Genomic DNA, 72,089 nt, shown 5'->3' on the forward strand with positions numbered 1-72,089 from the left:
AAATGAACTTCTATAGCAACACTGTAAAAACCGTTGTTTAAGACCATCTAATAGAACGGTTTTAAAGTGTAGCATTTCGGCAATGGTTTAATGCGTTTCTTTTGTACAATTCTTTAAACAACAATAAAAAACCGTTGCTTAAACGTAAATCATGGTAACGGTTATAAAACCGTTCTTTAAAATAGTCAAAGAGAACGGTTTTAATTTGTTGCTATAAATTGATGAAAAATTGAATTCAACAGTAACACTTTAAAAAACCGTTGTCTAAACCTATCTAAGAGAACGGTTTTAAGGCGTTGCAAAATTTGGCGTTGCTAAAGGCCATATTTGTTGTAGTGTGGGGTACTGTTGAGGACACAGCACCTAAGACAAAGACCAGACAAGGGGGACATTGGAGCAGAGGAAGGTCAGTTGGTGCAACCCTTACCTCTAAGAAACGTGGTCCTATTGATATTTTGACGGTTGCTTAACCACCAAAGCTTCAAAAAGTCTGACCTACAACCTTAAAGATATATACTTGATGATATCTGTCACAACTATTCTCACCTTGTGGTTGCAATTTTTTGTTTTTTGCATATATTGCAGTCGAAGCAATCCCAGAAAGGGACTTTCTCTCAACTTGCTGATATCAACAATCCTTTTGATTGAGAAATGGATCCGCCAATTCAGGCTGAAACAGAATTCCTTCAGCTACTCAGACTACTCAGACTGTTAGTATGTCTACTCTTATTTTGACTCCGACTCAGAGTTCATCATCGACAATAGTGATAGACCACAATTTTATGGTTTATCTTGTATTGAATTTGGTGAATTTTATTAGCTTTTTCCACCTTTATTCACTAAAATACCTTAATGATTGAAAACATGCTTTTTAGGCTTTTAAATTACTAAAATTAACTCACTTTTCTCCCATTCGATGCCTTAATATGTTTGTTTGAGTGATTTAAGGCTTTGAAGGCAAGAATGGCTTGAAAGAAATGGAATAAAAGTATGCAAAGTGGAGAATTCATGAAGAAATGAGGATTTGCAGCATTTAGGGCGACACGTATACATGGACCATGCGTACGCGTGGGGAGAAAATATGCCAGGCGATGCGTATACGCAACCCACGTGTACGCGTGAGAGGGAAATCTTCCAGTCGATGCGTACGCGTGACCCATGCGTACGCGTGACAAGCGACACGTGACCAACTTAATGAAACACGCTGGGGGCGATTTCTGAGCTCATCTAGGCACAGATCCAACTTATTTCTAAAGCTATTTGAGGCTAAAATCAAGAGGGAACAAGGAGAGAGCAATTAGGATAGAATAGAACATACTTTAGGTCATATTTTAGAGAGAGTAGCTCTCTCTTCTCTCTAGAATTAGGTTAGATTTCGAATAGATTCTTCTTAGACTTAGGTTTAATTGTTGTTTCATTTACTTTTCCTTGCAATTTATTGTTATTGCATCTTTGTTCCTTTAGTTTTACTTGCCATTTCCTTTATTTTGTTGCCTTGATGTTTATGAGTCTTTGTTAATTTTAGTTTCATTTAATGCAATTTATATTTTTATATTATTATTACTTTCTTTAATTGTTGATTATTAATTTCTTGCATTGGGTAGTGCAGAATTTATTGTTTCTTGCTAATTTACCTTGCTTTTCTTTTATGCCTTTCAAGTATTTGATAAAATGCTTGGTTGAATTTTAGTGTAGATTTTCGTGTTCTTGGCTTGGGTTGTTAACTTGGGTGACCTTGAGTTATTAATATCCAAGTAATTGATAATTTGTTTCCATTGACTCTAGTCTCTCACTAAATTAATTAAGGAGTTGGCTAGAACTTATGGACTTGAATCCATTAAGCTCACTTGACTTTCCTCTAATTTTGGGGATGACAAAGTGGGAGTGATCCTTGTAATTATCATGTTGTGGTTAGTAACAAGGATAGTGATCCTTAACTATCAACCCTTACCAAGACCATTTTAGCATTTGAGTTTCCTTTACTTTCTTGCAATTTAATTTCTTGTTCATTATTCCAAAACCCCAAAAATTACTTTCGCATAACCAATAATATGCACACTTCCCTGCAATTTCTTGAGAAACGACCCAAGGTTTAAATACTCTCGGTTTTTATTGGGTTTGCTTAAGTGACAAACAAATTAAACTTTGATTGAGGGTTAATTATTGGTTTGGACTATGCTTGCCATGAAATTCTATTGAGAAATTCTAGATCGACATTAATCCTTCATCAAATAGCATCTCATATTTCGTCCTCTTTTCCACTGGCACTTCGTTTCTTTAGATTTTCAATGTTAAGTTTATTTTGACTGCCACCTGATCTTTATATTTTTTCTCCCTTCTCAGATTCACTATATGCCTCTTCCAAGTGATGGTGAAACTCACCAAGAATTTGGGCCTGCATATGGATCAGGGTCGACTGCTGCAACTGTCACTATTGTTTCTGGACATTTGACATAGAAATTTGTCAAATTGTTGACATAGAAATTCATTGATGAAGAAACTATTCCAATACTGTCGACACAAAAATTCATCGATCAAGATACGGAACCACCTTTTAATGTTCCTTCTCCAGAAGCTGGAGATTTGAATTTTGATAACATCAACTTTAACCTAGAAAATATCCTGTCTGAAGTTTGACAGGCTTATTCCTCTGAAGGAACTATAGGAATATCTTCTAGTCCAGAGTTGAGCACTGTTATCCATCAAGTTGAGAAGTTGACTCAGGCAGTGTCGACCAAAGAAGAAGAGATTATAGAAGAGGTTACTTCTCCTGTGCCCATGGGTCCAAATCCTCAAGTTGTCGATAGAATCAATTTTGTTGTTGATTTCTTGAACCATTCCATTGAGAATATTGATGACAATATTGTCTTCAAGGCTAGACTTATTGATGTGCTTGCCTTTCGTTATCAATGTATTTTCTTTGACATGCATTAAGCTCTTGGCTCATTTATTGAGGAAGTCTCCTCCCACTTTTCCAGAATTCATGATGCTGACCAAGAACTGAACAAGTCACTTGAGACTTTATCCAACTATAATACTGAGCTGAAAAAGTATGACATGGCTAAGTCTCAAGTCACTGAGATTTTTCTGGAGGGTAGGGAAAAGGAATGACAAAGGGTGTCGAAGATTGCATCCTTAGAGAAAGAACTGACTGATCTAAACTCAAGAAAAAACAAAGTCATATCTGGTGTGGAATTTATAACCTACAAACTAACTGGCAAGTGCACTGGGTCATACCAAGTAATACCTTAGGTAAGTGAGGGTTGATCCCACGAGAATTGATGGATTAAGCAACAATGATTGAGTGATTGGCTTAGTCAGACAAGCAGATCGAAAAGTGTGTTTTGAGTTCCAATTACATCAAATAGTAAATTCAGAAAATTAGAAAGCAAGCAGTAAATTGATGTGAAGAATATATGAGTAAAACAGTTAAAGTTTCAAAGATATTTATTTTTCAGATTAACTTTTCTTACCAACTATTTTAATCATGCAAGATTTAATTCATGACAAACTATATGTGACTAAACCCTAATTTCTTAGACCTTTTTAGTCTCCTCTAACCTTTATCAACTGCCAATTCTTTGGTCACTTGATTCCAATTAAAGGGTTAAGTTCAATTCTAGTTTATATGCCACAGAAACCCTAATCACCCAAATATAAGAGGATTATATGTCACGTATCCCGTTAAGTCCAGATAATTAGAAATTTAGGAGAAATTATTTTCAAGCTATTGTTCAAGCAAAGAGCTTTTCCAAGTTTTACAAGAACTCAATTAGAACAAGGGTCATACTTCTGTTCCACCCAGATTCATAAGATAAAAAAACGAAAACAATTCTTGAAAGTAAAATCAATACATGAATTAAAATAGAAAAGTAATAGTATCAATCCATAGAATAAACAGAGCTCCTAACCTTAACAGTGGAGGTTTAGTTGCTCATGATTCAGAGAGAAAACAAGGATTCTGAAAAAACTGTAAAGTGCGGAATGTGGTAAGAGTAGAGAAGAGGCGAGCCCAAAGGGCTGATTCTTTTCCCTTTTATATCTAATCCTAATAAATATAAAATATATTTTCTAAAACTAAATACTATATTTTCCTATTTTTAAATAAAATAAAGTTTAATAAAAAATCAATAGAGATCTTCATGGATTTGCAATTTAGTCATGGGGACCATTGGGAGTTATAAGGTTGGCGCCTAACTTCATGGACTTGGCGCCTAACTTGGGCATGGCAATAAGGAGTGGCGTGATTTGCTTGACTTGGCGCCTAACTTGGTGAGGTATGGCGCCTAACTTCAATGTGGCCGAATCTATATTGTGTGCGAAGGTTGTGTCTGGCGGCTAACTTGAGAAACCTCAAGCTAGGTGCCACCTTGGTCGTGTCCTCATAAAGCTCTTCCTTATCCTGGCGCCTAACTTGGGAAAAGCCAAGTTAGGCGCCACTTATATAGCATGCAATTGATGGGTAAAGTTTATCTTGGCGCCTAACTTGAGAAACCTCAAGTTAAGCGCCACCCTTGTTGAGTTTCTGGAAAAAAAAAATATAGACTATTATACATCGTTGGAAAGCTCTGAAAGTTATCTTTCCAATGCCACTAAAATTACGTCGATTGGACCTTTGTAGCTCGAGTTATTTATGTTAGAGTGCAGGGAGGTCATGATTGATAGCATCATTCGCTTTCTTCTCTTTTTCTACAGAAACTCCATCAAATCCATCCGAATGCTACCTGAAATGAATAGAATTGCACACGACTCAAAGTAGCATCCATAGTGGCTAAAAGATAATTAATTCTTGATTAAACTCAACAATTTGAATGCAAATTTACTAGGAAAAGATAGGATAGATGCTCACGCATCAGCATCCACCAATGATGTTCTCTCTCTTCGATTGCAAATGATAGAGAAGACTCACGCTTCCAAACTTTCAAGTCGAGGTGTTTTAGTTGAAGCAATAACTTGAGCCACCTATGCTCAAAAAGCAGCGCAAGAGTTCTCAAGTCTGGACCAACTTCAAGAGGATCTGAAACTCAAGTTTAGGAGTTTTCTCTAGCTCTCTGTTGCACTTATTTTGTTTAGTACTCTCAACTTACTTTGTTTTAGTGACGATGGTATTTTTTGAGATATTTATCAGTTACATGCATGGTTTGACTGCTATTTGTATCTCTTATTCCATAGCACTACCATTGAAAACTTTTTTCTATTTCAAAAGGACCTTCCTATAAAGGGAGACCATTTGTCTTTGACTTGCTCAGTCAGAAGTACTAATTTCAATACTAAGTCACCAATTACAAATTTTTTATTTTTCACTTTTCAATTGTATTACTTAGATATTATTTCTTTTTGGCCTAACTCATCTAATTCATCAATCATACTTGACCAATATTGTTCGACTGACAAATCATTCTACCTTGCCACTCTTATGTTTTGTAAATTTATTTCAAGTGGTCGTACAACTTTATGGTCATACACTAACTCATAAGGTGTCAATTTAATTGATTCTCTTGGAGAACATCTATAAGTCCATAACACTTGACTTAGTGTAGTATGCCAGTTTCGAGGCTGCCTCCATATATGCTTCTTTACCAGGCTTATTAGAATTTTATTAATGTCTGCCACTTGGCCATTAGCTTGTGTATAGTAGAGAGTCGTGTAAAATCCAAAAAAATGATAAATAATTTATTAGTAAATTAAATGAGAGAAAAAGGGTTAGAAAATTAAAAATTTATAGTTTGCATAATAACCAATGAGAATTTAATTTAGAAAGTAAAATTGAGGATAAAAATATAACAAAATGCGAAAAAATGCGTACCAATATTAAAATTTGTTGTACTGGTATAAGAATTGTCTGGTACAATGAGTGAGAAAATTAAAATTATAAAAATAATAAAAAAAATATTTAGAACAAATGGCCAAACACTTATCTTAAGGTTTTGGCCCAAGGTTGGATCAAACGATCCAAAAACTACAAATGGGCCCATGTTGGGACCAAAGCCCAAGCCCATGATATAAATACTCCTCTTTAGTAGCCAATTCAGCACATTTCATCCATTTAAGAGGGAGTAGGACAGATAGAAGCAGAAGGAGAGAAGAGGAACCCTCATTATTCATCATCATCTTCATTTGTGATTTTAGTTCTTTAGGAGTACTTTAACAGGATTCCAAGTGGGTCCCATCCCAATTTCAAATGGGTTAAGATAAGAAGGCCTAATTTCTTTGTTATCCATAATCCTTAGCTTGAAATGTAATTAAATTGGTGTAATTAAATCAAATGAATATGATGGCTTGCTTGGGTTGAGTTGTGTTGTGGGTTTGTGACTTGATTTGGTTGCGTAGCATTTATGGAGGCTTTATTGACATTAGGTGAAGCTTGGAATTGCCGGGAAGGAAAATGATTCAAGGGTGTGAACCGCCATCAAAGAGGTAGGGGTTTTAGTTTCAAGTAGTCATTTTGTAAGATTATATGAATGCTTAGGTTTATTGCCTCTAAGATAGGATTGAATGGAATTTGGTTGATGTAATTTTAATTGGTGGTGAATTGTGAATTGATTTGTTATTGAGTTAAATTGAATATGATCTGTGATATTCTTGATTATGATGTCAATTGGTATGAAAAAATTGAGCCGGAGGCTGAGATAGGGTGAGGTGTCCCTTATATGGTAAGTCAAGGTAAGTGATGAATTTGTCATAAGTTAATTGTTGTTAGATTGATGAAAATTTGATTAGATGAATGGCTTGTTAGTTTGATTTTAATGGCAAAATTATGAAATTGGAATGATTATGTTTGAACTTATTTGGTTAAGTGTGGAATGGGTAGGACTTGTTAAGATGAGTATAAAGATGCATGGAAATGGCCTTAGAATGGTTTGGAATTGAATTTTGATGAAATTGGTAAAAACTAAAATTTGACCAACTTTGACGCGCCATAACTTGGTGCTCGAAGCTTGGATTTACATAAAATCTATCGTAAATTGAAGCCAATGAAAAGATCTTTAAAATGGTTTAAAAAAGGAAGGAATTTGAATTTTATAGAGAAAGATATGAACAAAAGAAAACTGGTATAAAAAACTGAATTCTAAGATTATGCAGCAAACAAGAATTTTTTGTATGCATGCCCACATAAACTATGGTGTGTGCGCACAGAACAAAACGAGTAGTAATGCTCGTGCGTACGCACAAGGGGTATGCGTATGCACGCCCAAGAATTTTACAAGTTGTGCGTACGCACAAGGGTCATATGTACGCACAAGCTGGGAAACCTTTCTGACTCGTGCGTACGCACAAGGGTGATGCATATTGACAAGTCCTTTTTTCACACTTAAACTCTATTTTTAACTGTTTGTCTTTCCCAGCAAGCTTGTAACTTTCTGTAACCCCCAATTAAGGTCTAAATAGGACACAATTATTAGTATAATGCTCATTGGCTTAATGAAATTTACAGAACTTTTTATTTCTAATTTCACAAACAGATGACATTCTTTTCCCTTCATGGAGTATAAGCTATTTGTCTTTTAATAGCATGTCAAAAATTTGTTCAGCTTTTGTCATGTCAAAAGAATAACTTCTTCCTCCTGTCAAAGGAGTTTTATATTTTGCTGGATTAAGAGATCAATACACATATGAGGATCCATCTTTTAATTCTACAGCAAAGACAAACTCATTGTTCGATTCTTCTTCACTCATACAGTTGACCTAATTTACTTTCTTATTAAAGAAAGGTCTTCTTTTGCTTGACTCAAGTTCTCTTTTTCTTTTTTCAACTTTTCAATTTGTTGAACTTTATCAGCTAACTGAGACAAGTCAAGGAGTTGCTGGTTCACTAATTTCTTTCGAATATCGAAGTCGAGAGCATTGATAACCATTTTGACTACTTCAGGTTCAGGAATAGGAGTAAAATATTTGTTTCTTATATTCTTGAAACAAATCAGATACTCATCGATCGACTCAAATTTTTTCCTACTCACTGTGAATAAATCAGATAAAGTTACTTTCATCTCACCTCTAAAGAATTGATCAAGAAAACTTCTTTCTAATTGAACCCTGCTATGGATTGAGTTAGGTTGAAAATTTGAAAATCATGTGAATGTATTTTTTGTCAAAGAAAAGGAAAAATATCTTATTTTCAAATATTTACTACCACCTATTTACCGATTTCGATAACGGGCTATATGCTTGACCGTCAACTCTCCACTTTCACCTGCAAAATTAGTTAAGGATTTTGGAGTTTTGAGTCCCCTGGAGAGTTCGACTTGCAAGACATAATCTAAAAAGGGAGATATGAAATAGGGTTAATTTGTCCCCCCCCCCCAATATTTAACCCTATTTGATTCAAAATCTGATCGACAGCTTAGGTTATATTCTGACAGTAAGCTTGAGAAGCATTGATTGCTCTAGCCTCATTCAAACAACCCATTAACCCTGTTCGATTCAAAATCTGATCGACAGCTTGGGTTATATTCTAACCGTAAGCTTGAGCTTCATTGTTTGCTCTAGCCTCATTCAAAATTCTATTTTGATCATATCTTCTATTTAACATTAGGAGAGGATTATTACCCTGTGTTCTACCTATTGGTGGTATAAACGATCGATTGACTGTTGTTGCAATATCATCGACCTATCGAGCTATCTGTTCTATTTTTGCATTTTTATTTTCTAGTATAGGATTTAAAATTGTAGTCATCTGTTGTGTAAGCATATTAACCAAATCATGATGGTTCTCGATTTGTTGTCTAAGCATAGCCAAATATTCGACCGTGTTAGGAGACGTTGTTTCGACAATAACTTGTCTCAACATCTCTAGAAATATGGAGGCACGTCCTCCATCAACTGGCAACCTTACTGGAGTTGCCCCTGTACGTTGTGTCGTAATGACATTTGACGCTACTATATTAGATTGTAAGGACATAGGTATCGATCCTAAATATGCAGGATTATTCATTAAATATTGATAAGCATTATAATTTGCCATATTAGGGTTATGATTGGCTGACATACCCACTGGAGGATGTCCTATAGGAGGTGTAGGATTATACAAGGGGTTGTCCTTTGTCGTGGTTGTACCTCCTATATATCCCATGTTGGAATTCTCCAATGGTGGATAGTAATTTGGAGGCAATCTGCATGGAGGCCATACTCTATATAGAGGTCACGTATTGGGTACAGTCGAAGGAATTCTTTCTATAATAACAGGGTTCTTTTCAACTTGATGGGCCAGCCTCTGCCTTTGCCATGCTCTATATAGTGGTTTTATCCGTTATTATTAATTTGCTACTGTGTAATTGCATGCAAATTTTGACACGTTACTTAATTCCGTGTCTCATTGGGCATGCCAATTTGTTTCACTTGATTTTTTTGTAATCTCGATAGGGTGTCGAATCAAGCTTGTATCAAGATATTAATTATCGAGGAGAATATACGACTCCTCTGAAAAAGAGTGAACTCGACTCGGGAATTACTTAGCATTCGTGTCAAAATGTATGAGATGCTTGAATTGTGGCAAATAATAAAAAAGTGCAATAAAACAGATGAAACTTTCAAATTGCAATTGAAAGAAAGCAAAAATGCTTGAAGAACAAAAATAAAAATAAAATGCGTAATACAAATAATGAAAAGAAACAAAAAAAGAAAATAAAAGAAAAGCAAATAAAAGTGGACTACCAACACTCACATGCACTTGTGTTGCTTGGTCTTCCGTTGCGTTGCTGAGATTGGAAATTTCGGCAGAGGTTTATTTGTGATTATCTAGTATTTTTGAAGAAGTCCTAGAACTCTTCTGAGTTTCTACTATTTCTAAGCCATGAAATAGTGTTGTCATGGAGCATTTTATCCACTATCTTACTTCCGCGTTTTTCTCAATTATGACCTTGCTTTGACCATGAGAAATCTTCATCCCTAAATTTTGGCACCCATGTCTTTCTTGATCTTCAAATCCCATGTTTTATTCACCTTGCTCCTCAAATCTCGCACCCATATTCTCCATTCAGCTTGAAGGTCGAGCAGCAAGTCTTAATGTTAAGGAAATGCAATAAATACTTTTCGTCTTTGACTTTTTTTTATACCATTTTTCTTCGACTTCAGCTTATCTATTTTCACTTTTGTAGTCAAAACCATTGGCAGTCGAAACGCCTTCTTATTATGTATATTAATTATCAAGTTTAACGACTAATAATACATTGCGACATCAAAAGTTCAAGTGGATCACTAAATCGTTCTACAGAAAGGAAAGGAATATTAGATTTAACCATTAACCATATTTAACAAAAAGAAATCTACCATTAAAAGTTCTGACACCTGACATATTATTTTTCCCCTTGTTCTTGTGTTCATGCACTCTGTTAGCTAGGAGTCTGCATTGTTGCGTTTCACAAGTTTATGTAAAACTAATTAACATTACTAGTGTAAGAGATCAGAAAAACTATATATTTAGACCTTTAGTATTTATGTTTCTCCCTTTTTCTTTGTGCTTTTTTTTGGTCGGGATTCTTTGTGCTTTTGTTTCAGACTTTGTCTTTTAATTTCTTTGGATAACCATCTGTTTTTTTAGCCCTACTGCTTTTTGTTATTTAATTTACTTATAAAATAAAATTGCGAGGTCTATGTTTTCCGGATGTGGCATCTTATTTGACCCTGATCTCTTTAATTTAAAACAATATAAAAAGCGTTCGTACGATTTATTCCTTATGTATTGATAGAAGACAATAATGACTAATGAGTAGTTGGCTAGCTTATTATTAATTAACTATTAGGGATCAAATATATGTGTAAACAAATGAACTTATTGCCCAAATAGGTATATCGATCTTACTTTTTAGATTAAATGACGAAACAGAATCATCTAAGTAGCTAGGACTGGGTATCATATGAACATGAACTCTACCACATGATATACAATACATTATCATTATTTTATTGATTAATTCTTTATTAGTATATAACGGCAGAATAACTGTCCTGGCGGCTTACATTATTATTCATTAAAGTAATAATTTACTTCAATTGTTCTTATTTATTTCGTTTTGGTAGATCTCAAATTGTTTTATTTATAACTATAAAACAGAGACACTTTATTAAATAATTGTATGTGTATGTCAGATATATTTTAAACAGACACATATTGATATTTGTTCAATACGCGTATCATTTGTGTTTAATGTATCTCAACAAAAAATAAAAAAATTTTCTCTAGACACGCTTGAATACACTTAAATATCATTACATATTAGCATGTCCAACTTTATTGTTAATCTCTATTTTTAAAATAATTTAAAAATAATATTAGTTTATTAAAATAAAAATATTTTAAATACTTTATATAATTATAAAAAAAGATTAAAATTAATTAAAAATTAATTTATATTTTAACATCAATAAAATATTAAAATATTATTATAATTTATTTAAAAATACTCTCTCTCTTTTTGGTGTGAGTATACATGCATCTTAATATTAATAATCTCTCTCTCTCTCTCTTACTTATTGGTGTGAGTATACATGCATCTTAATATTAATAATAATAATTCAAGATTTTTTTTTAATATTCATAAGTATTTCTAAATCAGATAAAATTAAAACAAGTGAAATTGAATGGTCTAACTACTAGTAAGATATTTGGGTAATATGCAAAAGTCTTAGATTCAAATCTTATCAATGTCGTGCAACATAACAAAAACATTTCAATACAACATTTAAAAAAGATTTTTTATATAATATTTATAATTTTTTCCTACAAATATTAATAGATTCTTTATTTTACTATCTTGAAAAAAATAGAAAGGTTTATAAAATAAAATAGAATACTATACCATATCCCTTTTAGTCATTACATATTCAAACAATACTAACTTTTTTATAATCACATTTGATATATTTCTAAACATAAATTTCACTCACACTACTATTTGCAAATGCAAAACCAAACACCACATATTTTGTTAGGATAAATTATTGATGTAATCCCTAATGTTTAGTCTAAACTTTAATTTCATCTCTAACATTTTAAATATTTTATTTTTATTTCAAACATCTTATTTCACCTTGTTTTAGTTTTTTGGTCAATTTTTTTTCCAAAAATATTCCTTTTTTTCATTATAATTTGCTTTTAGGTAGTGACAAAATTTGTAATTATGTAGTTATGGAAGGGGTTATAGTGATTTGAAAGTAAAATGATAAAATAATAAGAGAAACAGGAAGATAATAATAAAAAATGTTTTAATTTTGAGCAAAAAACTAGAATCGAACAAAATTAAATATTTCCCATAAAAATAAAATACTTCAAACATTAAGGATGAAATTAGAATTTAGTCCAAATTAAACGTTAGGGACTAAATAATAATTTATCCTATTTTGTTAATATTAAACAACTATGTGAAAGGTTACCTATTGTAGTTTATCATTATATTTTATAATGGTTCACTACAACATGTTTCGATATTATCAACAGCCTTACTAATAGATAAACCATCAATAAAAGGGCAATTTTCTTAAATAAATAAAATGGACATCAATTTTACCTGATTGCACATTTTTAAAAACGAAGACGCAAATGTATTTTTTCATGAATCTATAGAAACCGTTACTGACAGTAGCGGATTAGGGGAGAACCTAAACCGCTACTGCAGTTTACGCACATTGGGAAGTGAACAGAAACTGCTATAAGCAGCAGTAGTTTCTGTAGAATGTTGTTTGGGCATAAACCGTTACAGGCTACTTTACGTTGAGTGTGTTACCAATGTCCAAGTGCCCAGCTCCAAAAATGTCTAGTATGTCAAGAGCTTCCAATTTGAAATGGGCACTTCGTTGTGGTAACACTCAAGTTTCTCTTATGAATCAAATATTCACACTTCTATTTGGAATAACGCCCCTCATTTTAGACGTTAACAACGTCCATCTTGGGAATGAGATAGGCTCGCAGGCATTACTCTTGGACGGCGCCCTTTGAGTTGGGTGTTACCAACGTCAAACTTTCTTTGCATGCTTTGCTTGTTTCTTGAATAATATGTATTGCTTGCAGGCTTCATTAAGTGGCGTTAACAACGCCTTCAACATGCATGCTTCATTCTTTGATTCACGCTATTAACATGCATATAAGCTTCTTGAATTAACGTTAGTGCATGCATGCTTTTTGCATTTCATTATTAATTAATAGCATATGCATGCATACTTTAATCATTAATTCACTAATACTGCATGCTTAAGGCATTAAGCATGCATGCCGCACTAACGTTAATTTATGAAGTTTATATGCATGTTAATAGCATGAATCAAAGAAAGTTTGGCGTTGATAACGCCCAACTCAAAGGGCGCCATCCAAGAGTAACACCTGCTAGCCTACCTTCTTCCCAAAATAGACGTTGTTAACACTCAAAATGAGGGGAGTTATTCCAAATAGAAGCGTGAATATTTGATTAATGAAAGAAACTTGAGCGTTACCACAATGAAGCACCCATTTTAAATTGGAAGCTCTTGACATACTAGACACTCTTGGAATTAGGCACTTGGACATTGGTAATACTGCCTCCAGCGGTTTATGTTCAACATCCAATACACATAAACCGCTACTGCCTATAGTGGTTTATGCCCAAACAACATTCTACAGAAACCGCTGCTGCCTATAGCGGTTTCTGTTCACCTCCCAATGCACATAAATCACAGCTGTCAGTATCGGTTTACGTTCTTCCTTAATCCACTACTGTCAGTAACGATTTTTATAGATTCACGAAAAAATACATTTGCGTCTTCATTTTTAAAAATGTGTAATCAAATAAAATTGATGTTCATTTTATTTATTTAAGAAAATTACCCTCAATAAAATTACAATGGTAAACAGCCTATTGGAAAAATCTTATCTAATTTAATTGATAGCTAGACAGTCAGTCATATAAAATTATTAATATAAATAGAAAAGCTGTCAATAATATAAATATCGATAAAATAATTAAAAAACTAATATTTATCGACAGGTAGACTATTGGTAATTTTAGCGTTGTAAAAAAGGAATAACATATTTACTTATGGTTTTATCGTCGGTAAATTTAATAATTAATTTATCATTATTAAAATTACTAACAGTTTAGTCGTCAATAAAATTAATATTCGCTAACTTTTTTATTTTTCTAATTAAATCTAATCTATATTAAAAATTTTATTGTTTGGAAGAAAGTACATCTAGCTCAACTGACAGATCATCTCGTTGTACTGGGTCGTCATGCAAGCAATCTCTCCCTCATTTCTCTAAATTCACTCCCAAAATCGATTTTGAACCATTTGAACCCCACCCATCTACATTTTGCCAAAAAAACTTTTTTTTATTTAACTTGTGTTGATCTCTAAAATTAAAAAAAAATGTTAGAATTTTTCTACAATTAGAATCTTTCAATTTATCAAATTTTAATTTTATAGTATATTTTAATATACCAGCAATACATTTACATAATATAAATAATCATCATAAAATTTGCAAATGCGTTATATAGTTATAATTATTCTAATCAACTTATTTCCCACAAATAAATATGGAGCAAACACAAATAAATTAAACTCTACAGCAAACAAACTGAAAGAATATCTACTTTCTCGCACAAAATCATTTCACATCTCACATTCTACAAATATATCCTAGCTAGGATCAAGTCTCTATCTTAAACATGCAATAATTGTTAAGGTAAATACTTTTTCAAATTAGAAATTTCTTTCACTTATATTATTTATAATTTTCTAGTTTAATTAAATTTAATAGCAATAAAAACACAATTAAATAAATGAATACCAACCTAATTGAGCAAATTAAGCTATTGAGTCCGTCAAAAATAATAAAAATAATCGAACAATCTCCGCAATTATAGCAGTGGCAATAATAACGTCTTTAAAGCCCCAAAGAATTTGGAAAAAAAATCAAAATTTGGATCAAAGCTCAAAACTAAAAGTATTAAAAAAATCGGAATACTAAAAAATGAACGAAAAACTCAACTAATAAAAAAAGATAAACTTCTTAAATCGAAGAAGAACTCACTACAATTACAATGATGATGAGGAAATATTAATGAAAGCTCTGAAGAGGGAAAAATTGCAGAGAAAAGGTGCGAAAAGTGACAGAGAGTGAAAGGATGAGAGAGAGGTTGCTGAAATGGGAGAGTGGAGAAAGAAGGACCGGGAATTTGAATTCGCATTTACCAATTAATTAGCAATAACATTAAACGATATGTTTAATTAAACCAATTTAACTGTTGGTAATATTAACAGAGGCGCAAAAGTTGAAAAGTTTTCCAAATATATTTATTGACAATCAAGCCGTCAGTATACTCCAACGTTATAAATGTTACTTTTATTTTATTTTATTTAAATTATCAATGACAGCCGTCGGTATATATTGTCATGGAAAATATTGCCATCATGTTTACAAAGATGGCATGAAAGTTTATTGACGACTTTCGATGAAGTGGAGTCAACTCTAATTTTTTTTTATTTTCAATAAAAATATTGGCTCTTAATATCTTAAGACTTATATAGGTCAAACACTATATTTTAAAATTATTTTCTATATTCATTTACATTCAATACTATAGAAAAAGACGAGAAAAAAAGCAACAAATAAATAGTAGGACATGAAAGACATATGTAAAACTTAGATGATGAAATATGTATTGATCTGTCTGTGATGATTTAGACTATTTGAAAAATTACCGAAAAAACAAAAGGGATACTAATTCTCATGTGTGTCTCCTTCCATTCTCCTTCAGTCTCCAGCCTCTAATTCTCCAGAATGGGCTTGAAACTGGGCCACAAATTAGCTCAAAAATTGCCCCCGGCATTTTCCTTTTAGTGAGGCACGTGACACTTGTCATGTGTACGCGTCAGTCACACGTACGAGTCAGTGGACGATGCTCCTGGTCACGCGCACGCGTCAGCCACGCGTACGCATCGGGACCAGCTTCTCAAATCTTTAATTTCTTGTGTTCATTCTACTTTTGCAAGCTTCTTTTTCCTCCTCTAAGCCATTCTTGCCCTATAACCCTGAAATCACTTGACAAACATATCACGACATTGAATGGTAATAAGAGAAGATTAAAAATTAGCAATTTTAAGGCATAAGAAGCATGTTTTCATTCTTAAGTACAAATTAGGAAGGATTTACAAAACCATGCAATTTATATGAATAAGTGTGAAAATAGTTGACAAAATCCACTCAATTCAATCCAAAATAAACCATAAAATAGTGGTTTATCAAACTCTTCATATCACGAACATTTGAAACACATATCATTCTCCTCCTCTTAAAAAAATATTTGTCCTTAAATCTTGTAGTTGAAAAAATAGTGTTTGAAAAGAATAAATACAAGGAAGATAATTTCTATTTGTTTTTCTTTTCTTTTTTTTCATTGTATGTTTTTTTATTATTTTTTTAAATAATAAAATCAACAAGATCGACAAAACAAAAATAAAACACAAACAAGGAAGAAAAGGACAACAAGAACATAAAGACGAAGAATGCGAGAGACACTAGAACTCTTTTTTTCTAGGACACAAGAAGAACAAATATAGATTAATAAGAATTAATCTAATACATAAAATCTGATACCAAATAATACGAAATAAAAGATAAACAAGACGATAAGGATTTAAATTAAATAAAACGATACATTGGAATTGAAATGGATACAAAAAGGGTAGGTTAAAATTGAATACAAAGATAATCACTCTAGTTTCTATCTAATTTTTTGATGCAACAAGAAAGGGACTCCTCAACCTAACTTGTCTACACCATAGTTTAGGAATTGAATCGAATGGACTCACTCAACCTTTTACCCAATTCCCTGATGTAATAAGAGAAGGACTCACTCAACTTCACTTGTCCACACCATGATATCATCATGAAACTAAAAAGAGGAATTTTCAAACTTCTAATCACCGAATGAACAACAATAATTTATGAGATATTTATAACCTCTTATTAGGTTAAAATAAAAAATCCTAAGTTCATAAACATAAAGCCCAATTTAGTAACTAAATAATACATAAACTCTTCATATCATGAATATTTAAAGCATGTATCACTCACCTACTCTCTAGAAGTGGTTATCGTTATTATATTAGCTATGTTGATACATATTCCAAGTACACTTATATTTTTTTCTCATTAATAAATCTCAGGCTCTTTCTAGTTTTCAAGCATATAAAGTCCTAATAGAGATACAAACAGGTTATTCTTTAAAATCTCTTCAATCTGACAATGCATTGGAGTTTACCCAACTTTTACTAGTTTTTTTACTCAAAATGAAATCAAAACACAGATTATCATTACCTTACGCATACTAATGATAATGTGTTGTTGAAAGAAGGCATAGGTCAATTGTTGAAACAGGTTTGTCTTTTCTTTCTACAACATATCTCTTCCATTGGTTTTTTGAGAGGATGCCTTTTATACTGTTGTATATCTATTAAATAGATTACTAACAGCAAGTCTTAACTATTTATCCCATTTTGAACTTCTTTTCCGAAAACAACTTGATTATTATACGTTGAAAAAATATTTCGCTGTACATATTTTCTATATCAAAGACCATACAACAAACATAAACTACAATATAGATATGCTAAATGTCTATTCTTGAGTTATTATCAATCTCACCATAGTTATAAATGTTTGGCTAAGACAGAAAAGATACTATTTTTTAGACATATGATATTTGATGGAAATAAGTTTTCATAATCTACACTTTTCTCTTCAGCACAACACTCAACTTCTAACATCTCATCAAATTCTATTTCTACCATATCCATCATAGCAACTCAGATTCCTACCAATATTGGCAATTCCCACAATAATGATCACCAGTATCTTCCACACCTAATTCAAACAGCTACTGCTACTTCTAATAGTGAAACCTCCTACACCAATTTCATATACAACACTATATACTTCAGAATCCTTATTAGCTTGTCTACCAAACTAAATTTCAACACAAAATATTGAAATATTTTTACCACCACCATTTATACCATTATTAATACACATTCAATGATGCATGAGCATCTTTTCTTTGTTTTCTTCTTGTTTTAGATATGAATTTACTAAGTTTTCTTCTTATTTTAGTGTTTGAAACCTATTTGGATGTTACTTTGAGTCGTTCTATTGTTTTGATTATTTCAGGTGAAGTTTGGAGAAGTTTGACACAGTCCGTACAAAAGAAAAGAGAAGAAGTTTGATTCTATTGAACTAGCGCTAAACGCCGCATCTGGAGTTTAGCGCCCAAGCGCTTTGAATGCGTGTAGCCATTTTGTTAAGCTGGCGCTCAATGCAGACTTGGACATTTAGTGTCAGGTGCCTCGTAGCGTGTGAAAGCGTATTGCCTCAAGGGACGCTAAACGCTGAGCCTGGCGTTTAGCACCAAGAAGACAGTAACGATTGGAAAGCTTACTACCTCGTGGAGCGCTAAACGCTGATTCTGGCGTTTAGCGCCAATAGCGCAGATCCAATTACAATGAAGAGGCTTCATTAGTTAGATTTGGGTCATATTCCTTATATTTTATTTTGTTTTGGTTATTTTTATTCCCAAACACAATCTTTTGGGCTTTAGCAATTATTATTCTATTTTATTTTCAAATCAAATTAGGTTAGATATAAAAAGGAAAAGATTTAGCCCTTTGGGGGCTTCTCCCTTCTCTTCTTCCGTATTCTAGTTTTCACACACTTTTGAACCCTAGTTTCTCTCTGAGTCATGAGCAACTAAACCTCCCTTGTTAAGGTTAGAAGCTCTGTTTATTCTAAGGATTAATACTATTGTCACTCTATTTTAATTAATGTATTGATTTGAATTCAAGGATTACTTTCATTCTTCATCTTATGAATTTGAGCGTATTGAAAAATAACTCTTATTCTACATGAATTCTTGTTGATTTTTCGAAAAGCTATCTCACCTGAATACTAACTTGAAAGTAAATTCCTCCTAAATCACTAATGTCTGGATTTAACGGGATACGTGACATATAATCCTCTTATATTTGGGTAATTAGGATTTTTGTGGATAATAAACTAGAATTGAACATAACCCTCTAATCTATATTAAGTGACCAAGGAATTGACGGTTGATTAGGTAAGAGGAGACTAAATCACTAAGGAATTAGGGTTTAGCCAATTACAGTTTGCCTAGATTGAATCTTGTATGATTAAAATAGTTGGTAAGAAATATAAATCTGAAAAAATAAACATCTCTAAAACCTTAATTGTTCTCTTACATATTTCTCACACTAAGTTCATTGTTTACTTTCTAAATTCTTAATTTAGTGTTTGATGCTTTTGAAACCCAAAACACTAATTTCTGTTTGTCTGACTAAGTGAATCATTCAATTGTTATTGCTTGGTTCATCAATCCTCGTGGGATCGACCCTCACTCACCTGAAGTATTACTTGGTACGACCCGGTGTACTTACCAGTTAGTTTGTGGACTCTAAAATCCGCACCAGTAGCACCCACAAATTCTCACTACTTCAATAAATCCAAAGTTATTAAAATAACTTTCAAAGACTATCACTCAGGCTTTAAATAATCCTTATTGAAAGGTAGTTATGGATCAAGAATTCAAAGCCCTCATGTAGTGTAGAACTTGGAATTTAGTGATACCACCACCTAATGCAACTATCATTAGTTGCAAATGGGTGTTTGTTGTTAAAAAAGAATAGTAAAGGATAGGTCATGAGATATAAAGCAAGACTTGTTGGAAAAGATTTTCATCAAACTGAAGGAGTGGACTATAATCACATCTTTAGTCCGATAATCAGAGCCTCTATTGTCGGAATCATATAGATAATTATCCTTACAAATAGTTGCTCAATGAGGTTATTTGACTTCAATAATACATTCTTTAATAAAAAATTACAAGAACAAAATAATATGCAACAACCTGAAGGCTATTCTCATCCAAACTCATCTTTGGTCTGTAAGTTAAACACAACTTTGTATCGATTGAAACAAGCTCCTAGAGCTTAGTTTCTAACAATTACTGCAATTCTAAAATAGTTTGATTTCATTAATACTGAGTCCAATACATCTCTTTTTGTGAGAAAAACCTCTAACTCAGTTAGTTATCTTTTAGTTAATGTTAATGACATAGTGTTCATAGGAAACGATCAATAAGAAATTAAGGTTTTGATCAAACAATTAAAGTTTAATTATTTTGTTGGTCCTTATAGTTTTACTGAATTCGCAATTAGGTCCCTATACTTTTTTTCTTTCAATTAGGTCCCTACACTACTTTTAATTTTATAATTACGTCCTTCCTAGTATAAAAATATTAGAGTTAACTGAGTATTTGTTTGCAAATTGAAGGTATTCATAATTAAAAACCTAATTAGATCTTTGATCGCATATATTTTTTGAGAAATATATGTTAAGAGTTATTTTAATATTTTTGACATAAAAATGACCTAATTACAAAATTAAAAGCAGTGAAAGACCCAATTGAAAAGAAAAAAGTATAGGGACCTAATTGAAAATTCGATGAAACTATAGGAACCAACAGAGTAATTAAACTAACAATTAAATATTATTCTTCCTCTAAAAAATTTAGAAAATTTTAATTAATTTCTTGGTTTGGAAGCTAACTATCTATCTGATGGCAGGATCTTTGTTATCATAATAAAAGTATGCTTATGAAATTCTTGAGAAAGCTTCAATGTTGGAAGCAAATCCAATGCCCACTCCTATGCTTTATAATCAGAAGTTATCTCTCAATGACTCATAACCGTTTAAAAATCCTAAGCTGTATCATTCTATCATTGGAGCTTTAATTTATAATATATGACAACAACAATAACAACAACAACAACACAACCTGATTTGTCCTTCTCAGTTAATAAATTGTCACAATTCATGCATGTCCCAACTTTTCAGCATTAGTAGCAACAAAAAGGGTCCTTAGATATCTAAAGAGGTACAATACATCATGGATTAATATTTACCAAATATACTGACTTTAGACTCTTGTTCTTTGCAGATGCAGATCGGGGTGGTGACATGGATGATCGAAAATCAAGCACTGGCTACTCTATCCACCTAGGAAGCAACTTGGTTTCATAAATATGTCAAAAACAAACAAAGTTGAGTTGCAACAGTATTGAGACTGAATATAGAACTTTTGCATCTACTCTATCTGAGTTTATTTCCATCATATAGCTGTTGCAAGAACTTCAAATTTCTCAGCTTTTCCCCCCAACAATTTATTATGACAACTTGAATGCTTGTCAATTAGCTGTTAATCCTACTTGCATAGTCGCTGCAAACATTTAGAACTTAATTTATATTTTCGTAGAAATATGGTAAATCAAAAACTTTTGTATACGGTTCATATACCAGCACCAAGACCAAATTACTAATATATTAACTTAACCCCTCTACATCAAATTATGTGAGAAGTTTTTATTTAAACTTAGAGTTAGTGATGCATCCACTTAAGTTTGAGGAGAATATTAAGAGTAATCACGTAAATATACTTGGTACTTATTATTATTAAAAAAAATTGAGTACCATCAGATTAAACTTCACAGAATAGCAGTGGATTTATTGATAAATCCATATTTCATGGTATTTATCTGCTTTAAATGAATGAAATTCATCGACTTCTCTCACATTTATTCATTGAAATTGTATGTTTTTATGATTTTCTCTTAATTTTACTTCAATGACTAAAACATACGTTTTGAGGCCTTTAATTGATTAATTTATTTCACTTTTGACTCCATTCGATGCCTTGATATGTATGTTAAAGCATTTCAGGACCTGTAGGGGAAGGATGACTTGAAAAAGTGAAGAATATGACATGTTTGAAGTTTTAAAGTTTTAGTAGTCTCGCGTACGCGAGACATCGCCACGTACATGGAACACCAAAAGCGTGCCTCATTAAAGAAATACGAGTGGCGATTTTTGGAGCTCTCTGAGCCCATTTCCAAGTCCAAGCTGATGCTAATTGACTGGAAAATGGAAGGAGATGGACACACGCGCACTCAAACTTAGAAAATCTTTTAGTTTATTTGTTTTTAAGTTTTTAATTTTATTTTTGTTTTTAAGAGAGAAATTTCTCCTTCTCTCTAAATTTTTTTAGGAATATCAATACTTTGCTACTGAATTGTAGTTTAGATCTTGTTTAATTTTAGTTCACTTTTTAATTTTGTCATCGTTGCACTCTCAATTACTTAGTTTACTTGTTAGTTACTCATTTTTGTTACCTATGACCATAGTTTGATACTATTGTGAATTTTGAATTTTATGTTTCTTTCATGTCTATTATAGCCTTTGATAATGATTACATGTAGTTTTAATTTCTATTTATTTTGTAACTTACCTATGTCTTTATTTAGTGCACTCTAAGTATTTGATAAAATATTTTCTTTGATTATGGAGTAATTTTTCACACTCTTCGCATAGGTCAAAGGAATTAGGTGATCTTGAGTCATTGTGTCTAATTAGATCGATAATGTGGGGTTTCTGTTAGTTAAATTGATACCCATTAACACTAGTCTTCTACTAAGTCAATTAGTAGTTAGATTAGGACTTATAGATTGATGTTGACTATGCCCATTTGACTTGCCTCAAGCATAAAGGTAGACCTAATGGGATTAATTTCTCATAATTGTCATTACATGATTGTTAGACAAGGATGGTGACCCTTTTTTTTCATACCTTAGCCAAGAGCCTTTTACACTTATACTAAAATCCAAAAACCATCTTTGATCATTTTTTGTTTTAGCTATTTTTAGTTAGTTTAATTAGTTTCTTTAGAATAGATTTTAATTCATGTCATTCCTGGTTGACTCTATAATTGCTTAGTTAATAATTCCATCATCCTTGATTTAGTTTCTTGTAGTTTAAGTTTCTCACATATTTAGCTTTGTAGTTTAATTCCTTGTTTATGCTTATCAATCCCGATTATCCTAACCAACTCTGATTCATATAATTGCACATCTTAGGGAGGACGATCCGGGATCCGGGAGTAATACTCTCAGCTATTTCGATTTTAATTGAATTGTACTTGTGACAACCAAACTAAACTTTGATAACGCTAGTTATTGGTTTGGAATTATACTTGCGATGAACTTGAGTTTTGATTTGTTGGAAACTCTAAACCGGTTATCAGAGTCGCGTCATTTATCGTCGATAATGACGACGAATTCGTAAAGTTAAGTAATTATCGGCAGATTTTAGTTTCCGACGGTAAATCCGCCAGTAATATGTGGAGGAAAAAAATTAAATTAGCGCGTTCTTTACCGTTGGATATACCATCAAATTTTTTCGATTGTAACCCCAATTAGTGAAACGCTGCATTTTGATGTCCCGCGATGATTTACCGTCAAATTTTTCGATGGTAACAAGGTGTAAATTCAAGTCACGAACTATCTTGCTCCTCATTTCAGATTCATCCCCTCTCTCACTCACCACCGTCTGCCACTACCACCACCGAGACCACCACTGTCACAGGCTAGGGGTGAAAACAGGCCAAGCCAAGCCAGGCTTTGCTCTTAACAAGCCTGGCCTGTCATGTAGTCAATTGGCTTGAGCCTGGCCTGCAGTCTGCTATAGGCTTTTTTTAAAGTACTAAGCCTGGTCTGGCCTGAAACCTGTTAAAAGGCCTGATATTTTTTTTAACAAAAATAAAAATATTATTTAAAAAAATTATTTTTTTAATAAACATATTATATGTAATATGTCATATTTAATATTTATAAAAAAATCTAAATTTTAAAGTATTTGAAATATACAAAACTATTTATAATTAATATAATAAATTTAAAATATCTTATAATTTTGTTAATAATAAAAAATTATTTATATGTGTAATTATGTATTAATAGGCCCAGGCAGACCTGACAGGCCAATAAGGCTAATTAGTAAGTCTGGGCCTAGCATATTAACATAATAAGATTTTATAAGAGCCTGAACCTGTGTCTATTAGGCCAGACCAAACACAGGCCAGGCTATAGGCTCCTGTTAGGCCGCCTGACCTTTTTCCATCCCTAGTCACAGCTTCCTCTTCGTCACCGTCAACAGACCGCCGACACCTCCCTTCTTCTGCTTCCTTCCCTCTTCTCCTTTGTCCTCGTGCTGTGAAACCACCATTGCCCCCATCATCATCCCACCGCCGCTGCCCACCAGCCTTCGGCGACTTCCCTAGCCTTCGGTGACCATCCTTCCGCTTCCTCTAGCTCCAGCAACGTCATAGTGTCACTACATCTTCACCTCTTTTCACTTCTCTTTTAGTTCTGCATTCCAGATTTTTTTAATTTCTTTCTCTTTCTTCTTCAAATTATGTTTTGGTTAGGTTATTTCATTATTCTAATTTTAGTTAGAGTTAATTTTTTTATTTTATTGGATTTTAGATGGTTAAGATATGTTAGTTTTAGGATTATTAGTTTGTGTTATATTGCTGAAAATATTGAAAAATTGACTGAATTGATGGATAATATTGTTGATTTTGTGTTGAATCTGCTGAATTTGTGTGAATTGATGTTAAAAGCTATTTGTTTTGTTGAATAATTGCTAAAATTTGGTTGAATATGTTGTTGTGTTGCTTAAAAAATCACTTAGCTAAATCTTTTGTTGCTGTAAATCTTTTGTTCTTTTGCCAAGTATATTGAATTTATCAATGAATTGAAAATTTAGGATGGGTGTATAGTTTCTGTAATGATGATAATGATGCTTTGATAAGCATGTGCTTATGCCTTTGGCTAGTCATGTAGTAGGGTTTTAGTAGTTTGTCTTTCACATCTGTTTGTTAGTTGTTTGCTAATATTTTTGTAATATATGCACGCATATTTTTTTGCCAAGTATATTGATTTTAGGTGGTTAAGATAGGTTAGTTTTAAGATTATTAGTTTGTGTTATATTGGTAAAAGTGTTGGAAATTGACTGAATTGATGGATAATGCTGCTGATTTTGTGTTGAATATGCTAAATTTGTGTTGAATTTGCTGAAATTTGTTTGAATAGTATTGACTTAATGTTGAAATTACTATTGAATAGCATCGCTTTGTTGTTCTAAATTTCTGTTAATTGGCATGCTATTTTCAGACATGACGACGAGTAGAGGTCTGCCGAATCAGGCTGCTGGTCGTGATTCTAGCTATGGTCATGGTAGAGGGAGGGTTTCTTCCGGTACCCCTAAGACTTATGGATCCTCTCCCTTTACTCTGACCACCCTAATGACTTTATAAGTTACGAGTTTAGTGGGCCAACCGTTCATCATGGTCCCTAACCTCAACTACGTGCCTCCGCCTACCGCAATGATGCCGCCTCTTACCGCTTAGTAGCCCGCTGCAACGGTGATGTCGCCACTAGCAACGGAAGCTATAGCTTTGGAGTCCTCTCACGGAAGTGAGGCAGCTGATGTTCCTCTACCACCCCTATCGTACAATTGACCATTTGGCCTGATGGCGACACAAGATAAGTAACACTTTGATTCTTATATATTTTCTTATTATTGTTATTGTTGAAAGTTTAGTTCCTGGTTATTGATTCTTATTTAGTGAATTTAGGTTTCATTGCTTGAATGTATTTTCTATTTCATTGATTGTGAATTTGCTGAAAGTTTAGTTTCTGGTTATTAATTCTTATTTAGTGAATTTAGGTTTCATTGCCTGAATGTGTTTTCTATTTTATTGATTATGGAATTGCTGAAAGTTTAGTTCTTGGTTTATGATTCTTGTTTAGTAGATTTAGGTTGTATTGTCTAAATGTGTTTCCTATTTTATTGATTTTGGAGTTTCTGAAAGTTCAGTTCCTGGTTATTGATTTTTGTTTAGTCGATTTAGGTTTCATTGCCTAAATGTGTTTCCTATTTCATTGATTGTGGCGAATTCTAGTTATAGATGAAACTCTGCCTAAATTTCTATAAAAATCTCTATATATTATGGTTTGTCTGTGGATTATTGATAGGTTCGCGCCGAACAACAATGCATGTACTCAGAAGATGACCAACGTCATCAAGCTAATATACAACCACTCTTGACCCAACTACAAAAGATCCCCGTTGAGACTAGACAGCGATGGTTTGAAAAATAGGCAGTAATTAATTTTTTTAAGTTTCAAACTTTTTTAGCTAATTTAATTATAACCTCTATTTTCAGTAACTAATTTTGTTGCATCTTTGTGCAGCTAAACTTTATATGAGACACTGAGCACAATCTTACCATCAGGAAGATATTCGACCATAGAATAAGTCGGCGGCTCTAACAGATGCTGGATGATGTTCGTCAGAGACGGGACCACCTGACGAGTTGGCTCCAATCGGAAATAAAAAAGGATCTGTTAGTTCATTGGGAACCCAATGAGGGGTTCAGGCATTAGTGTCTCACCAACAAAGCTAAAAGGGCATTAGCTAGGTCATCCAAGTATACCGGCGGCTCAGCAACTTTTATGAAGATCAAGGTTAGGCTGCTATGTAGTGTCTTTCATTTTGTTAATAACTTAGTTATATTCTTTTACATATCATTACTAGGCATCCTAATCATATTATTTCAATGCAACATGTGTAGTCGAAGTCGTTGGATCGCGAGGCAACATTGGTGGAGACGTTCAAGTACACCCACATGCTGAAGGAGAACAAAGAGAGATTTGCTGATCAGCGGTCTCAAGACTATTATGTGAGTAAAGATACATCCGATTATCTTCTGTATAAAATTATTAGAAATTAACTGCATAACTGTCTTATTAATCACAATAACATATGTTACACAGGAGTCCTACATGCAGAGACTAGATGCCACGACTCAGTAATCTCAGCAAAGTGGGGAGGACGTCGCTGATGGCTCTGCTTTAGTCGTCGATCCCAATGTGGTTTGGCGCGAGACCGTCTCAGCGCCATACAAGAACTGTGTATTCGGGTTGGGGTCATTTTTCGCCAGTAGCCTCCGTACTTCCACGTTGAGGCTGTCGTCAGGCCTTGTGACCAGTTGAGCCTGAGGAAGGTGCGAATTTGAGGCTGCAGATGCAGGAGCTCTAACGCAGCCTTCACCAGCAGGCGCAAAAGCTGAACAATTATCAAGAGAGGTATCAGGAGATCCTCACACACGCGCCACTGGCATCATCCTTGCTGTGGCAGCGGTCCTGCACAAACATCACCGCCTTTTGTGTTGCCTGCTCAGGGCCACAGGATTGACGACAACGACGACGAGAACTACCTGAATCTATAGTTATTAGTGTTTCGCTTTATTATTTCATTGTATTTAATTATTGGGTAAAGTATACTTTTTGTCTTTAAAGTTTGCTAAAAGTTTCAAAAATATTCCTAAGTTTTGATTTGTTTCAATTTTGTCCATTAAATTTTCGATTTGCATCAATTTTACCCTAATTACTAATTTTCTAATAATTAATATTTTTCTTTCCAAATATACCCCCTTCCTTATACTATCATCATCATCATCACCATCACAATCCTCTGTCTCTCCTTCTTTCTCTCTTTTCATCTCACCATCATCTCTACCGCCATCATCATTATTGAGCAACACTGTCAACCTTCTCCTTCATCGTCGCCGGCCAAACCTTTCATTCTCCTTTCTCCTTTCTTCTCCGACCCTCCATCTCCATCACCACCATCTCTGTTGAGCTCCATTCACGATGACCACCATCATTTTTCTTCTTCATCGCAAAAACTCAGCACCGTCGAAGCTATCTCTCTTCCTCCTTCTCTATTAGCAAATCCAGCTTCCTATCTTTTCATTGCATGTATATATCCTGTATACCCTAATCAATAATAATACTAATAAATTAGGCCCCTCTTGTATTTGACTGCAAATTGAAGCCTAATTGAAGATCCAAAGCTTTGTTATTACTACTATGGCTTTGTATTTGATGATTTGAAGAATAAAAAAAATTGCAAGGCTTGAAGATGTTGTAAGCCCTATTATTATTATTATATTATTATTATTATTATTATTATTATTATTATTATTATTATTATTATTATTATTATCTATACTAGTATTAGAGAAATTGAATATGCAAGAATCTTGTTGTAAAGAAGTAGCAGCTTGATATGATGATGGTAGAGATAAATACCAATTACTATTTGATACTTTCTCGACCAAAAAGTTTGAATCTTGATTATTGGGGTTGAAGCTAATTTGGGATTTTTCACAAACTGTGAAGTTAGAATAGTAGTTGTAAGAAGAAGGTTCATAGAACCAAGGTGTGTTACTGTTATTATGATTATGATTATGGTAAGAAAAATCATGATGATTGTTGTTTGGGAAATTGGGCTGTTGAAGATAGTAGTTTATGGTGGCTTTCCTTGTTTGAAGCTATAACCTTTTCTTTTTCATCCTCTTTTTTTTTTGTGAGCATTTTGGTGCCCACCAAGTGCTTGTAAATTTGCAAATTCCTTCAAACAGTATTGGCACTCAAACTTCTTCTCATTATTATTAGTGGTTGTGGTTCTTTGATCTTGTGTTGTGATTTTTTTCCTAAGCTGGGGTTGCTAACAGAGAAGGAAGAAGAGTGATGGTTTCGATGGTGCTGGTTTTCGCGAAAAAGAAGAAAAAGGGTGGTGGTCATTGAGAATGGGGCTCAACAGAGATGGTGGTGATGGAGATGGAGAGTCGGAGAAGAAAAGAGAAAAAGGGAGAATGAGGGATCTGGCTGGCGATTATGAAGGAAGAGGTTGATGGTGGTGAGGATGAAAAGAGAGACAGAGAATTATGATGATGATAGGTATAAGGGAGGGGTATATTTGGAAAGAAAAATATTAATTATCAGAAAATTAGTAATTAGGGTAAAATTGATGCAAATCGAAAACTTGATGGACAAAATTGAAAGAAATCAAAACTTAGGGATATTTTTAAAACTTTTAGCAAATTTCAGGGACAAAAAATATACTTTACCCTTAATTATTTGATGGACTTAACTTTTAATCTATTTGAACATTGTATTATTTATTTTAAACAATAGAAATTGATCATTAATTTATCAAAAATAAATTTAAATAAAAAATTAAAATTGATAATTTATTTCATTTTTTTAATTTATATTTACCGTCAGATTTATCGAGAGAATAATCTGACAGTAATAGTGCGGACAATAGTATATTTTAGCGCCAACAATACGGTCGAAAAAATCCACCAATAATTAAATGGTTTTTTAAACAGGCAATCTACCACTAAATACGACGAAAAACTTTCGATGATAAATATTTATCGGTGAGGTTTATACTCTCTGATTGTTTTTGACGATAAATTTAACAGTAAGTTAATTATTGTCGATTTTTTTTTTTACCGACGATAAATCTCACGGTACTCGGTGTTTGTGTAGTATATCTAGAGTTAGTTATTCTACTCTTAGCAATCTGTTACAGCACATTACTTTATATATATATATATATATATATATATATATATATATATATATATATATATATCACTCTTGTATTAACGCACCTGGATATACAACTTTAGTTTTCATATTGTTTTAATTCTCCGCTCTGTCGCTTTCTTTCTCTCTCCGTCTCTCGGTTTAGCTCGTTCAATAGTTACATGAGTATATCAAAGGGAAAAGGTAGACTGATCCCAACTTGCTTCCTAAATTGTTTTGAAGCGAATTATATTAATTTGAACGTTGGAGTAGTACACACACTAGTATCAAAACCGAAGAATTATACAGGTACAACACTTTAGATGAGATATACTTCAAACAAAAATAGTTATCATTTTAATGTTACCACAATCCTCTTTATAACATGTATAAAAATAGGAAAATATACCCCTTCAAAAAGCAAATTGGAAAAGCATGCCATTTTTTCATTGGAAGCTGTTTCTGTGGTTATAATTGCATCTAAAGTCTATCTAGGGCAGATTTTTCAATCTCTTTGATAGCTCAGTGTAAATTAAAATAATGTGCACCTAAAACTGTCCAGAATTTTCAGAACACCGACTTTATCTGAATTTCATATTCCAATTGGTATATCTTTTCATTTTATTTAATTTTAATTTAATCGCGCAATAATTAACGGGCACTGAGCGAAGAACAAAAATATCTCAAACTCGATATCATTAAATAATGTATAAATTCAATTATGGTGACGCGAAATGAATTGTTAATTCCAAGTGCCTCGTAGTTTATGAGAATGAAAGTGGACTCAAAATAATTGCTAGTAGCATATATGTCCTGTACGGTATATATTTTACTTTTAAAATCACTTTTGAATTGAATGGATGAAGCTTGATTATGTTGAAGTGTGTTTGGTTGGATATAAAAATGAAAAGTAAAACACAGATAATTTTAGTACTACTACACCAACATTTAATAGTATTGAAAAGGTGATACCTAATTGGGTCAATCCTAAGAGGTGAAAAGAGGTGAACTTCTAATTTGACGATGGTCAAATAAAATGGTGGTAGAATACCTTTTAAGAGATAAATTTTAGGGTAGGATTGTGCATATTTGGGGCTGAAATGGTGCCTTCTATTTATACTATATATGTGATTAAAAAAAATAATTCTTAACTATACTTCTAAAATTTTACTTACACCTAAATTAGACCGTAATAAATAATGATAGTCATTTCGCAACAGGATGATGTCAGACAATACTTACCTTTTATGGTATTATCTGATTAGAGAGTGGAGCAAAATTAATTAGAAAAAAGTTTTGGTAAATAGTGAAGTTGAATAAAAAATAACATTATAATTATTTTTTTTAAATGTAAATTGAATATAATATTTAAATTTTTAACATTTTTATCGTAAAAAATAAACACATATTTACTGTTTGGTTGAATCAATAGCTTGTATTTTCTCTTTCAAGTTACTTTTTGCCTTCAAAAAAATGAAGTAGCAATACATACGGTTTAAGTAGTAGTTGATGATTATTAATTCCAAAAAAAGAAAGTTTGAAGTGTTTGGAAGTAGCGCTTTCAATAGAAAGCTGGAAGTTTTGTCCTCCATGATAGGGCAAATCCCAATCCCTATTATGTTGCGGACTTGTGCGTGCGTCTCTTCTCTCATCATCTCATCAAAATTATTTGTCATTGTCTTCATTAACATCTCTCTCTCTCTCCAACCATGCATTTTCAGTGACATTTCAGAGAACAATATAATGGTGACCCAGGTACCATCAGATTTCAAATCTTATTCTCTCCTTTTTTTTTTTTTTACCTCAAAATATCCCCTTGCCAACCGTAAGCCACCATTCCAGCATTAACATTAACATAGCGTGTGATCATCATCACTTCCACTATCATGACATCACTAACGATATTTATTATTTTATTACTCCCAAACTCTCTTTTTTCTTTTCAAGATTTGGCGATTACAATCTGTACCTTATATAGTAACAGAAAATTAACGTAGACAAAGACTTTATTGTAGTGGACCAATTTAATTAGTATACGTGAGTACAATTATTACCTGGTGATGAACAATGAATTAGCAGTGATTTAGATGAAAACGCTTTTCAAATATGCTATTATTACTATACTAAATTTAGCCGCAAAAAAGTAACCACTATGAATTTATTTATATATATTATTTAATTTATTTTAATATATATTTATATTTTAACATATATTTTATATTAATAACTGTTTTAGTAGTTAAATATACACTAATCATAGTTAAACACTTTCAAGATCTCAAAATTCAGCTCCCAGAAATTTCATTTTCTTCTCTCTCTCTATCATGACTGAAATGATCGAAAGTTGAAGATAGAGAGAGTTTCCAATCTCTTAATGGAACAAACAAACTTATAACGTCCACCAAATTATCCTCTTAATTTATTCATAGACCATGTACAAATTAAACTGAGGAGAGAAAAGGAAAACAAAACAAAAGAAAACATTATTACAAAGAGACCACTCACAAGTAACAAATTAAACAAGAACCCAAAAAAAAAAACATATTAATTAGTAATAATATTATAATAATAATTCCAAAGCGAACTTCCAGAAGCACTTACAACACCATCTTCAACAACGTCCTCCTCCTCCGTCGACGCCGCCGCCATGCTCTCCGACGAAAACCAAGGCGGCGGCTGGTACATCCACCCATCCACGGAGTCAGCGAAAACAAACTCCTTATCCAACTCACCACTCTCCAGCCTGGGAAGCTCTATGATCTCGCTCAACTCCTCCTCATCGGAGCACAATTCCACCGACGAGGACGAAGATAACGACGACGAGGACGTCGTGGGAGAATCGAATTTGACCATTTTGGCGGCTTTTGCGGCCGCAGCTTGGACGTCGCGAGGGGCGAGGGAAGCGGGGCGGGGGAGGGAGTGTACGAGGTTGGGGAAATTAAGAATAGCGGCGGAGCCTTTTATGCTGAGGGCGGCGACGTCGTGAGCCCTGGCGGCCATTTCGGGAGTGGAGAATGTTCCAAGCCATATACGAGACTTCTTGCGCGGCTCTCTGATTTCAGATACCCACTTCCCCCAATTCCTCATCCGTACACCCCGGTACACGGGGTGTTTGTTAGAAGAATCTCGAATGCGCTTGGCAGTTACGGTTACAGTAGTTGCGGTTTCCGTTGCGGTTGCGGTTACAGTTTTTGCAGTTGAGTTTGAAGCACTACTGCTTTCGGTTTCTGAGCTGTTGTAATTTGGTTCAGTAATGCTCATTGTTTAGTTTGAGGGTAAAAGTGTCTTTTACGAGAAGAAAATTGAAATGAGTTGTGACACAAAGCTAAGGAAGACCCTCTTAGCTCTAAAAGCAAAGGCATGCAAATGCAAAGGAAGTGGAGTGAATTTAGTTAATTTGTAGTGACAATTGTTATAAAGCTCCATGGAGGACTTTCCTTGCGACCCCACAACGAGAAAATCAGTCCGCTTGGTCCCCTTCAATTTTTCACGTCGGCTGGGTAATTTTATTTTATTTCAATATACAATTTCATGTATGTTATCCAAATCTTATTCATATATCTGCTTTTTAATTTCCTCACAAGATAGAAACCATACGTTATCCCGTTATTATGGTTAAAATGAGCAAAAGTGGTTACTATCTTTTTTCCTATAAAAAGGAACTGTACTTGTAAGACACTATGCTCATGTTGAACTATCGGAAAAAATTTTATTATGCTTGCAATAACCTGCTCAGCATATTAAATACTCACATAAATATTCAACAATAAATCATAGTAACTATAGAATATGCATGGTAACGACCAAAATAATCGCAATTTAAAACATCTTAGTAGCATAATTTAAATATCTGGTAATAACAGCAAGAAAAGAAGGTGATTACTCAGATGAGTCAACATGCATGGGTCACCCTTGGTAGTAATTATCACGCAACTACCCTTATAACTTTTCTTCTTGAGTTTTTTTTTTTTAAAAAACTATTTATGATATTACCTATAGAAAATTCACTTTATCCTAATGTTTTTTACCTTGCAGGTAGGCCCCACTTTCACCTAGCTATGGCTATATGCGTTGTTCATTTATAATTTGTTGATTAGTACTTTAACTTAAAAGTTAAAATTGATCATTAAAATTTCAAAATACATTTACCCTTTTGTCAGGGTACATGCTTCAGTATTATTATTTTATGATGTATAAGTAATTAATTAGCACAGAATATGGCTGCGGCAAGGTGAGTTTTTTATTTTTTTTAGGTGGAATTCATTAATGTTTATGATGAGTTAGCAAGGACGACGCTCTAATGGTACGTTATTAACTAAGCCTTATTGCATGGTACTTTTGTAATCAGAATCTATGACATCATTGATGAATACTATATATGAAAATTTTCTGACATCTTCGTTGGAAAATTATTAAAGGGTGTTACTGTTTTGCAAAATGAATTGTTGCATTTATTCTGATGTTTCATATATATATATATATATATATATATATATATATATATATTGATTGAAGTCTTCAAAAAGAAAAGGAGATCAAAACTTTTTAATATTCAATTGAAAAGATTCCATCATATATAGATGATAGATGGATATACTTTTCTTAGTTAAATCTTAATTATGAAATGTGTTAGGTCTATAATTAGACTGCATTTGTTTATAGTTATAGGATATTTAAATAAAGATAGAGAAATATAAAATTATGTTTGGTAAAAATATAATCAGAGACATTATATTTAAAAATATTAAATTAATGTATTTTGTATCTATTTTAATAAAAAATATAAAAATATTAATAAAATATATAATTTATTTTTTATTTTTTTATTTTTTTTATTAATTTTTTATAATTATATTTTTATTATTATATTTTTTTTCAAATTTTTTAATAAAAAAATATAATAAATAAATTAGACTTTCTTATTTTATTCTAATTTATCACCAAATAAAATAAAATACACTTGTTGCTATTATTAGGCGGAATAATAATAGATAATATATTCATATTACGAATTTTAAAGTAATTATAAAGTTATCTTTAAATTAAATTAATATAAAAATTAAAAGAGTTAAATAAATTACTTCAAATATTAAAAATATAAAAAATATTGATCATCTGAATGTTTTTTAATAGATAATCAGAATGAACTACGAAATTGTCTTTTCCAAAGATAGAGAAATAAATAATCAATGGGTGTATGTGGAGATCCACTTATTACTTTGAAATGATTATTTTAAAATGAATTTCTATTAACACGAGCACATGCTAATTATGATTAATGCAGGGAAAATAATAATTAAAATTTATTTTATTTAACTTAATATTTATAAGTTTATATATAATATTTATAGTCATATATTTATTATATTTAATATTATATATTTATTCTAGTAATATTAATATATGCAAATAAAAGTCAGAAACGGCAAACTATGACTTTTTTTTAGTCCCAAACATTTTCGATAATTATAAAGGTTGAAAACCTTTTTTCCTTTTAAGCTTATGTAGACATAAATCAGAATTTATTTATTTGGTGGACATGGTCACATGGATAATAAAAAGAATTGTTTAAATACATTTTTGGTCACTGTAAAATACATGCATTATATTTTTGTTTTAGTTTCCATGATATCTTTTTTTTAATATTTTTGCTAGTAAATTTTCAAAGTTGTTAATTTTGGTCACGCTATAATTTTTTTCATTAAATAATAATAATAATAATAATAATATAATAATAATAATAATAATAATAATAATAATAATAATAATAATAATAAGTTAGATATTAATAGGGCACATCTTGTCAAACAGTTTAATTTGCTATGTGAATTTTTAACTTATTACGTTAGTACTTAACAGAGCAAACAAACAAGAGTTAAAAGACAATTTTAAAATCATAAAAAAAAAGACAATTTTAAAGTTTTATTAAAATTTATTATTTTTAATTATCACTTAGTAGTCATCAATTCAATTTTTTTAGTTTATTTTTTTTAGTTGTCTAGAGATTTAACAATATACTTTATTTCATACTTTTAAACATTGATGATTAACTAATAACCAAAAACAATAAATTCTAATATTTCTTTAACATTTCTCGAAAAAAAAATTACCAAAATAAAGAAAGAAAGATAAGAATCAAAAACTTATTTAAGCCCTCAGTTTCCTCTGTCTGTACAATTTGCAACTTAAAACCACCAGAATCTATACTCCAATATTTTGCTGTCTGCTATGCATCTCAACATGTTTGAGCCTAATTTGGATTAGTTAGAACTATGTCTACGACCCCTTTGTAGCACATTTGAATGTCTCAAGATGAAAAAGTCTTCAAAGATAGATCAATAAAGTTTAGAATATAATGAGTTTCCAACTGTGTCATCAAATTCTCTCCCTCTCTCTTATAAGTAGTTTAGGTAATTTCTTTTTTTTCTACATCTAGTAATGCACTTGTGAATTCCTACTCTTTTTCACAGGTTTATATTTGTTGTGCTATTGGATCTATTTGTAATATTTTTTCACATTTATCAATAAAGTTTGATCTTCTTTTGCCTAAAAAAACATTTCTTTAAGCTAAAAATTAAATACTGATAATACTAGAGAGAGAAAAAATCAGTCAAAACAACTTAAATTTATTTTATTTAATATTTATTTATTACCGAATGTATTAAATAAAGTCAAAATTAAAGTAGTAAGTTTAGACAAATTTTAGCTAAAAAATTTTGTTTCTCATGACTTTTCGATTAAATACTAGTATTAAATCAAACAAAATTCAAAACACAAAGGATAAAATCACATTAGCTTTATTGGTGTCAAGCTCATCAAAGCAAATTAAGTGTGTATTTGGATTACAGTTTGCAAATGAAAATTTTTGCAAATAAAAGTTTGTATAAAATTGATTTTGTAAAATTGATTTTGATCAAAAGTGAGTTGGTATTAACGTGGTTTATGTGTGGTAATATTTATTTAAAATGGATTATAGTTAACTAAATATTGTTTAGATTACATTATTCAAAATCACTTTTAGATAAAAAATTACAGAAAAAGACATGAATTTAAATAATTATTTTATATTATCTTATAATTTTATTTTAAATATTTAAATAAATTTTAATATGTTTATTAGTACTTTAAGTATTCTTTAGTACTCTAATAGGATTAATAGAATTATAATACAAAGTAAAAAAAATATTCCATAAAAAAATAACAATAACAGTAAAAAAACTCATATAAAAAAATCAGAAATTTTATAAAAAATAATAATAAAGAGAGTATTAGAAAAAAATATTATAAAATAAATAATAAACATATGAATATGAAGGACATAATTGGTATATAGAACATAAAGTTTAATCTAACGTGAAAATATCAACGAAAAAGGACAGAAATCACTTCTGCTTTTACAGGATAAAAATGTTGTCAAACATGAAGATGAAGCATTCAAAAACTCAAACGGACTTCTCTCTTCTCTAACGCAAATCCAAACACACCCCAAATCTAACATCTATTTTGAGTTGAGTTAAAAGGAGCATGGTTTCGCTAATAAATATGAAAGACACTTTTAAAATTTTTAAGTGGTAGATTTTCAATATTTTTTTTATACATTTACAGATATTATGAGTATTTTTAAAATCTTAATTAATTATTGTATTAAAAATCTCTAGTTGTCATGAAATCACTTATCACAAGAGTTTAAACTGATAGAAAAAGATAACATTAATGATTATATCTCTAACACTAATTTTAAAACATCAAAAATAGTAGATAAAACAATTATTATAAAAAGAAGTAAACAATAAAAAATAATAATAACAGAAACAAAATCGACTTATATCTCATCTGATCCCAACAGAGTGAGTTGGACCAAACAAATTTCCAACACCAAATTCATTTCATGTTCATGGACATCCCCATCTATAGGGTACTACTATACCACACGTTAAAATGTCTCCTACACCATTTTCATTTGAGGCTCTCATCAACTCTTTGTGTTGGCTATTAAATAAGAGAAATTGGGGAAGTGATTTTTGACTTTTCTTTTTTTTTTTTGTGTGGATATTATATTAACACTCTCATGTAAATATATTATTATTTTTTGTTTACAATATTTAATTTGTCACTCTAAAAAAACTATATTAATTAACATAAATAACCAAAATAATACATAGTTGTATGTGACCACTTAGACATACATTTTGAATACGTCTTGGATCAATTATATTTTGTAAAATGGAAGAAAAATACATTTAATTTGCGCTGAAATAAATTAACACAAAACATGTACATGGATCGCCAACCTATGCATGTGTGTGCTTTTAAGGCTAAGGTCAGAGCCAGCAATGATTTAGGTTTTGGACCCTTGTTTTTATACCTTGCCCTTATAGTATACGATACTGTACTATATAATTTTTATTATTTATTATTATTATTTGCCACTTGTAAATGATGAAGCAATATCCCTGTGGTCATTTCTACCACTTTAATTTTAATTTCATACGTGATGATTAGATGTAACGTAACTCTTTTAATTCATCGCTGGCTACTTTACTTATCCTAAGTTCAAATATCAAAACAAAGTAATGCAGTACGAAGTGATGCACTTTTAATAATCTGCAAAGTAATGCAGTCGTCTAAGACAGAAATTGCAAGCTAGCTAAAAGACATACGAATATACAAATATACAATTTTTCTTAAGTTTATTAGATAGAAATTGCAAAGTAATGCAGTCGCTGTATAACCTTTACACTAATTATTTTTCTTGAGTTTATTAGTTAAAGACATACGGATATACAATTTTTCCTTATCTTACGAAATTATGTATTTTTAAAATATAAATTATTAGGCTGCGTTTGTTTATAAAGACAGAACACTGTAAGATATAGAGACACAAATTTATATTTTACAGAAAAAATATAGACAGAGACAATATATTCAAAGACACTAAATTAATATATTTTGTATTTATTCTAATAAGAAGGACACAAAAACATCAACAAAGAACACATTTTTTTATTAATTTTTTATAATTATATTTTTTTATTATTATATTTTTTATCTCAAATTTTTAAATAAAAAAAATAAAAATAAATTAAATTTTTATAATTTATTATAACTTATTATTAAATAAAATATAAAAATACAAAATTTTATATTTTTATTTTTATATTTTATTTTTAATGTCTTATCTTATTCTATATTCTCAAAAATAAATGCACCATTAATTACAACGGTCATCGCCGATAGTTTAATGTTGTTAAAACAATATTACATCGTTAAAAAAATTATTTAGGTTTTACTAAGAAAAGTTTACTAATAATAATTATTAGAATCTTTCTAAGAATAAAGTAACTATTATAATTAAGTTGTATTTTATTGAAATGTAGTATTATATACGATGGAAATAAATGTAAACGAAAAAACAAAAACTTTTAAATAATATATTAATATATCGATATTTTAATAATTTTTAATTATTAATTTTAATTATAAAAATATATATAATATATAATTAAACGATTAAAAATTATTGAAATATCAGGTGTACTGATATTCTGGAAATTTTTCATTTATTATACATCGTTAATAACTTTACAACTTTGGCACATCAGCACATGCAAATTGAAAGGGTTATTTAAGTATTTAATTTATTACCTGTGATAAATGGAGAAACCCCACACATCGAAGAGACATTTCGGTGTCAAATTCATCTAGGCCCTTGTTCTATAGTTTTGTGACACGTAACAAATTTCCTTGTAGCTTATATAGTAGTGGTGCCATTGTGGGAATCAATAGTGAAATTATTCTTTGAGAATTAATTCTTTTAGCAAACATTTAATTCAATTTTATTTTAGTGGAAAATAATAATTAAATCTCTATAAAATTAAATTTTAGATTAATTAATCTTTAAAAAAATAGTAATTAAATTTTTTAAAATTGTAAAAGATAAATACAATATATTTTTTTATTGATTCATTATATAAAATTTAATGATAATATTTACGTGTATCATTAATTATAAAGATGTGTATATTTATAGAAGCTCAATATAAAAATAATAACTTTAAAACGAAGGATTTATAATAAATATAAAATAGGTGATGAGATTAGTTTACGAAAAATACTCGTATTATTCATAGACGAAAATTTACTATTTGTTATTTAAAGAATTTAATTAATATTTTTTTAGGAATTACTGAAATTGAAAATTTTAAAGATTTAATTATTATAATAATTTTTATTTTAATTTTTTTTCTTTGGTTGTTGGACGAAAAGAATAATGGTGATTTTCTAGTTAAATTTGTGGTTTAGACATAATTCTTTGCCTAACATGTATGCTAATAATAAAATCTTACCTCATTAAGCTAAGCTAAGTGAGATTAGCTTGATAGATACTATTCAAACTTTTTCTTTTGTATGTTATCCCTTGTTTTATCCACTTTAAGTATCTTTGTTTCGGCCCAAATAAACTTGAAGCCTTTGAATCCATAACGACAGAAAATTAAAATCATCCATGGATTGGATTGATGTATATATGTTTTGAATGTGCTTTTTCTATGTTTTCACAAAAGCTAAGAAAATTCTAAGAAGATGATAAAAATGTACCTAAGAAAATGAGCTGTATTTTTTTGTTGACGTGGACACCTTCTTCCGGAGCCCGTACGATGATCATTATTCTCAGTTGTTATTGAGTTATAAAATGAACATCACTCATATTATTTTGATTTTGAGATTTATCAAAAATTGAACTCTTAAACTTTTGAATTTAGAGTTCTCATGATACCATTCATTCCAAAAGTTTCAGCTGATAAAAAAAATAACACTAATGATTATATCTCTAATACTCCTTAAACTTTTATTGTACAAATATTCCATTAGATCTTTATACTTTCTCAATTATTTTATAATATTATTTTTATATAAATACATTTTCATATAAATAATTACTAAAATTTTATTATCCCACGTATACATTTTCACTCTCCACGTTGCAATTCAAAATTTCATTGAAGTGCAGGCACAAAATGCTCCTTTTGTTTTTGTTCTGCTTTTTGTTTATTAAGAGTACGGTTTATTTAAGAAGCTTTAACAATGAGACATTTGTGCTAAGTGCCCGACAAGGCGAACCTGAAAAGATCTTTTGAGGTTTTGCTACCAAATCTGAATTCTGTGCCAGGATTCCTGTTGTGGTGTTCAGTGGTGACTGGCTTGAAAAGAAAACAATGAACCTTTAATAATCTTTGAGCATATGGGACACATGCATTATATTATTGCACTTTATTTTTGAACAGAACACACTCATTATTATTGTTTTTGAGTTTACCAATGTGGTTCATTTACGACATCTATCTTGAGCTAGAATTTTAAATTCAGGCTGTGATTCTTACGGTATTGTCATCATTGCAGATATTGCAATTTATCAGATATATTTGGCAACCACGTTGAAAGAGGAAAAGTACGTTACAGTTTCTTGAAAGCTTTCATTTTTAGTTTGGTTAGTTTTTCTATCTATAAACGCATAAATGATTCTGATTATAAAATCACGTTTACAAGAAGCAAAAATTTCTAACTTCTGCATTGCACTAACCAGCTTTTAGCCATTGACATTTAACCTTTATTTTTTTTACCAACTTTATCCTCTATATATATATATTATTGTATTATTTATAAAATTCTTATTATTTCTCTTTACATGAGCTTTTTTTTTATTTATTATTTATATTTTTTATTAATCTTTTATTTGACATTAGATATTTTTATAATGGTAATTTTTGTGCATTATATTTATTATTATTTTTTTATAATATAATTTATTGATTCCATTAAATAAAATAAATTAAACAAAAAAATTAACCATAAATAATAATTATAGTAAAAAATTATAGCATACTAAAAATACTAAAAATATACTATATAAAAATATATAAGAAAAAAATATAAAAAAATTAAATATATATAAAAATACCATTATAATTTAATGTCATATCCTTTTTAGTAATTATCTATCTAAAAGTGATTTTAACTAATATTATTCAAACAATATTTATTTTATCAAAATCAATTTTAGTATATAGTTGCCAAACATAAATCATGTTGACACAAACTTATTTCTACCCAAAATCAATTTTATAAAATCACTTTTATTCAAACTCCAGTTTAACCAACCACAATCCAAACACACACTTAGTTGTTACAATTTCACGTCTATCAACAATATACATTGTTTCAAGGGTATACTAGCATGAAAAAGTAAAATTTTGGCCAAAAATGAAAATTATACTTTTACCGAAGAAAAAAATTGTCAAAAACATTTATCATGTGTAATGTACATGTTTTTATAAATTTAATAAAAATATTCACTCAGTATTTAATTTTATTTTTTATTAATTTTTAATTATATTTATAAATATTAAGTCACTTCATATTTTAAATGAATTTTTTAATATAGGTAAATTAAGTCTAATAAATTATTAATAGAGATATAATTATTTATATAACTTTTTTTATTAATTTAAATTTTTAAAATATTTTTTTTTGAGTGAATACCTCACCCGACCCTGATAATTATCTCAAAAGAATTACGAGACCTTTGACAAAAAAAATACCCAATTCGGCTTCTGATTTTTTTTGGACTGATTAGTCCGTGTGACAAAAAAACAACCTTGACTTTTTTTGGCACAAAAGCTAATCAGTCCCATAAAAATAAAGTTTAGGAGCCGGATTAGGTATTTTTTTTGTTAAGGGCCTTATTGTCTTTCGAAATAATTGTTAATGGCTGTTTAGGGTTTTTTCTCTTTTTTTTTATTTCTTGTAGGATCTCTAATTCAACATATTAAAGATTAATTTGTCAAAAATAGAAGTTTTATTTAAGGATTTATTGCTGTCAATGAATTGATGTATGTCGTACAAGACAATATTTAAACTTCTAACACTTGCTTAATCATAAATTAATCACTCGACTAATCTAACTTGGTTAATACATACAACTGGTTGTTGAATAATACGATTACAAATCACAATTAAAAATTTAAACTACGGATTGCACTATATTCTGTAACGAATGAGTAGTGATGACAATGAACGTTGAGCGATAGTGGCAAATGCAGATTATAATACACACTTAGAAAATCTTACACTTGAGCGTTAAAAAAAAAAAAAAACTACATATAGCAGCACCTCCTTAATTAATTAATTAATTAGCATCAAGGACCTGATCATGGCATATATACATTTATTGAGAGCTAGAAATTATTGAGAGGAAACTTCCCACACCTTAATAAGTAACTGAGTCCTAAAATTTTCCTCCGCCTTAAAAAAAAAAAAAATGAAGAATTGCTTGGCCACGCACGCACCATCATGCATATTTATTGCGATTGAGAAATTGTTGGGAGGAAACTTCCCAACTTAAACGTGTAAAATTATTAGTATTTATTTGATATGTCACATGTGTTCGCTCACTTATAAAGACAAATGTATATATACAGTTTCATATAATTTTACGTATGATTTCAAACATTGATCACATTAATTTGTATTGCATTAGTTACAATGGTTCTATGAGAAGCAATTAAATTAACAAAGAGAAGGTATCAAATATCAATCATTATTTCCTTGTGGGTACATGGTAGGAGATTTATATAATGCTATTGCATTTATTTATATATGCCGCATACATATGATATGCAATAAGCTATGCTTCAATGGCAGCTCAAATTAATGGGTACTAAAATGGCTATTTATGTCACAAACACATAAAAGAAAGTGACTGCAACGTTTGTAACACTTTCATGGCTGCTGTAGGATTAAATGTTCATGGCCTACCATAATGAAACATCTTTATCTTATATATTATAACAAAAATACAAGTTCAAATGCTTTATTTAAAAAGGTTGCGTTTAGATTCTATCTATGAAATAGAATATGGAGATAAAGAGAAAAATGCTGATTTTTTTTTTTTTGATAGAAAGATTTTGTGTCTCTGTTTCTTTATTTCACCACAGTTAAACAAATATTTGGGTTTATTACTTTTGTATTTCTATATTTAAAAATTTATCCAAACCCATGAAATGATGTTTCGGCTGGCTATAGATAGTGGTAAGACCTATAGATTTTTATCCATCCTCATGAACTGAGAAAGTTAAGAGTCCTTAGAGAAAGATGCTGTTTCATCTTTGCTTTCTGTCACTTGTATTGTCATATATAATGGAGGAATAACTGAATAAGTAACACTATCGCACTATTAAATCTTTTGAGTCATTTAATAATGTTATCTTATGAACCCTCATGGTGATTTTACTATATCAAGGTTTTAAATTATGATTCAGTTGCAATTATTGTTCTTATGTCAGTTTATAGAATACTCATCATACGAAAATGTAAGATTGGAGTAAATAAATGATTTGATAAATTTATATAATTAAATTAATTAATATAATATTTGTTTACATTTTCCTTAATTATAATAATCTTCGTATGAATTCCAATGATCATATAACAAATGCGAATTTAAAACCTTGGTACACGTACTCTGTATGCATTGTCCGCATTGTGTGGGGCCCGGTATGATGATGTTTTCTTCTAATTAATGCACTGCTTCATGCTCAAAACAGTGAACAAAAATGTACTATTAGTTCATCTTTAAGCAACATAGCCATGGATGCAAATAAAAAAGTACGAATATTTGCACAAGTTTTCCTGTCTATATCCCCCGAAACTCATGCTATTCTAAATTTGATAAGATGCTTTGTCGCAAGCTCCTCGAAGTTGAAGGACACAACACAAGTTCTTTTCAATTTCTTTATATAAAATATGTATAATATCCACATTTAATTAATTATTTCAGCATCATTTATTCATATAAATAATACTATTATATTTATATTGTCATTTTTTAAATTCATTAACACTGTATTAAAAAAAACATTACTCAAATCTTGAAACCATATTCATTTAATTTTTATGGAACACACTCTTAAAATACATGAGTTAAGCCTATTTATTAGCAAGATTACTTAATCAAGATAATATTTCTTAATTGTTAAGAATCAAAGACAGTGTATATAGCCACATAATTTTTAGGGGTGTAAGTTATTGAATTGGATCAAAAAATACCGTAAAATTGAATCGAAAATTACAACAACCGAATAAAAAATCGAAAAAATTGGTTTTTTTTTTCGAATTAAACCGATCGGTTCGGTTTGATTTTCGGTTGGTTTGGTAGAAACTGAACCAAACCAAACCGAAAAAGATGCTGCATAGTAGTTCCTTTTACTGATTTACCCTTACTGATTTAACCTAGGTATAAAACCTTAAATTTAAATACCCTCACTCTCTTTTCCTTTCACTCGCGCAGTCACCCACTTACCCTCAGTCCTCACTCCTCACACAGACACCCACTCACTCGCAGGCCACAGCTCACTTCCATCTTCCATTCTTCCTCCTCCATGCGGCCATACCTGAGAGAATGAGAGCATAAGAGAGCCATAGAGTCAGAGAGCGTCGTCCACTATCAAGGAACTCCTCCATCGTCGCTTGAAGCGTCGCAAGTCATCCATTCATCTCCGTCGTAGGGTCGCAGGCGTAGCAAAGAGCAGCATCGTCCAATTCGCGTCCTCGTGTAGTACTGAGTCCACGTTGTAGTCCAGTCATAGGCCGCCGCAACAAACCCTAAGTCGTGGCAAGAAACCCTAAGCGGAGCAGCACTCTGGTCGCCAAGCCCTCTCCTGCAAAAAGCACCTGAACAATGTCTTCTTCGGAAGTTAGAATTTGATTTTCAAATTTTTTTTAATTGATTAGTTAAATTAGTTAAATTCACAAATCATTATATTGCCATAGTATATTAAATTTAACTTGTCCTGATTGTTGTTGCTAGTCTCTTCTTAATTAAGAAGATGAGTTTGATTTCTAATTTTAGTCTCTAAGGGTTGTTACTGGTTTGTGCTTAATTAAGAAGACAAATTTGATTAAAATTATTGTCTCTGATGATTGTTGTTGTTAGTTTGTGCCTAATTAAAAAAATGAGTTTGATTGAAATTTTTTTGCAGAATTTTTATTGTTGTTGTTTTTACTAAAATCTGTACTCGGTGAGTGATGATAAAAAGTGGGTTACTATCTGCTCTTGTTATCTTGTTTACCAAACTCTGGTCTCTATTTTATCCAATAAAAAAGTTAACAATTTTTCTTAATTTCTACTAAACAGCTTTAATTATTTGGTTAATTTGTTTGCTGATATAGTGTCTAAGTGGTTATAGGAATTCATATTTGTTGCTACTATTTTTCATATAAAACTATATTATGAGACATGGTTTTAGAATTGATCTTACCTCATGCTTTATATTTATATTGCAAGATTGAACTGTCTGGTTTATTTATAGTGTTAGAATAAGCTTTTGAAATTTTAAAAGGAAAAAAAGAGATATATCCAATACAAACCGTAAAATCTAAATCGAAAGAAAATATCTATTTGCTTCTAGTAAAACACAAAAAATAGATTTTTTTTTTCAGATTATGCTAATATATATATATATATATATATATATATATATATATATATATATATATATTCAGCTTTCAAGGGTTTTTGTCCATCTCTCGCCCGTAAAGTAAACCTCTTCCTATTTAGGGGGTTGAGGCGAGAAATGGCTTGATGAACCGACGACTTGTGTATTGATTTCCTACTATTAATTCTGCTCGGGATCCTATTCTGGGATTCCAGCGCTCCCTACGCTTACTAAAAAATCTCATTTCTTCATTCTCATACTCAAAAACGGCAACTCCAAAAACGACAGATACATTCTAAAAAGAAAGAACTCCATCCGATCCCTATCACAAGACTCTGCTAAGTGGTAACATGATGTATAGAGTTTGACACCTGCCCGGTACTGGAAGGTCGGAAGGAGAAGTGTTATAAGCTGCTAATATATATATATATATATAAGCTAACTCAAACTCAAGAAGTAATTGTATTTTTTTTTTGAAATAATATCCATTATAAAGATACAGTAAATATGAGTGCCTTTTCTTTGTTTTCACATGGACCATGTGATTTTATATGTGTGCCTTTATTTTATATGATTTTATATGGCTGCATATATATGTCTGTCTTTTCTTTGTTTTCACGTTACTTATATATGTGTGCCTTTTTTTTGTATTTCTTTGAGCATATATATGTGTGCCTTTAATTTGTTATCTTGTTTCATAATTTGTTATTTAATAATTAATATGTTTCACAATTTGTGGTTGTGGCTTAAATGTTGGAAATAATATTTTTTCACAAGTTTAAATGTTAAATTTATTGCTGGAAACAATACTTTTGGTGCTGTTGATGAGTTAAAATGCTAATTTTTCATTGTTATGTTTATATATATGCAGCCAACAAACATTGAACAGCCTAAAGAACCGACGACTGAAGTTGAGGATGAAAATATTGAGTCTGTGGTACGTTCTTCAACGGACAGTGGCGTGTTTACCAAACTCCCGTCCCATCCTAGATCAAAGAATAGGAAGGTTGATTCAACTAATGTGGGTGCAATTTTGCAAGCAACTCCTATAAATCCAGCTCCAAGCACTGTGAAAACTGATGAAGAGGATGGCAAGGATGATCCCAATGAAGGTAACAAAAAACCTTCTAAACCTAGATCTTAGACTTGGGAACACTTTACAAAGGATCCTAAGTCCAAGCCATCACATCCTAGGGCTAAATGTAATTGGTGTGGTGCATCATATGCATGTGACTCTCATAGAAATGGTACAACTAATATGTGTTATCATTTGTTGAATTAATGTAAAAAATTTTCTAGGGACTCGAATGACCCTAGTCAAACAATCCTTACCTTCCAACAAAAAAAAAAGAGGGTAAAGGAGTATTTACTGTAGTTACTTTTGATGCTGAAATGTGTAGAAAAGCCCTTGCTAGGATGATAATTGTTGATGAGCTACCGTTCAAGTTTGTTGAGGGGGAGGGATTCAGATTCTATATGAGTATTGTGCAACCTAGATTTCCACTTCCGAGAAGGATTACTGTTGCTAAGGATTTTTGGACTCTTTATATTAGTGAGAAGAATAGGTTGAAAACTGTGTTCAAACAACCAAATCAATCTGTTTGCTTAACTACTGATTGTTGGACTTCTGTGCAAAATCTGAATTATATGTGTCTCACTGCTCATTACATTGATCATGATTGGAAATTGCAAAAGAGGATTATCAATTTTTGTCTTATTAAAAATCACAAAGGAGAAACAATTGGTAGAAAAATTGAGAGATGTCTTTTGGGGTGGGGGATATCTAGAGTGTTCACAATTACTGTTGATAATGCTAGTTCTAATGATACTGTAATATCTTATCTAAGAACTAGAATGGAGGATTGGAATTTACATCCTTTGAAAGGAGAGCATTTTCATGTTAGGTTTTGTGCACATATTCTTAATCTTGTTGTTAATGATGGATTGAAAGAGATGCATGAATCTATTAGCAAGATAAAAAATGCTATTAGATATGTGCGTGCTTCCCCTAGTCGCATGAATAGGTTAAAAAATTTCATTAAGGAAGCTAGGATACAAGACAAGTGTATTGTTCAACTCGATGTTCCCACTAGATGGAACTCTACATACACCATGCTTGAAAGTGGTTTGAAGTTTCAAAAGGCATTCAAGAGGATAGGGGAGAGAGATACAGAATATGTTTTAATGCAAGGTGGCATTCCGAGGAATCTTGATTGGGACAATGCAAAACACTTTATGGAATTCTTGAAATTTTTTTATGATGTTACAAAGAGTGTGTCTAGTAGTTTGCTTGTGACTTCTTCTCAATATTTTCATGAGTTTTGTAAGATCTTGCGAGTGTTCAAGGCTTCTTGTGGTAGTTGAGATCCATTACTTGGGAGTATGGCTAAGAGGATGAAGCTTAAGTATGATAAGTATTGGGGTAACATAAAAAATATCAATATGATGATTTTTATTGCTGTGGTTCTTGATCCTAGATACAAGTTGAAGTTTGTGAACTTTAGCTTTGAAAAGCTATATGATAAGGATGATGCTGATTTTTTGGGTGCAAAAGTGAAAGAGACCTTCTCCAACATGCTTGAATGCTATGTGAATGCAAATAATGGGGGTAGATCTTTTACTTCAGCAATAATGGATGGTGCATCAGATGTGGGAGTACCTGATGGCGACATGACTGGTGATTTTTTCAAGGAGGTGCATTTTCATGCGATCATCAACAAGAATGAGGTGGATTTGTATTTGATGGATGGTTTAGAGAAGTCTCGTGATCAAAATACTTTTGACATAAGGTAAATTCTAGCAAGTATCCTATCTTATCCCAAATAGCTAGAGATGTCTTAGCAATGCCGGTCTCGACTGTTGCTTCAGAATCAGCTTTTAGCATTGGTGGAAGAGTGCTTAACAACTATAAAAGTTCTTTAACTCCAAAGACAGTTGAGGAATTGATTTGCACACAAAATTGGCTTCGTGCTTCTCCAATGACAACTGATTTTGAGGAGCTTATTGATGAGTTTGAGAAACTTGAATTAGGTATGCAAAAAAGAAATTTGTAGTTCCTTTCATGGTTTATGTTTATAATTTATAATCTATATTATGTTTATGTTTATAATCTATATTGATTTTATTATTTTATTTTTGTAGAAATTGCACCAACCGAGAAAGATGATGATGAGTCTAGTGTGGATTCAGATTAAGCATAGTGGCTGTTTGGTTTTTATTTGGTTTAAAGTGACTGTTTCATTTTTTAGTATGTTTTAAAGTGTGTTTAAAAAGCAGCAAACCAAATGGTTGATATGATTGTAGAACCGATCAGGTCGGTTCGGTTGGTTTTCGGTCCAAAATCGAACCAAACCGAACCGATTACACCCCTAATAATCTTGCATTGTAACTACTTGATAATACCACTTATTTGATGGCGTCATTAATGAGCGGATAATTTGTACGCTTTTTGGCATTGTTTTTAGTATGTTTTTAGTATCTTTTAGTTAGTTTTTAGTATATTTTTATTAGTTTTTAGTTAAAATTCACTTTTCTGGACTTTACTATGAGTTTGTGTGTTTTTCTGTGATTTCAGGTATTTTCTGGCTGAAATTGAGGGACCTGAGCAAAAATCTGATCCAGAGACTCAAAAGGACTGCAGATGCTGTTGGATTCTGACCTCCCTGCACTCGAAGTGAATTTTCTGGAGCTACAAAAGCCCAATTGGCGCGCTCTCAACGGCGTTGGAAAGTAGACATCCTGGGCTTTTCAGCAATATATGATAGTTCATACTTTTCCCAAGATTTGATGGCCCAAACCGGCGTTCAAAGTCACCCTCAGGAATTCCAGCGTTAAACGCCGGAACTGGCACCTAAATGGGAGTTAAATGCCCAAACTGGCATAAAAGCTGGCGTTTAACTCCAAGGAGAGTCTCTACACGAAAATGCTTCATTGCTCAGCCCAAGCACACACCAAGTGGACCCGGAAGTGGATTTTTATGTCATTTACTCATCTATGTACACCTTAGGCTACTAGTTTTCTATAAGTAGGACCTTTTACTATTGTATTTTCATCTGGAGATCTTTGAATCTTAGATCATTGGGAGGCCGGCCTCACGGCCATGCCTAGACCTTGTTCTTATGTATTTTCAACGGTGGAGTTTCTACACACCATAGATTAAGGTGTGGAGCTCTGCTGTACCTCGAGTATTAATGCAATTACTATTGTTCTTCTATTCAATTCCGCTTGTTCTTGTTCCAAGATATCACCTGTTCTTCAACTTGATGAATGTGATGATCCGTGACACTCATCATCATTCTCACTTATGAACAAAGTGACTAACAACCACTCTTGTTCTACAAGCATACGAGGCTTAGTGAATATCTCTTGGATTCCTGATACACGATGCATGGTTGATCGCCTGACAACCGAGTGCTCGCCTGACAAACGAGCTAGCCATTCCGTGAGATCAGAGTCTTCGTGGTATAGGCGAGAACTGATGGCGGCATTCAAGAGAATCCGGAAGGTCTAACCTTGTCTGTGGTATTCTGAGTAGGATTCAATGATTGAATGACTGTGACGTGCTTCAAACTCCTAGCAGGCGGGGCGTTAGTGACAGACGCAAAAGAATCGATGGATTTTATTCCGGCCTGACCGAGAACCGACAGCTGATTACCCATGCTGTGACAGAGCATAGGCAACGTTTTCACTGAGAGGATGGGAGGTAGCCACTGACAACGGTGAAACCCTACATGAGCTTGCCATGGAAAGGAGTAAGAAGGATTGGATGAAGACTGTAGGAAAGCAGAGAGACGGAAGGGAAGGCATCTTCATACGCTTATCTGAAGCTCTCACCAATGACATACATAAGTATCTCTATCTTTATCTTGATGCTTTATTCGTTTATCACTATACCCATTTGAGTCTGCCTGACTGAGATCTACAAGGTGACCATAGCTTGCTTCATACCAACAATCTCCGTGGGATCGACCCTTACTCGCGTAAGGTTTATTACTTGGACGACCCAGTGCACTTGCTGGTTAGTTGTGCGGAGTTGTGTTTATGCCATGGTATTGAGCACCAAGTCTTTGGAGCCATTACCGGGGATTGTTCTGTGTAAAAGTAGTGATCACAATTTCGTGCACCAAGTTTTTGGCGCCGTTGCCGGGGATTGTTCTTGAGTATGGACAACTGACGGTTCATCTTGTTGCTTAGATTAGGTATTTTTCTTCAGAGTTCTTAAGAATAAATTCTAGTGTTTCATGGTGATTTGTTGAAATCTGGCTGGCTGTGAAGCCATGTCTAATCTTATTGGACCGAGGTTTCAACTAATCATCACAATAGCTTGTTGATTCCTATCAATCTTGCTATTGGAGCAATGATCTGCTAAGGCTTGGCTGGCCATTGGCCATGTCTAGTGTTTTGGACCGAAGCTTTCTTTGAAAGCTTGGCTGGCTGTGAAGCCATGTCTAATTCCTGGACCGGAGTCTTAGACTAGCATTGCAATGATTCCTGGAATCCAAATTGAGAATTCTGAAACTTTATTTTCTATTTCCATATAATTTTCGAAAAAAGCACAAAAAAATTATAAAAACCATAAAAACCACAAAAAGTTTTTATGTTTCTTGTTTGAGTCTAGTGTTTAATTTTAAGTTTGGTGTCTTGCATGCCTTGTTTATTTGATCTTGGTTTTATTTTCAAGTCAATAGTACAGGGAACTGAAGATTCAGAACATGCAGCAGAGGAATTACACAGAAAAAGCTAGGCGTTCAAAACGCCCAGTGAAGAAGAACAGACTGGCGTTTAAACGCCAGCCAGGGTACCTGGTTGGGCGTTTAACGCCCAAAAAGGTAGCATTTTGGGCGTTAAACGCCAGAATGGATACCATTCTGGGCGTTTAACGCCAGGATGGCACTAGGGGGAAGATTTTGTTTTTCAAATCAAATTTCTTCAAGTTTTCAAAGTTTTTCAAAATCAAATCTTTTTCAAATCATATCTTTTCAATCAAATGTTTTCAAAATCAATTTCTTTTTTTTTTAGATACTTGCTAACAATTAATGATTTGACTAAACATTTCAAGTATATTGCCTTTTCTGTTGAGAAAGGTTTAATGTTTGAATCATATCTTTTCTTGTTAGGCAAGTCATTAATTTTTAAAATCATATCTTTTAAAATTGTTTTCAAATCATATTTTTCTTAAAAATTGTTTTCAAATCAAATCTTTTCAATCATATCTTTTTCAAAATAAGTTTTCAATCAAATCTTTTTAATTTCTAATTTCAAAATCTTTTTCAAAAATCACTTGATTTCTTTTCCACTTTGAATTTTCGAAAATTATCAATCAATTTTTCAAAATGTTTTTGACATCTTTTTAATTAATTTTCGAAAATTCTCTTCCCTTCTTCTCACATCCTTCTATTTATGGAGTATAACTCCTTCTTAATGCACAATTCGAACTCTATCTAATCAAGTTCGAATTCTTCTACCTCCTTCTTCTATTTTTCTTTTCCTCTGACACCTCAAGGACTCTCTATACTGTGACATAGAGGATTCCACGTTTTCTTGTTCTCTTCTCTTTCATATGAGCAGAAGCAGAGACAAAGGCATTCTTGTTGAAGCTGACCCTGAACCTGAAAGGACCTTGAAGCGGAAGCTAAGAGAAGCTAAGGCACAACTCTCTGTTGAGGACCTGACCGAATTCTTCAAAGAAGAAGAACCCATGGCAGCCGAAAACAACAACAATGCAAGGAAGGTGCTGGGTGACTTTACTGCACCTACTCCCGACTTCTATGGGAGAAGCATCTCTATCCCTGCCATTGGAGCAAACAACTTTGAGCTTAAGCCTCAATTAGTTTCTCTAATGCAACAGAATTGCAAGTTCCATGGACTTTCATTGGAAGATCCTCATCAGTTTTTAGCTGAGTTCTTGCAAATCTGTGACACAGTCAAGACTAATGGGGTTGACCCTGAGGTCTACAGACTGATGCTATTCCCTTTTGCTGTAAGAGACAGAGCTAGAATATGGTTGGACTCACAACCTAAAGAAAGCCTGGACCCTTGGGAAAAGCTAGTCAATGCCTTCTTGGCAAAGTTCTTTCCACCTCAAAAATTGAGTAAGCTTAGAGTGGAAGTCCAAACCTTCAGACAGAAGGATGGTGAGTCCCTCTATGAAGCTTGGGAAAGATACAAACAATTGATCAGAAAATGTCCTTCAGACATGCTTTCTGAATGGAGCATCATAGGTATTTTCTATGATGGTCTCTCTGAACTATCCAAGATGTCTTTGGATAGCTCTGCTGAAGGATCTCTTCATCTGAAGAAGACGCCTACAGAAGCTCAAGAACTAATTGAAATGGTTGCAAATAACCAATTCATGTACACTTCTGAAAGAAATCCTGTGAACAATGGGACTGGTCAGAAGAAAGGAGTTCTTGAGATTGACACTCTGAATGCCATATTGGCTCAGAATAAGATATTGACTCAACAAGTCAATTTGATTTCTCAAAGTCTGTCTGGAATGCAAAATGCACCAAGCAGTACTAAGGATGCTTCCTCTGAAGAAGAAGCTTATGATCCTGAGAACCCTTCAATGGAAGAGGTGAATTACCTAGGAGAACCCTATGGAAACACCTATAATTCTTCATGGAGAAATCACCCAAATTTCTCATGGAAGAATCAAGAGAGACCTCAACAAGGTTTCAATAACAATAATGGTGGAAGAAACAGGTTTAGCAATAGCAAGCCTTTTCCATCATCTTCTCAGCAACAGACAGAGAATTCTAAGCAGAACCCCTCTGACTTAGCAACCATGGTCTCTGATCTAATCAAAACCACTCAAAGTTTCATGACTGAAACAAGGTCCTCCATTAGGAATTTGGAGGCACAAGTGGGACAGCTGAGCAAGAAAGTTACTGAACTCCCTCCTAGTACTCTCCCAAGTAATACAGAAGAAAATCCAAAAGGAGAGTGCAAAGCCATAACCATGGCCGAATCTGGAGAGGAAAGAGAGGAAGTGGACGCCACTGAGGAAGGCCTTAATGGGCGTGCACTGACCTCCAATGAGTTCCCTAGTGAGGAACCATGGGAATCTGAGGCTCAAAATGAGACCATAGAGATTCCATTGGATTTACTTCTGCCATTCATGAGCTCTGATGAGTATTCTTCCTCTGAAGAGGATGAGTATGTCACTGAAGAGCAAGTTGCTAAATACCTTGGAGCAATCATGAAGCTAAATGACAAGTTATTTGGAAATGAGACTTGGGAGAATGAACCTCCTTTGCTCACCAAAGAACTGGATGACTTGTCTAGGCAGAAATTACCTCAAAAGAAACAAGATCCTGGGAAGTTTTCAATACCTTGCACCATAGGCACCATGACCTTTAAGAAGGCTCTGTGTGACTTAGGGTCAAGTGTAAACCTCATGCCTCTCTGTAATGGAGAAGCTAGGGATCTTTGAGGTACAAGCTGCAAGAATCTCACTAGAGATGGCAGACAACTCAAGAAAACAAGCTCATGGACTTGTAGAGGATGTTTTGGTGAAGATGAGGACCATTACATCCCTACTGATTTCATAGTCCTAGAGACTGGGAAGTGCATGGATGAATCCATCATCCTTGGCAGACCCTTCCTAGCCACAGCAAAGGCTGTGATTGATGTTGATGGAGGTGAACTGATCATTCAAGTGAATGAAGAATCCTTTGTGTTTAAGGCTCAAGGATATCCCTCTGTCACCATGGAGAGGAAGCATGAAGAGCTTCTCTCAAATCAGAGACAAACAGAGCCCCCACAGTCAAACTCTAAGTTTGGTGTTGGGAGGCCACAACCAAACTCTAAGTTTGGTGTTGAACCCCCACATTCAAACTCTAAGTTTGGTGTTGGGAGGTTCCAACATTGCTCTGAGTATCTGTGAGGCTCCATGAGAGCCCTCTGTCAAGCTACTGACATTAAAGAAGTGCTTGTTGGGAGGCAACCCAATGTTATATTTTATATATTTTCTTTAGTCATTTTATGTTTTTTGTAGGTTGATGATCATAAGAAGTCACAAAATCAATTGAAAAAGCAAAAACAGAATGAAAAACAGGAAGAAAAACAGCACACCCTGGAGGAAGAACCCACTGGCGTTTAAACGCCAGTGAGGCTAGCAGTTGGGCGTTTAACGCCCAGTCTGGCACCATTCTGGGCGTTTAACGCCAGAAAGGGGCACCAGACTGGCGTTAAACGCCAGAAAAGGGCAAGAACCTGGCGTTAAACGCCAGGAATGGGCACCAGCCCGGCGTTTAACGCCAGAAATGGCTCAAAACGTGATTTTGAATGCCATTTGGTGCAGGGATGACTTTTCCTTGACACCACATGATCTGTGGACCCCACAGGATCCCCACCAACCCCACCACTCTCTCTTTTCTTCACCCATTCACCAATCACCTCAATACCTCTTCCCCAAAAACCCTTCACCTATCAAATCCCATCTTTCTCTTCACCACTCACATCCATCCTTCATAAAACCCCACCAACCTCACCCTTCAAATTCAAACCACTTTCCCTCCCAAACCCACCCATAATGACCGAACCCCATCTCCCCCCTCTCCTATATAAACCCTTCTTCACCCCTTCATTTTCACACAACCTAAACACCACTTCTCCCCCTCCTTGACCGAATACATAAGCCAGTCCCTTCTTCCTCATTTCTTCTTCTTCTACTCTCTTCTTTCTTCTTTTGCTCGAGGACGAGCAAACCTTTTAAGTTTGGTGTGGTAAAAGCATTGCTTTTTGTTTTTCCATAACCATTTATGGCATCCAAGGCCGGAGAAACCTCTAGAAAGAGGAAAGGGAAGGCAAAAGCTTCCACCTCCGAGTCTTGGGAGATGGATAGATTCATCTCAAGGGTGCATCAAGACCACTTCTATGAAGTTGTGGCCTTGAAGAAGGTGATCCCCGAGGTCCCCTTTTCACTCAAAAAGGGTGAATATCCGGAGATCCGCCATGAGATCCGAAGAAGAGGTTGGGAAGTGCTTACCAACCCCATTCAACAAGTCGGAATCTTGATGGTTCAAGAGTTCTATGCCAATGCATGGATCACCAAGAACCATGACCAAAGTGTGAACCCGGATCCAAAGAATTATCTTACTATGGTTCGGGGGAAATACTTGGATTTTAGTCCGGAAAATGTAAGGTTAGCATTCAACTTGCCCATGATGCAAGGAGATGAACATCCTTACACTAGAAGGGTCAACTTTGATCAAAGGTTGGACCAAGTCCTCACAGTCATATGTGAAGAGGGCGCACAATGGAAGAGAGATTCAAGAGGGAAGCCGGTTCAATTGAGAAGGCATGACCTCAAACCCGTGGCTAGAGGATGGTTGGAGTTTATCCAACGCTCAATCATTCCCACTAGCAACCGGTCCGAAGTTACTCTAGACCGGGCCATCATGATTCATAGCATCATGATTGGAGAAGAAGTGGAAGTTCATGAGGTCATAGCTCAAGAACTCTATAAAGTGGCGGACAAGTCTTCCACCTTGGCAAGGCTAGCCTTTCCTCATCTCATTTGTCACCTCTGTTATTCAGTTGGAGTTGACATAGAAGGAGATATCCCCATTGATGAGGACAAGCCCATTACCAAGAAAAGGATGGAGCAAACAAGAGACCCCTCTCATCATGAGATCCCTGAGATACCTCAAGGGATGCACTTTCCTCCACAAGACTATTGGGAGCAACTAAACACCTCCCTAGGAGAATTGAGTTCCAATATGGGACAACTAAGGGTGGAGCACCAAGAGCATTCCATCCTCCTCCATGAAATCAGAGAAGATCAAAGAATCATGAGAGAGGAGCAACAAAGGCAAGGAAGAGACATTGAGGAGCTCAAGCACTCCATAAGACCTTCAAGAGGAAGAACAAGCCGCCATCACTAAGGTGGATCCGTTCTTTAATCTCCTTGTTCTTTATTTCCTTGTTTTTCGAATTTTTATGCTTATGTTTGTCCATGTTTGTGTCTTATGATCATTAGTGTCTTAGTGTCTATGCCTTAAAGTTATGAATGTCCTATGAATCCATCACCTTTCTTAGAGATTGTTCTTAATTGAAAAAGAAAAGAATTGCATGAATTTTGAATTTTATAACAGTTTAATTACTTTGATGTGGTGGCAACACTTTTGTTCTTTGAATGTATGCTTGAACAGTGCATATGTCTTTTGAATTTGTGGTTCATGAATGTTGGCTCTTGAAAGAATGATGAAAAAGGAGACATATTACTGAGGAACTGAAAAATCATAAAAATGATTCTTGAAGCAAGAAAAAGCAGTGAATACAAAAAAAAAAAAGAAGAAGGAGAAAGCAAGCGAAAAAAAAAACCGAAAAAAAAAGAAGAAAAAAAAAGAAAGAAAAAGAAAGAAATAAAGTTATGATCCAAGGCAATAAGAGTGTGCTTAAGAACCCTGTACACCTCTAATTGGGGACTTTAGCAAAGCTGAGTCACAATCTGAAAAGGTTCACCCAATTATGTGTCTGTGGCATGTATGTATCCGGTGGTAATACTGGAAGACAGAGTGCTTTGGGCCACAGCCAAGACTCAATAAGTAGCTGTGTTCAAGAATCATCATACTTAACTAGGAGAATCAATAACACTATCTGGATTCTAAGTTCCTAAAGAAGCCAATCATTCTGAATTCCAAAGGATAAAGTGAGATGCCAAAACTATTCAGAAGCAAAAAGCTAAAAGCCTCGCTCATCTAATTAGTACTGATCTTCATAGATGTTTTTGGAGTTCATTGCATATTCTCTTCTTTTTATCCTATTTGATCTTCAGTTGCTTGGGGACAAGCAACAATTTAAGTTTGGTGTTGTGATGAGCGGATAATTTGTACGCTTTTTGGCATTGTTTTTAGTATGTTTTTAGTATCTTTTAGTTAGTTTTTAGTATATTTTTATTAGTTTTTAGTTAAAATTCACTTTTCTGGACTTTACTATGAGTTTGTGTGTTTTTCTGTGATTTCAGGTATTTTCTGGCTGAAATTGAGGGACCTGAGCAAAAATCTGATCCAGAGACTGAAAAGGACTGCAGATGCTGTTGGATTCTGACCTCCCTGCACTCAAAGTGGATTTTCTGGAGCTACAGAAGCCCAATTGGCGCACTCTCAACGGCGTTGGAAAGTACACATCCTGGGCTTTCCAGCAATATATGATAGTCCATACTTTGCCCAAGATTTGATGGCCCAAACCGGCGTTCAAAGTCACCCTCAGGAATTCCAGCGTTAAACGCCGGAACTGGCACCTAAATGGGAGTTAAACGCCCAAACTGGCATAAAAGCTGGCGTTTAACTCCAAGGAGAGTCTCTACACGAAAATGCTTCATTGCTCAGCCCAAGCACACACCAAGTGGGCCCGGAAGTGGATTTTTATGTCATTTACTCATCTCTGTACACCTTAGGCTACTGGTTTTCTATAAGTAGGACCTTTTACTATTGTATTTTCATCTGGAGATCTTTGAATCTTAGATCATTGGGAGACCGGCCTCACGGCCATGCCTAGACCTTGTTCTTATGTATTTTTAACGGTGGAGTTTCTACACACCATAGATTAAGGTGTGGAGCTCTGCTGTACCTCGAGTATTAATGCAATTACTATTGTTCTTCTATTCAATTCCGCTTGTTCTTGTTCCAAGATATCACCTGTTCTTCAACTTGATGAATGTGATGATCCGTGACACTCATCATCATTCTCACTTATGAACAAAGTGACTGACAACCACTCTTGTTCTACAAGCATACGAGGCTTAGTGAATATCTCTTGGATTCCTGATACACGATGCATGGTTGATCGCCTGACAACCGAGTGCTCGCCTGACAAACGAGCCAGCCATTCCGTGAGATCAGAGTCTTCGTGGTATAGGCGAGAACTGATGGCGGCATTCAAGAGAATCCGGAAGGTCTAACCTTGTCTGTGGTATTCTGAGTAGGATTCAATGATTGAATGACTGTGACGTGCTTCAAACTCCTAGCAGGCGGGGCGTTAGTGACAGACGCAAAAGAATTGATGGATTTTATTCCGGCCTGACCGAGAACCGACAGCTGATTACCCATGCTGTGACAGAGCATAGGCAACGTTTTCACTGAGAGGATGGGAGGTAGCCACTGACAACGGTGAAACCCTACATGAGCTTGCCATGGAAAGGAGTAAGAAGGATTGGATGAAGACTGTAGGAAAGCAGAGAGACGGAAGGGAAGGCATCTTCATACGCTTATCTGAAGCTCTCATCAATGACATACATAAGTATCTCTATCTTTATCTTGATGCTTTATTCGTTTATCACTATACCCATTTGAGTCTGCCTGACTGAGATCTACAAGGTGACCATAGCTTGCTTCATACCAACAATCTCCGTGGGATCGACCCTTACTCGCGTAAGGTTTATTACTTGGACGACCCAGTGCACTTGCTGGTTAGTTGTGCGGAGTTGTGTTTATGCCATGGTATTGAGCACCAAGTCTTTGGAGCCATTACCGGGGATTGTTCTGTGTAAAAGTAGTGATCACAATTTCGTGCACCAGTCATCTTCATAGCTTATAATTTGATAAAGCTTATGAAAGTTATAGAGTCTTAATTCTTTAATTTCATTTTGTACAAGTTGATAGTATCATTGTTGTCAAACTCGCGAGTTAACTCGGATACAAACTCATTTTTGGGTAGACTCGGGTAGAATCGGTCAAACTCGTGAGTTTGAGAGAGAGTCAGTGAGTTTAATTTGGGTACCCATTTTTACCAAAACGGCGTTGTTTTGGGCCCAAAAAAAAGAGAGAGAGAGAAAGGGAGCAACTCATACTCAGCAACCCTAATTTCAATGGCATTAACACTCTCTTCTCCAAGCCATCTTCCGTTCTTCTCCAAGCCTGTCATTAGCCGCCGTCCACCGTTGTTTGCGCCGCCACGCCAGAGGCCGAACAGATCCCTCGCCTAACTACTCCTTGTGGTGCATCACCACCACCATCGTTCATGTCCACTCCTCACTTCCTCGGTTAAGTCGAAGGCTGAAGGTTCCTCACTACTGCTCGTGGTTTATCGCCACTCGACGCCTCGTTCTTTCTAGGGATGGAAATACCACCCGAACCCGTGGGTACTGGTGCACGAAATTGTGATCACTACTTTTCACAACTCAAATAATCCCTAGTAATGGCCCCAAAGACTTGGTGCTCAATACCATGGCATAAACACAACTTCGCACAACTAACCAGCAAGTGCACTGGGTCGTCCAAGTAATAAACCTTACGCGAGTAAGGGTCGATCCCACGGAGATTGTTGGTATGAAGCAAGCTATGGTCACCTTGTAAATCTCAGTCAGGCAGACTCAAATGGTTATGGATGATATATGAATAAAACATAAAGATAAAGATAAAGATAGAGATACTTATGTAATTCATTGGTAAGAACTTCAGATAAGCGAATGGAGATGCTTTGTCCCTTCCGTCTCTCTGCTTTCCTACTGTCTTCATCCAATCCTTCTTACTCCTTTCCATGGCACGCTTATGCAAGTGTTTCACCGTTGTCAGTGGCTACCTCCCATCCTCTCAGTGGAAATGTTCAACGCACCCTGTCACGGCACGGCTATCCAGCTGTCGGTTCTCGATCATGTTGGAATAGAATCCAGTGATTCTTTTGCGTCTGTCACTAACGCCCCACAATCGCGAGTTTGAAGCACGTCATAGTCATTCAATCATTGAATCCTACTCAGAATACCACAGACAAGGTTAGACCTTCCGGATTCTCTTGAATGCCGCCATCAGTTCTAGCCTATACCACGAAGACTCTGATCTCACGGAATGGCTGGCTCGGTTGTCAGGCGAGCGCTCGGTTGTCAGGCGATCAACCATGCGTCGTGTATCAGGAATCCAAGAGATAAACATTAGAGCCTTGTTTTGCTTGTAGAACAGAAGTGGTTGTCAGTCACTTGTTCATAAGTGAGAATGATGATGAGCGTCACTTAATCATCACATTCATCAAGTTCTTGAGTGTGAATGAATATCTTGGAATAAGAACAAGTGAAATTGAATAGAAGAACAATAGTAATTGCATTAATACTTGATGAGCGGATAATTTATACGCTTTTTGGCATTATTTTTAGTATGTTTTTAGTATGATTCAGTTAGTTTTTAGTATATTTCTATTAGTTTTTAGTTAAAATTCACTTTTCTGGACTTTACTATGAGTTTGTGTGTTTTTCTGTGATTTCAAGTATTTTCTGGCTGAAATTGAGGGATCTGAGCAAAAATCTGATTTAGAGGCTGAAAAGGACTGCAGATGCTGTTGGATTCTGACCTCCCTGCACTCCAAGTGGATTTTCTGAAGCTACAGAAGCCCAATTGGCGCGCTCTCAACGGCATTGGAAAGTAGACATCCTGGGATTTCCAGCAATGTATAATAGTCCATACTTTGCCCGAGATTTGATGGCCCAAACCGGCGTTGTAAATCAGCCTCAGAACTTCCAGCGTTTAACGCTGGAACTGGCATAAAACTTGGAGTTAAACGCCCAAACTGGCATGAAAGCTGGCGTTTAACTCCAGAAAAGGTCTCTACACATGAAAGCTTCAATGCTCAGCCCAAGCACACACCAAGTGGAACCGGAAGTGGATTTTTCTGTCATTTACTCATTTCTGTAAACCTTAGGTTACTAGTTCACTATTAATAGGATCTTTTGACATTGTATCTGTACCTCATGACACTTTACACGTTTCTTTGTGTACCTTCCACAGCATGAGTCTCTAAACCCCATGGTTGGGGGTGAGGAGCTCTGCTGTGTCTTGATGGATTAATGCAATTACTACTGTTTCTTATTCAATCATGCTTGCTTCCGTTCTAAGATATCACTTGTTCTTAACCCGGATGAATGTGATGATCCGTGACACTCATCATATTCTCAACTATGAACGCGTGACTGACAACCACCTCCGTTCTACCTTAGATTGAGTAGATATCTCTTGGATTCTCTAATCAGAATCTTTGTGGTATAAGCTAGAACTGATGGCGGCATTCAAGAGAATCCGGAAGGTCTAAACCTTGTCTGTGGTATTCTGAGTAGGATTCAATGATTGAATGACTGTGACGAGCTTCAAACTCCTGAAGGCGGGGCGTTAGTGATAGACACAAAAGAATCACTGGATTCTATTCCGGCCTGATTGAGAACCGACAGATGGATAGCCGTGCCATGACAGGGTGCGTTGAACATATCCAATGAGAGGATGGGAGGTAGCCACTGACAACGGTGAAACCCTACATACAGCTTGCCATGGAAGGAGCCTTGCGTGCTTGAAGAAGAAGATAGTAGGAAAGCAGAGATTCAGAAGATGGAGCATCTCCAAAACCTCAACCTATTCTCCATTACTGCTAAACAAGTACTTATTTCATGTTCTTTTGCTTTTCACAATCAATCCTGATAATTTCTGATATCCTGACTAAGATTTACAAGATAACCATAGCTTGCTTCAAGCCGACAATCTCCGTGGGATCGACCCTTACTCACGTAAGGTATTACTTGGACGACCCAGTGCACTTGCTGGTTAGTTGTGCGGGATTGCAAAAGTTTGATTGCAATTTCGTGCACGAAGTTTTTGGCGCCGTTGCCGGGGATTGTTCGAGTTTGGACAACTGACGGCTTATCTTGTTGCTTAGATTAGGACTATTTTATTTTTGTTGGTTTAGAGTCTTTTAGTTGAGTCTAGTTCATATTTTAAGTTTGGTGTCAATTGCATGCTTTTGTTTTTCTTCTAATTTTCGAATTTGCATGTCTTTAGTCCCTTTTTGATCCATAAAAATTCTAAGTTTGGTGTCCTCTTTGTGTTTTTCCTTTAAAATTTTCGAAAATTAGTGTTTGATTTTCTAAAAATTTTAAGTTTGGTGTCATTTTGTTGTTTTTCTCTTTCCTCTTTTCAAAAATCAAATCTTTTTCATAAAAATTTTTCAATCATATCTTTCTAATTTCTATTTTCAAAATCTTTTTAATTAACTAATTGATTCAGTTCTCAATTTGCTTTGATCTTATTTTCTTTTTGATTTTCGAATTTTTATTTTAATTTCCTTTTGCTTTTTATTTTAATTTTCGGTTAATTCAAAAAAAAAAAAAACAAAATTTATCTATTTGCAATCATTATCATTTCCCTTTTGTCCATTATGGACCTAAGTGGGATTGATCAGTCCAAAAGGACTCTGGGGTCATATGCTAACCCCATTACAGCTGCATATGGGAGTAGCATCTGTCCACCTCCCATCAAAGCAAGCAGCTTTGAGCTAAATCCTCAACTCATTATCATAGTGCAGCAAAATTGCCAGTATTCCGGTCTTCCACAGGAAGAACCTACTGAGTTTCTGGCACAGTTCTTGCAAATTGCTGACACAGTACATGATAAAGAGGTGGATCAGGATGTCTACAGACTATTACTGTTTCCATTTGCTGTAAAAGATCAAGCTAAAAGGTGGTTGAATAACCAACCTACAGCAAGCATAAAGACATGGAAACAGTTATCAGACAAATTCCTGAATCATTTTTACCCTCCAAAGAGGATGACACAGCTAAGGCTGGACATCCAAGGCTTTAAACAAGAGGATAATGAATCCCTTTATGATGCCTGGGAGAGGTATAGAGGTATGCTTAGAAAATGCCCCTCTGAAATGTTTTCAGAGTGGGTACAGTTAGACATCTTCTACTATGGGCTTACAGAAAAAGCTCAGATGTCTTTAGACCACTCAGCTGGTGGATCTATACACATGAGGAAGACAATTGAAGAAGCTCAAGAGCTTATAGACACTGTTGCTAGAAACCAATATTTGTACTCTAGCAATGAGTTCTCTCCAAAAGAGGAAGTCATGGCAGTAGTCACTGACCCTAATCCTCAAGAACAGATGATTGAGCTTAATCAACAAATGCTCCTGATGACAGAACAGTTAGCAGAATTTAAAGAGATGCTCCATGAAACTAAAGTTGCTAACAAGAACATAGAACTGCAGTTGAATCAAGCAAAACAGCAAATATCTAAACAGATAACAGAGGAGTGTCAAGCAGTTCAACTGAGGAGTGGGAAGACACTGAATACCACTGCTCAAAAGAGCAAAAAGCCAAACAAGGAACAATTGACAGAGGATAACCAAACCACTGTTCAAAATCCCTCTGAGGACAGTAAGAGCCCAGAGAGGAATGTTATTGGCGTTCAAACGCCAGAAAGGGAAGGAAAGCTGGTGTTAAACGCCCATTCCTTGCCCAGTTCTGGCGTTCAAACGCCAGAAAAGGAGGAAAAGTTGGCGTTAAACGCCCATTTTCCACCCAATCCTGGCGTTCAGACGCCAAGGGAGGATCAGACACCTGAGAGTGCTGACAATAATCCCTCTAACAAGGCTTCTTCAACCACTTCTGTAAGGAATAAACCTGCAGCATCTAAGGTTGAAGAATATAAAGCCAAGATGCCTTATCCTCAAAAACTCCGCCAAGCGGAACAGGATAAGCAATTTGCCCGCTTTGCAGACTATCTAAGGACTCTTGAAAAAAAGATTCCATTTGCAGAGGCACTTGAGCAAATACCTTCTTATGCTAAGTTCATGAAAGAAATCTTAAGTCATAAGAAGGATTGGAGAGAAACTGAAAAAGTATTTCTCACTGAAGAATGTGGTGCAGTCATTCTGAAAAGCTTACCAGAAAAGCTTCAAGATCCAGGAAGCTTTATGATACCATGCACATTAGAAGGTGCTTGCACCAAGACAGCCCTATGTGATCTTGGAGCAAGCATCAATCTAATACCTGCATCCACTATCAGAAAGCTTGGGTTGACTGGAGAAGTCAAACCAACCCGGATATGCCTCCAACTTGCTGATGGCTCCATTAAACATCCATCAGGCATAATAGAGGACATGATTGTCAAGGTTGGGCCATTTGCCTTTCCAACTGACTTTGTGGTGCTGGAAATGGAGGAGCACAAAAGTGCAACTCTCATTCTAGGAAGACCGTTCCTAGCAACTGGACGAACTCTCATTGATGTACAAAAAGGGGAAGTAACCCTGAGAGTCAATGAGGATGAGTTCAAGTTAAATGCTGTAAAAGCTATGCAGCATCCAGACACACCAAATGACTGCATGGGCGCTGACATTATTGACTCTTTGGTGGAAGAGATCAATATGACTGAAAGCCTAGAATCAGAGCTTGAAGACATCTTCAAGGATGTTCAACCTGATCAAGAAGAACCACAGGAAACAAAGGAATTTTCGAAAATTCCTCAGGAGGAGGATAAACCTCCCAAACCTGAACTTAAACCACTACCACCATCCCTGAAATATGCATTTCTGGGAGAGGGTGAAACTTTTCCAGTGATTATAAGCTCTGCTTTAAATCCACAGGAAGAAGAAGCACTGATTCAAGTGCTAAGGACACACAAGACAGCTCTTGGGTGGTCCATAAGTGATCTTAAGGGCATTAGCCCAGCTAGATGCATGCACAAGATCCTATTGGAGGATAATGCCAAACCAGTGGTCCAACCACGGAGGAGGCTAAATCCAGCCATGAAGGAGGTGGTGCAGAAAGAGGTCACTAAATTACTGGAGGCTGGGATTATTTATCCTATTTCTGATAGCCCCTGGGTGAGCCCTGTCCAAGTTGTCCCCAAAAAGGGAGGCATGACAGTGGTTCATAATGAAAAAAATGAACTGGTTCCTACAAGAACAGTCACAGGGTGGCGTATGTGTATTGATTACAGAAGGCTCAATACAGCCACCAGAAATGATCATTTTCCTTTACCATTCATAGACCAAATGCTAGAAAGACTAGCTGGTCATGATTATTACTGCTTTTTGGATGGCTATTCAGGTTACAACCAAATTGCAGTAGATCCTCAGGACCAAGAGAAAACAGCATTTACTTGCCCTTCAGGCGTGTTTGCCTACAGGAGGATGCCTTTTGGTCTGTGTAATGCTCCTGCAACCTTTCAGAGATGTATGTTATCCATCTTCTCTGATATGGTGGAAAAATTTCTGGAAGTCTTCATAGATGACTTCTCAGTATATGGAGACTCATTCAGCTCCTGTCTTAACCACCTATCACTTGTTCTGAAAAGGTGCCAAGAGACTAACCTGGTTTTAAACTGGGAGAAATGTCACTTTATGGTGACTGAAGGAATTGTCCTTGGGCACAAAATTTCAAGCAGGGGAATATAGGTGGATAAGGCAAAGGTAGAGGTAATTGAAAAGTTACCACCACCTGCCAATGTTAAGGCAATCAGAAGCTTTCTGGGGCATGCAGGATTTTACAGAAGGTTCATAAAAGATTTTTCGAAAATTGCAAAACCTTTGAGTAACCTGCTAGCTGCTGACACACCATTTGTGTTTGACACACAGTGTCAGCAGGTGTTTGAGACCCTGAAAGCTAAGCTGGTCACAGCACCAGTCATCTCTGCACCAGACTGGACATTGCCATTTGAATTAATGTGTGATGCCAGTGACCATGCCATTGGTGCAGTGTTGGGACAGAGGCATAACAAGCTTCTGCACGTCATTTATTATGCCAGCCGTGTTCTAAATGACGCACAGAAGAATTACACAACCACAGAAAAAGAGTTACTTGCAGTGGTCTATGCCATTGACAAGTTTAGATCCTATCTAGTAGGATCCAAGGTGATTGTGTACACTGACCATGCTGCTCTTAAATACTTACTCACAAAGCAGGATTCAAAACCCAGGCTAATAAGATGGGTGTTGCTTCTGCAAGAGTTTGATATAGAAATAAGAGACAGAAAAGGGACAGAGAACCAGGTAGCTGATCATCTGTCCCGAATAGAACCAGTAGCTGGGGCGTCCCTCCCTTCTACTGAGATCTCTAAGACCTTCCCAGATGAGCAACTCTTTGCCATTCAGGAAGCTCCATGGTTTGCAGATATTGCAAACTATAAAGCTGTGAGGTTCATACCCCAGGAGTACAACAGAGTGCAAAGAAAGAAATTAATTTCAGATGCCAAGTACTACCTATGGGATGAGCCATATCTCTTTAAGAGATGTGCAGACGGAATGATCCGTAGATGTGTACCCAGAGAATAAGCACAAAGAATCCTATGGCATTGCCATGGATCACAGTATGGAGGACATTTTGGAAGTGAGCGAACAGCCACTAAAGTCCTCCAATGTGGCTTCTACTGGCCTACTCTCTATAAAGATTCCCGAGAGTTTGTGCGTAACTGTGACAGTTGCCAAAGAGCTGGTAACTTGCCTCATGGATATGCCATGCCTCAACAGGGGATATTAGAGATAGAATTGTTTGATGTATGGGGAATTGACTTCATGGGTCCATTCCCACCATCATACTCAAACACTTACATTCTGGTGGCAGTGGACTATGTATCTAAGTGGGTAGAAGCAATTGCTACACCCACTAATGATACCAAGACCGTGCTAAAATTCCTCCAGAAACACATCTTCAGCAGGTTTGGGGTTCCCAGAGTACTAATCAGTGACGGGGGCACTCATTTCTGCAATAGACAGCTATACTCTGCTATGGTCAGATATGGAATTAGCCACAAGGTGGCAACTCCTTATCATCCACAGACAAATGGGCAAGCTGAAGTCTCAAACAGAGAATTAAAAAGAATCCTAGAACGGACTGTGATAGCCCGAAGAAAGGATTGGGCAAAGAGTTTGGATGATGCTCTGTGGGCATACAGAACAGCATTCAAGACTCCTATAGGAACCTCTCCATACCAACTGGTGTATGGGAAGGCCTGTCATCTGCCCGTGGAACTGGAACATAAAGCCTACTGGGCAACCAGATTCCTAAACATGGATGCTCAGTTAGCTGGAGAAAAAAGATTGCTCCAGCTGAATGAGCTAGAAGAGTTCATACTCAATGCCTTTGAAAATGCAAAAATTTATAAGGAAAAGGCAAAGAAATGGCATGACAAGAAGTTGTCAACCAGAGTCTTTGAGCCAGGACAAAAAGTTCTACTCTTCAACTCTAGGCTCAAATTGTTTCCAGGAAAACTTAAATCCCGGTGGAGGGGTCCGTATGTGATCACAAGAGTGTCACCATATGGATATGTTGAGCTTCAGGATATTGATTCTGACAAAAAGTTCATTGTTAATGGACAGAGAATCAAGCATTATCTTGAAAGCAATTTTGAGCAGGAATGCTCAAAACTGAGACTTGAGTGATTCTCAGTAAAGGTCCAGCTAAAGACAGTAAAGAAGCGCTTGCTGGGAGGCAACCCAGTCATTAGTAGGTCATATGTTTTGTTTTTACAGAGACAAGTATCAAAAATGAAGGAATTCACAGAGTTACAGAAGGATTCAGCTCAAAAAGCAGAGAAAAAGAGCTTACTGGCGAAAAAACGCCAGTAAGTGGCATTTTGGGCGTTAAACGCCAGAATGGGCACCATTCTGGGTGTTTAACGCCAGTAAAGGTGCCATTTTGGGCGTTAAACGCCAGAATGGGCACCATTCTGGGCGTTTAACGCCAGGTGTGCAGCATCCTGGGCGTTTAGAAAAATGCCCAGTGATAAAGGAATTCTGGCGTTTAACGCCAGCCAGGGCACCTGGCTGGGCGTTAAACGCCCAAAAGGGGCAACAAATGGGCGTTAAACGCCAGAATGGGTGCCATTCTGGGCGTTTAACGCCAGAAAGGTGGGGGGACCACAATTTTGTTTTCAAATCAAATTTTTTCAAACTTTCCTTTTCTTACCCATACTTTTCTACAAAAATACATCTCAACCCTTCATCATTCAATCTCAAATTTTCAAAAATCTAAAATCATTCTTCAAATCTCTCAAATCAATCCCAAATCCTGTTCAAAAACTCACCCTTCTCTCAAATTCTTTCCATATCTTCTCAAATCTTCTTTCAAATTTTTCTTCTTTTTTCGAAATCTCTCCCCCCCCCCCACTTTATAAATACACGTTTGGACCCCTCATTGCTCACACCATTCGAATTTGCTCCTCCTCTCTCTCTCTTCTTTCCTTTCTTTTGCTTGAGGACAAGCAAACCTCTAAGTTTGGTGTGCTTTTCCGTGATCACTAAAGCCAAGATTCATCAAGATCATGGCTCCTAAGGGAAAACAAACCAATTCAAGAGGAAAGAAAGAGAATAATCCAAAGAATCTTTGGAATCAAGAGAAGTTCTTAACCAAAGAACATGAAGACCATTATCACAAAATAATGGGTCTGAGGTCAGTGATCCCGGAAGTTAAATTTGATCTGAAAGAAGATGAATATCCGGGGATCCAAGAGCAAATTCGAAACAGAGGATGGGAAGTTCTAACCAATCCTGAGATAAAGGTTGGAAGGAATATGGTTCAGGAATTCTACTCAAATCTATGGCTAACAGATAAGCAAAGAATGACTGGAACTGCTTACCATACCTACAGAACCATGGTCAGAGGGAAAGTTATGTACTTCCATCTGGACAAAATAAGAGAGATCTTCAAGTTACCTCAACTGCAAGATGATCCTGAATCCTTTAATAGGAGAATGGTGAGAGCAGATAAAGGGTTGGATCAAGTTCTAGAGGACATATGCCTCCCTGGAACTAAGTGGATAACCAATTCAAAGGGTGTCCCAAACCAACTCAAGAGGGGAGACCTCAAACCAATTGCAAGAGGTTGGCTAGACTTTATTGGGCGTTCCATATTGCCCACTAGCAACCGTTCTGAGGTCACCATCAAGAGAGCAGTGATGATTCATTGCATAATGCTTGGAAAAGAAGTGGAGGTCCATCATGTGATTGCTTGTGAGATCTACACAATTGCAAATAAAAATTCCACTGAAGCCAAACTGGCTTACCCAAGCCTGATCTCCTTGCTCTGTAAAGAGGTTGGGGTAAAGATGGGAGTAGATGAATTCATACCCATTGAACATCCAATCACCAAGAAGTCAATGGAAGGACAAACACAAGACAACTCTATCAAAAGGAGGGCGCAGGAGTTCCTCCCTGAATTCCCTGAAATTGGCTACTGGGCCAGCCTAGAAGCATCTATCAATAAGTTGCAAGAGACTATGGAGCAACTTAAGGAAGAACAGCAGAATCAGAACTGCATGCTTTGCAAATTGCTGAAGGAACAAGAGAAGCAGGGGCGTGAACTCCAAGAGTGGAAACGCCAAAAACTCTCCTCTCAAGCTGAGGGAGCATCCACTTCTCAAAATCAAGGTTGTTGAGTCCTAACTCTGTGAAAACCTCTATCATTAGAAGCCTATTTAAATTTTTGTTTTCTATTTTTTTCTATTTTTAGTTTCATTTTATATCTATTTTTGAGTCTTATTCTTAATTCATAATTAATAAAATTTAAAATTCATGTCTTAAAGCTATGAATGTCCTATGAATCCATCACCTCTCTTAAATGAAAAATGCTTTAATCACAAAAGAACAAGAAGTACAGGATTTCGAATTTATCCTTGAAACTAGTTGAATTAGTTTGATGTGGTGACAATAATTTTTGACTTTCCGAATGAATGCTTGAACAGTGCATATGTCTTTTGAACTTGTTGTTTTGAGAATGTTAAATTTGTTGGCTCTTGAAAGAATGAGGAAAAAGGGGAACTGTTATTGAGGATCTGAAAAATCATCAAATTGATTCTTGAAGCAAAAAAAAAAAATTCGAAAAAAAAAGAAGAAGAAAAAAAAGGAGGAGAAGAAAAAGAAAAGGAAAGAAAAAGAAAGAAATAAAGTGGTGAACCAAGGCAAAAAGAGTGTGCTTAAGAATCCTGGACACCTCTAATTGGGGACTCTAGCAAAGCTGAGTCACAATCTAAAAAGGTTCACCCAATTATGTGTCTGTGGCATGTATGTATCCGGTGGTAATACTGGAAGACAGAGTGCTTTGGGCCACAGCCAAGACTCATACACTAGCTATGTTCAAGAATCATTATACTTAACTAGGAGAATCAATAACACTATCTGAGTTCTGAGTTCTTAAAGATGCCAATCATTCTGAACTTCAGAGGATAGAGTGAGATGCCAAAACTGTTCGGAAGCAAAAAGCTACTGGTCCCGCTCATCTAATTGGAACTATGTTTCTTTGATGTTTTGGAGTCTACAGTATATTCTCTTCTTTTTATTCTATTTTGATTTTCAGTTGCTTGGGGACAAGCAACAATTTAAGTTTGGTGTTGTGATGAGCGGATAATTTATACGCTTTTTGGCATTATTTTTAGTATGTTTTTAGTATGATTCAGTTAGTTTTTAGTATATTTCTATTAGTTTTTAGTTAAAATTCACTTTTCTGGAATTTACTATGAGTTTGTGTGTTTTTCTGTGATTTCAGGTATTTTTTGGCTGAAATTGAGGGATCTGAGCAAAAATCTGATTTAGAGGCTGAAAAGGACTGCAGATGCTGTTGGATTCTGACCTCCCTGCACTCGAAGTGGATTTTCTGGAGCTACAGAAGCCCAATTGGCGCGCTCTCAACGGCATTGGAAAGTAGACATCCTGGGCTTTCCAGCAATGTATAATAGTCCATACTTTGCCCGAGATTTGATGGCCCAAACCGGCGTTGCAAATCAGCCTCAGAACTTCCAGCGTTTAACGCTGGAACTGGCATAAAACTTGGAGTTAAACGCCCAAACTGGTATGAAAGCTGGCGTTTAACTCTAGAAAAGGTCTCTACACATGAAAGCTTCAATGCTCAGCCCAAGCACACACCAAGTGGGCCCGGAAGTGGATTTTTCTGTCATTTACTCATTTCTGTAAACCTTAGGTTACTAGTTCACTATTAATAGGATCTTTTGACATTGTATCTGTACCTCATGATACTTTACACGTTTCTTTGTGTACCTTCCACAGCATGAGTCTCTAAACCCCATGGTTGGGGGTGAGGAGCTCTGCTGTGTCTTGATGGATTAATGCAATTACTACTGTTTCTTATTCAATCATGCTTGCTTCCGTTCTAAGATATCACTTGTTCTTAACCCGGATGAATGTGATGATCCGTGACACTCATCATATTCTCAACTATGAACGCGTGACTGACAACCACCTCTGTTCTACCTTAGATTGAGTAGATATCTCTTGGATTCTCTAATCAGAATCTTCGTGGTATAAGCTAGAACTGATGGCGGCATTCAAGAGAATCCGGAAGGTCTAAACCTTGTCTGTGGTATTCTGAGTAGGATTCAATAATTGAATGACTGTGACGAGCTTCAAACTCCTGAAGGCGGGGCGTTAGTGACAGACTTAAAAGAATCACTGGATTCTATTCCGGCCTGATTGAGAACCGACAGATGGATAGCCGTGCCGTGACAGGGTGCGTTGAACATATCCAATGAGAGGATGGGAGGTAGCCACTGACAACGGTGAAACCCTACA

General features: G+C 34.5%; 1 protein-coding gene, 1 non-coding gene and 1 pseudogene across 2 annotated transcripts; all 3 read right to left on the reverse strand.

The window, feature by feature from the left end:
* Positions 1-27,741: 27,741 nt before the first annotated feature.
* LOC130957533 (zinc finger protein 5-like) lies at positions 27,742-29,761 on the reverse strand (annotated as a pseudogene).
* A 1,947-nt stretch (positions 29,762-31,708) lies between these two features.
* On the reverse strand, positions 31,709-32,702 carry LOC130954826 (dehydration-responsive element-binding protein 3-like). Its single transcript, XM_057881599.1, has one exon. The coding sequence runs from the start codon at positions 32,578-32,580 to the stop codon at positions 31,864-31,866; it is 717 nt and encodes a 238-aa protein (XP_057737582.1). The 5' UTR covers positions 32,581-32,702; the 3' UTR covers positions 31,709-31,863.
* Positions 32,703-52,902: 20,200 nt separating this feature from the next.
* On the reverse strand, positions 52,903-53,010 carry LOC130958537 (small nucleolar RNA R71). Its single transcript, XR_009077652.1, has one exon. It is a non-coding gene; the product is annotated as a small nucleolar RNA R71 (small nucleolar RNA).
* Positions 53,011-72,089: the final 19,079 nt, after the last annotated feature.

Source organism: Arachis stenosperma, chromosome 10 (genome assembly GCF_014773155.1).
Source record: "Arachis stenosperma cultivar V10309 chromosome 10, arast.V10309.gnm1.PFL2, whole genome shotgun sequence".
Classification (NCBI taxonomy): domain Eukaryota; kingdom Viridiplantae; phylum Streptophyta; class Magnoliopsida; order Fabales; family Fabaceae; genus Arachis; species Arachis stenosperma.

What these genes read in the sequence shown, in the direction of transcription:
- LOC130954826 (XM_057881599.1), bottom strand. Translation starts at nt 32,580, where the DNA reads ATGAGCATTACTGAACCAAATTACAACAGCTCAGAAACCGAAAGCAGT.